This window comes from Cinclus cinclus, chromosome Z (assembly GCF_963662255.1).
Source record: "Cinclus cinclus chromosome Z, bCinCin1.1, whole genome shotgun sequence".
Taxonomy (NCBI): domain Eukaryota; kingdom Metazoa; phylum Chordata; class Aves; order Passeriformes; family Cinclidae; genus Cinclus; species Cinclus cinclus.
Genome location: NC_085084.1, coordinates 22,680,594 through 22,752,362, shown reverse-complemented (window position 1 = coordinate 22,752,362; position 71,769 = coordinate 22,680,594).

Below are 71,769 nucleotides of genomic sequence, written 5' to 3'. Positions count from 1 at the left end.
AGTCTGTGCTGTGCCCAGCACGGCTGCGCTTCCCCATGGGACCAGCCAGCTGCCAGTTCGGCTCTGAGAGCAGAGGATATGCCCGGTGCCAGGAGGAGGCACCCAGAGCCGGGCTGCTGCCTCTTGCAGCTACAAGGGCCTCCTTCAAGCCTGCCTCTGCCTGGGCTGAGGCTGCTCCGGGCTCTGCCAGGGCTCTGCTGGGGCTCCACCCTGGACAAGGCTGGGCTCACTCTCACCTTGCAGTCGCTGTCAGCTCTGCACCAGATCCTGGAGACCTTTCAGAGCACCCTCACCGGTCTTCCTGCTTTCTCAGTTGAGCAAGACTCTCCTCCAGCCAAAGAGATTGCACTGAGGGATGCAAATCCAAGTGGCAGGAACCCAAATGCTCTTGAGTCACGACCGAAGGCTGTCACAGTTGAGATGTACAAGACACGACACTCCGTAGTTCCCACAACAACAGCCAATTTTACTGAGTGCAGTTCTTTTTTATACGGTTGTCAAAAACCTGCGCGGTTGCTCTCCTAACTGGCTGAATGTGGTTACCACCACCCAGCTCAGTGGCCAAGAGCTTCCTGTGTCCACGCTTGCCAGGGATTGGCTGGCGTTGTTTGTATTTAAATCTCCCAGCTTTCAAATGCCTTCCTCCTAGGGATGTTTACATCTTTTCCCTAATGGCACAGACTGGTGGATATATAATTACGGTATCTATGACTGTGAAGCCTCCAGGCCAGATGTTAGCCATCATGGAAGGCCTGCATCCACACAGGATGGCTTGGCTGCTGCCTCCTCCTTTGGTTTTGCCTGCAAATGCCATTGCCCTTTCTGCCTCAAAGAGAAGCTCCTTGGCTGGGCAAAAAAAAAAAAAAAACAAAAACAAACAGGCCAGTGGGCCATATTCCAAAGGCAGTGTATTCTGGTGAAGATAAATGAAGAAGAACCTTCCCCACATAGAAACCACAGCAAAAAAAAAAACAACAGGCCATAAGTGTGACTTAGCACCATTAAGAAACAACTGGCAATCCAGAAGGAAATGTTGAATTTTCTGAATGATTCAGAAGGTGGGGAATCTTCCAAGTGAGTTGAGGTTTGAGAAACTTTATTTATTTAAAATCCTATTGTACAGTCCTAATCTACAATCTTGCTCTGTGCTGGTTGTGAAGCTAATGTCTTGATGTGATTGTTACATTCTTGTCTCCACCTTCCTCTTCATTGAAATGATGAGTGGTGCCAGAGTTGATGCTGGCTTGGCTGATGTAACAAATGGATGCTGTCGACAGGAAAAACAAACAAACGAACAAACAATGAATCATGATTTTCCAAGTACAGTGCTTTATAGGCTCAATCAGGATTCCTCTGGTGCATGAAAGATGCAGCAAGAGGACCAACGGGGCCATTTGCACCTCAACCTTCATGTGCAGGACCTTGCCATCACAGGCAAACCTGGCCCAGAATCCCACTCATCTCTGTTCTGGTGTCTTCATCTTGCTAGGATTTTTGCCCTGCCAGGGCTCTGGAAATGGTGCTTTCTGTCCTTGGGGTTTCTTCCTTTCAGGAAACTCCAAAGACTCACATAGGTGCCTCTCTTTGAAAGACGGGCATCATGCTAATTTCCACAAAGTGAGAGAGCAGTGTCTACCTTTCCATGCCCTGCCCCTCCTGTGCTGGATGGCACAGGATGGCTCCTTTCCTTCTTTCCTTCCCAGCAGGGACAGCCGAGTGGCACTGGGTCCTGCAGTTCCCTCTCTGCCACACAACCTGGCAGTAACCCTGGGGCAGTTCCTGTCTGCTTGACCATGCCAGGCAGCAGATGGGGCTGGGAAAAGTCTCTTTCAGCTGCTTCTGTTTGTGTGGCAGAAACCTCTAAGAGTGGGGTGGGGGACACAAAGCAGGGCCCCTCAGAGGCTCACAGTGAGCCTGCCACAGCCGCTCTTTCCCACAGCCAAATCTCTGACTGCTCGGCCGGGACTGGCTTCCTTGGGTTCTTCCACCACCATTTCATGCCTCTGGACCCTGCACTGCTCTACTTCAAGTCTTTTGCCATTAGATAAAACTGAACACACCACCAAATTACACAATTGTAATGTGACAGAAACAGTCAGAGGACAGAGCACCTCTCCTCTTAGGACAGACTGAGAGACCTGGAGTTATTCAGCCTGGAGAAGAATAGGTCCCGGGGAGACTTTATTGACACCTTCCAAACCTTCAATGTGGTCTCTGAGGGAGTGCAAGACACCTTTTTTTAACAGGTCCAGTTACAATAGGATGTGGGCTACCATTTTTAAACAAAAAGGGAATCGAGTTACAGTAGGTCTGAGGAAGAACTTGTTTACTAGGAGCATGGTGCAACACTGGCACAAGATACCCTGAGAGCTGGTAGGTGCCCCATCCCTGGAACCGTCCCAGATCAGGTGGCACAGGGCTCAGAGCAACCTGATCTCCTTAAAGATGTCCCTGCTCGTTGCAGGCCACTTGGACCACATGACATATAGAGCTCCCTGCCAGCCCAGCCCAGCCCAGTCCAGGATTCCTCACCCATTTTCATTTTAGCAGCACCAAGATTGGAGGTGGGGAGGAGCGGGGCTTATCTGATGCCTTGGACTTCAGAGGAGGAGGAGCCCATCCCTTGGACACTGTTTCACCTGCAGCCCTTTCACATTTTACCTGCAGGAGCTCCATGGCAGACCAGCGCCGAGCCTCGTCAGTCTGCAGGCAGCAGCTCAGGAAGTCCCGCAGCTGAAGCGAGAAGAGGTTGGGCTGCTGCAGCTTTGGTCTCCCTCCTTTGGCTATCTGGAGTTGAGGCTGGAGAAAAAGGAAACACGAGGCTAGGCCTGCTTCTTTCACATCTGTAACTGCTCTCCCAGACCCCGTTGTTGAACCTCCACTCTGCAGTGGCAGTTTTTGTCCTGGCAGAGAGGCAGAGATGACTCTCCTGTACCAAGAAACACCATCTGCAAAGCGGCCACAGCTCTTCCGACATCCAGGAAATGGATGCCTTGGCAGCTGATTTCATGGACTGACCTGGTTAGGGGAAATTACATCACCAAAAGCGTGTTTGGTTCCTTGAGGATTCACACAGCTTGACAAGCTTTTTGGGAGAGGGATTTAGTTACATTAACTCTGTTTCAAAGAATTATTACAAGAAAGGCATTTCTGCAGGGATTGTTGGTCCCTTAAGTACAGCTGCCACAAACCGAAACTCATCAAGCTTTCTCTCCTGTTCTGGAAAACAATGGTAATTGGAAGAAAAAAAAAAGGGAAATCCACCAGGTATTCCTCAGGTAAGGAAACAAACATCTGGAATCTCTTATTCAACACAGACACATTAAGATGCATGCACAAATATATTGGGATGAAAATGCTTGTTTGGGCACACAAACGGGAAACACCTGCAGCTCTTTTTCTCAGCAGTCTGCAAGTTTCATCTTCTTTATGTGGCAAGAGGAAACCTTTTCATGGGCAAATCAGAAGAAGGAGAAGGGCTACCCCTATGGTTCCCCTCTGCTCATTTGGATGCTCTAGTTGATGCATTAATGGTATGCCATCTTAGAAAGTGCCAGGCAAGAAATGCGAGGTTTGGGCAAGCTCTCCATGATACCAGGCTCCAGCCTGGTCTTCATAAAAATGTCCATCACAATACCAACAGCTCAGTGCTGGTGGCACTGAAATAGATGGTGACCAAAGAGACTCTGTTATTATCCTCTTCAACCCAGAGGGAAATTTCCAAGCCTAAAAAAGCAAACACACTCCCCTTGAGTAAAAATAATTATGGCAGCTTTCTTTCCTTTTCCCATACCGCCAGAGGTCACAAAGGGGGTTTTATCCTGTCCCTCTGCAGCTGAGCTCAGCCACTAGACATGGTGGGGAGCTGAAATCCTCACTGTCATTAGAACTGTGCAAGTCAGGGAATGACCCTGCTCCTGCAGTAAAGGAACACAGCACCCGCATCAACCCCACACCTTGGATCCCAGCCACAGGCACCTGACTGCAGCTCATCAACTTGTTAAAGTACCAAGAAACAGCCAAGGGTTTGGAGTGCAATTCTAACTGCAGTCAGAGAAAAATGCATCCTAAAGCTATCCAGGCCACCCAGAGACATGACAGAAGAATGTACAAATTATTTGAAAGACTGGAAGCTCCAAAGACACACAGGATTTGGAAAATGTGCTACAGTATGCAGGAAAATTGATGTGCTGTGGTTAGAAAATGAAAAAGCTAGCAGAATTGCTTGGGCACTGCTTTGGTGGTTGTTTTTGATCTATTTTTCATTTTCTTTTTTATCCTTTTTTCTTACTTTTTCTATAAAATTGAACCTCAGAAGATTCAACCTCCATTTTGAAGGATTTTTATCACATATCTAACCATTTCATTAAATAATTCCTTTCCTCCCGAAACAAAGCTCCAACAGTGTTCAAAAAGCAAATGAGAAATGTCAGGCATGGCTGGAGGCAAAAATGGCAGGCTGCTGAACTGGTTACCTGCCACTTCCCTTCTGATGCAACCAAAACTCTACAGCAGATGCCAATGTGCTGCAGGGACATATTTAGAAAGGGACATTGGTGGAAGTGGTGCCAGCACATGGCAATGGGATTTTGTCCAGTGGCACACAGAACATGGGACAGGTGAGAAGGGCAGTGAGATCAGTAAGTGTTTGCACCTTACCCAGACAGGAGTTTGCCTCTGGCAAGGAACTTCTTGTTCCACCATTTCAATGCCCATGATTCCAAAAGACCATATGTCTGCTTTGGGGCCATATGGTTGACCTGTCATGACTTCAGGTGCCATCCACTCAGAAGTGCTGGTCACTGAGCTCCATCTACTCTGCTCAGGGGTGAGCTGAGCAAAGAGGCCAAAATCAGCTGTGGAGAAAACAACACACCATAAAAGCCAGCTCAAATTATGAAAGCAAGCAAAAGAATTCCACACTCTCAGTCTAAGAATGTGCTGTTGATGAATCTCCTGGAGAACTGTCCATGCTCCGTTTCCCTGGGGCTTTAGCCAAGGAAGTAGGAAACTGGCCACTTCCAGAAAAACCGTGGTTTTTAAACGCAGCTCACAGCAGTAGCCTTTATTCCCCTGAAGGTTTAGATTGTGCCTCCCTCCCTCCGGAAGGGACACATGCAGACCAACGCCACTCTTGTCTGCTTTTGGTTCCTTATTGTACCTCTGTGCACATTGCAACTTCAAGCCTTCAGCTTGCAGCCTGGGCCCTTGCACTCCCACCAGCACCATTTTTGGAGAGCTGGCAGTCACTCAAAGAAGACCCACACCCCACATCCCTGGAATACTGCTCCTGACCAGGAATATACTGACCCAGCTTGACAGAGCCATCGGTGCTGAGAAGGATGTTGCGGCTCTTCACATTTCGATGGATCACACGGTTTCTGTGAAGAAAATCCAGTCCTTGCAGGCACTGGGAAGGAAAACAGAAACAGGAGGGCAAAAATTAGTGATGGGAGTTCATCACACAAGACGGGAAACAACTCTAAATGATTCCCCTTCCAGGGGAATGGGGAGTAATGGCAGAACACACGGTGCCATTGAGAGGAAGAGCTTGCTGCTCCAACACTAGCAGAGCAGGACCTTTCTAAGGAGAGGCATGTCAGCTTTTGAAAGAGCAACAGCAACTGCTGTTGTAGACTGGCCCCCCGCAAACCAGCCAGAATGACTGCTCCCGCAGTGGATGTGCCCTCCATGCAGAGGACAAACAAGGGTTTGCCAAGAAAGAAAACATCCCTCCCTTTGGTGTGAAGTGGGTTACTTTGAGGTGGGAGGCTGCATGACAAAGGATTTATTGTTGGCCTCAGCACAGACTTGGAAACATCACATCAGTCACCTTTCAGAAGCAAACGTCATCCTGGGTGCACTACTGTGCTTTTTGAGACCTGTGAGAAACGAGTTGCTCTTTCTTTGCTATTAATTTCAAATCCTACCACAAGCACCTTTGCTTTTACAGGCGATGAATGCAGCGCAGACAGGCTCGAGGTAAGCATTTAGAGAGGCGAAGTGGAGCATAGAAAATACAAACACAAGAGACAGAGCAAGGATTTAACAGCAGGAGATCAGAGTATAAGAACAGAGTACAGTGAATGCAGGCACACTGCCACGCAATTCACTTGAAAGGCTCTTGCTTGCCCATAGCATTCTAGTAATACAGAAACAAAGCTTGGCACATGAAATCTCTCCAGTTCTGAGCCCCAGTTTCCCAGACAATCCTGCCCAAGCCCTTGGAAGCCCAGGTGGGATCCCTGACCTCCCGACTGACAGCTGCCATCTCATCTTCAGATAGGTAGGTCTTGCTGATGATATCTCTCAGAGTGCCTCCATCCATGTACTCCATAACCAGCCAGAGTTCCTCATCCACAAGGTAGCTGAAAGAAGGAAACAAGGGCGTGGATATGAACGTGCATGGCTACGTTGCTGTTTGGAAACGACAAGGGTTGATTCTTGTTTCCGGGTCCCTTTCTGACAAGGACAGAATGAAAGGAGTAGACATTCCCTCTATGCCGTGCAGTGTTTGCAGTCTATGTCGTCTCAAGGAGAAAGGTACAGCTATGAAAAAGAGATGTGTTAGATGACCAGCAAGTGAAAAATGCAGTTTAGTAACAGATAAAAAGCCTCTCACACTATGTGTTTCTGGAAAAAAAAGCACCTAGTCTTCCTGGCATGCAAAGCAATAGAAAAGAGGGAACACAATCAAGGGAAATCCTTGTTAGTTGATCCGCATGTAAGAGGACACTTGAAATAAATCAAGCCCCAGAACAACATGGTGGCAGTGAACTTACAGGCTTACGATTCATGATGAACTTACGATTTGGTAAGATATGGGTGATCCAGGTTTTTGAACAATTTTCAAACTACGTGTGCCAGGGAAAACTCATGCAGACAAGATGCACTCTCTTCCCATCCATTGGAGATGAGAAGAACAATAAGAAGTAATAATTAACAGCTCTGTTTTCTGCCAGGGACCAAAGTGGGTTTTTACCTTGCATATTTGCAGTAGTAAACAAACAGTCATGGGACAAAAGCATGACTCACCAGTCTAAACAGTTAACCAGGTTGGGATTCTTATGCTTATTCATGAGCATGAGTTCATTGACTAGTAGTTCCTTCTCTTTCAGTCTGTGGAGATTTATTTTCTTTATGGCCACCTAAAATGACATTGAAATTCAGTAACTTCAGAAGTTGGTGGCACGAGACCACAACACACACGGAGTGAGTGATTTTGGAATGACACAGCCAAGCTGAGCCAAAGCACCTTGTGATTAGACATTGGAATAATTAGGAACTGTCATTCCAACAGCCCATTTCTCTGCTCCCTTGGAGGCCAGTTTCAGGATGTGTGGCCACCGACATTTTACAATGTCCACCTGGTAGCAAAGATGTCTTAACCATAACCCACAAGGCTCTGACCGCATTCCTTCCTGGGATTCAAAAGTAATGCCTGCCTTGGTACTCGGTGGATACATCCTGGGCTGCAAGCGGGGCTTCGGGCTTTTAGGGATGCCTTGCAGGTCTCTCCCTATGTGCAGTTCCCAGGTGCAGCCCTGCAGATGGCTAAGGAACTGCCAGTAACATTCAGAAGTATTTGCTGGCAGCCAGAAATGAGAATACAGCTCTGAAGCTGTAGCCGCAAAGAGCAGTGAGATGTTCTAAGGCACCACCTTTGTTTTAGCAATTGAGAGCGAGCGAGCGCGTCCTTCTCTGAAAGGAACCGCTGCCCTCCTCACCTTCCTTCTGGCAGCTGAGAAGGACAAAGAATGGCCCAAATACAGTTTGCAGGCTGGTGCCAGTCTGTGCTTCTTGTGCCTTTACTGCACAGCTCCACCCAAAGCTCCAGCCACAGCTGACACCAGAGGGGAAAGCCCTCAAGAGCTGCAGAGTCTGCAGGGGCTGTTGACATTTACCTCTCTTCCTGCTGCCTTGTCAAGTGCCCTACAAACCTCTCCAAAAGTCCTAGAAACAAAACAAAGCAAGGAAAGGAGAAGCCATTTAGATCGTGGAGTGAAAGCCAGCCCAGGAAGTGCCTAAAATCTGCAGGATGCAGGAAGGGTCTGCCGGAAGGCAGCTGATGCATTTTCCTCTCAAGTGCATGGGCACTGGGCCTGTTCCTGGAGTGTTGGGGTTTACTGCCTTAGCTCAAAGACAGAGCTTATTCTTTCATCTCAGGCTGCAGTTTCTAAACTGTTGCAGTTCTTCTCCTGACCTTGGAGTATGTGCTTCAGCAAACTCTTGGAAAGAAATGTTCCTGAGAACCGTAATCTGACAGCTATCCTAGTGGGTAGTTTGCTTTTTCAGGCAAGCAAGATTCTTCTCCTTTCATTACTCTGGCTGTATGATCTGGAGATATTAAAAAGTGCTAAGGAAAATAACACAGAGCTGTCCCACACTGTAGAGACAAGGAGATCTTCCAGGTCCTGTTTCTTGCTGCAGGCAAGACCTTAGAAGCATGGAGATGTCTTTGACAATGCCTTTTGACCTTGCTCACAAATTCTGGCCAGTACTGAGAGGTTGAGCAATCTAACCTCAGTGTCTGAATATGTTTGCAGCTTGCCTGACTTCACACTTGATAGACATTCTACCAGCAAATCACCTGCCCATGGTTGTGTAGAAGTAACTGTGGTTGGACTCACCCGCTGCCAATGTTTTCCAGTTCATTGTACTTTGTTGCAGGATTTTTCATGTTCACTATTTTCCCTGAGGGAAACAAAATGCAAGATGCTCACTTTAAAGCAGAGATCTCAGCTTCCAGAAGATAAAAAAGGCAGCCCCACTGGGTGGGTCTCTGAACCCTTTGTGGTTGGCTGAGGAACAACAACAATAACCAGACAGATAACTCTGTAGCACAGATGGCCAACACAGAGAGTGATTTTCTACAGCAGTTCCTACAGGGAATCCTAAATGTCCCTGTGCCACCAAACTGAGGAGGAACATTTGGTACAGCTCTACTGACACATGCACACAACACACTGTCCCTCAGACAAGAAATACACCAGACGTACTCAGTAGCTGCAAGTACTTCTTAGTCTCCTTTGGCTGAGCAGCAGCTGTGTCAGTGCTGGAGATGAACAAACTGCCCAGGCTCCACTTCTCAGGCTGGGGAGCAAAGGCTCCACTAGACAAGGCTGCTGCTGCAGCAGGTTCAGTAACACTGCCTGTGTAGATCTGAGACAAGTAAAGAGTTTGTGTTAGAAAGGTGGCTGGCAAAGTTTTAATTTAAGATCCCTTCTCAAATGCAAGCCCACAGGAAGATGTTGTCAGCCACATGCAGGGCTCTTAAAATGGATTATTTGGATGGCCCCTTCTCAAACTGGTGGGTCAGTATCAAAGGCTGGTTTTACTCGAGTTCAGAGCCAGATTCATGTTCCATTCTCATGGATTTTCTGAAGGATGGCTGCCACAATGACCATTCCACTTCCTCCCCAGGGATTCCTTTCCCTCTCCAAGGGCTGCAGACATGCTTGTTCAAATGCTTTACCTCCTTCCACTGAGTCCTCTTTTCCTGGCCCATCTTCAGGACATGCCCAACCTGCAGCATCTCCGGTTGGGACAGCTCTTGTGCCTCACGCTGACAACGGGGCTTTTTCTTTCCAGTCATTTGCTGGAAGTCTTTGCGGGCTGGCAGGTGAGATGTCAAGGCTTCCACCTCAAGTCAAACAGAACAAAGCAGTCAGAGACTACAGCTTGTCCCTGTCAGCCAAGAGTCATTGACTGTGAGGAAAGGGAGAGAACAGATTTACAAGACTACAGACAGCTTGTTTCAATCCTCCGTCTGGGTCACCATGTCCCACTGTAAAAAATACCTCAAGAAAGAAGGAGTGCAGGAACAGGCCAGCAGGAATCCATTTGAATGACTGTTAGCCAAAAGGCCAAAGGACTAGCCTCACTCTCCAGGGCAGATGTTGTGATTCAGCACACCAGAAAATGTCCTTCAGAGTGGCTGTGATGGACCCTACAGCAGGATGGCACTCAGAGGCACCACCCCACCCCCTGCTACTCTACACTGGAAAGGCAAGAAGGGCAGAAACCACTAGTCTGGTGACTGCATTGGCTATTGCTTTTTTCACTCACTTGCTTTTGTACAGCCTGAAGCAGGGGATTATGTTTCTCTCTGATCATTTTTATTTCTTCCTCCAGCCTCTTCTCTCTTGCCTTCATCCTAACCTCAATTTCCTTCAGCTCTGCACTGATGTTGTCCTTGAGGTTCTGTAAAAAAGAAGTGAAATGTTTCTTGAGTGGAGTGTGTGTCACTTTTGCACTAACCTGGTTTTGTTGATCGCCTCTCTGCTGATGGAGATTCATCTCCTCTTGGACACTTCTCATGTCTTCCTTGTTCCTCCTCTTCACTGCCATGATGGCAATCTGATCTTCAGGCAGCTCTACTTGTGGCTCTGCCTTGATGTTCTGTAGACACAAATGCAGAGCAAGTCACAGGAAGCTGTCACCAGCTCAGCTTTTCCTCTTTCAGCCTCAAAATCAAATTCATTCAGCCACTTCTTTCTGCTTCCCTACCCACCTGTGCTTCCATTTTAACCCTCCCATCCCAGTGCTGATCTCTGCAGATTACAAGGCTCTGTGCTTTCAGTGCCTGTGGGACTCCTGGCCTCCTCAGTCCCAGGAGCTCTGTTTTTTGCTCCTGCTTCTGCCCTTCAGTCTGTCATCTGGTGAGCCAGGCTTACCTGGCCATTCTCCTGTAGCTCTTCCACCTGCTGCCTGAGCTGCTCTTCCTGCTCTGGGGCTGGGAACACCTCTTCCTGAGTCTGCCATGGCACCTCTGATAAAGCAATCTGCTCACGCTCTTTCTCTAGAAGGGCCTGCACAGAAAGCAAAAGAAGATGCGTTTCAACTTCTCATACAACACTTGTGGGCCAAGTCTCTAAGCCGGATGGGCTCACATGTTCCCAAAGCACTGTGCTGCTGCTCTCTTGCATCATTCTCTGCCCATGGGGAGGCACAGATTCCAAAGTGACACTGGCAGTACAATCAGGGTCCATCTGGGACTGAAGCTCCAAGAGCCTCTCAGGCAGCTGACAGGGAAGGTGTGGCATTTCTCAAGGGTCTGGTGAGGACCTCCCTCCACTTCTGCTGTGTCCCGTTTGTCTTTCCTTTGTGACTGACACCCCGCCCTGTCCCACGGCTCCATCCTGGCTCTGCTTCCATTGTGGGCTCACTTCTTGTGAGAGACACTTCTGGAGTTCATGTTTTCTTCAGGCCACACCACTAGTCTCCTGCCTTTCTGACATCTACACTCTTGTTAGAAATCCTGCTCATTCAGGAGATAAGGATGCATGCACAACTCCTCTGATGGAGGCCAGAGAGCCTCTACAGCCACCTCAGTATATGGAGGAGGACCAAGGCATTCATTCTTGCTCATTTGTCACCTGAGAATTCACACCAGTGGTAACAGAAACCCTCATAAGAAAGATGGGGGTTTCTCAACAGAAACCCCCCTCAACAAATGAACTTACACACCCTCAGGGGTTCCAATGAAGAAAATCATGTGCCATGTAATGGATGTATGACAAGAGTCACCAAACACCACCTAAAACATGGAATCGTTCCACATCACTAGGAAAGGGAGAAATTTAAAGAATAAAATAGGGCTTCAGGGCAGAAGAGGCAGGAGGAGGAAAACAACTCTGAGGGGGGAAAACAACCATCTCTGGAGGGGAGACATCTCTGACTGCTCGGGATCAGTTGATAGAACATGCCTCTCCTCTTCTGCTGAAGGGATGCCTTAAGGGTGAGCTTTGCACCTCCACCTGCCTCTAACCAGAATTGGGAAGAATCACTTATGGAAAAGTTAGATAGATGGATAGATAAATAGATAGATAGATAGATAGATAGATAGATAGATAGATAGATAGATAGATAAATAGATAGACAGATCGATCTCACTTATATATATTCTCTTACTATACTTTCTGTTATGACACACATCAACTCTTGGAAAGCCAGTGCCCCATTCAGCAGCAATCTTGAACTTGCTGTCTTGTTGCTTCAGCGAACCACACTCTCGAGGAATCTGGAGGGTGTAGCAGCTTATGGAATGACATCAGACCCAGAGCATGGCCCTTGGAACTGCACTCTTTATGCATCTGCGCTGGGGCAAGATCTACTGTATGTCACAGCCACACGGATGGTGCTAAAGTGCCTGTAATCAGAATCAAGCTGAGCCCCTCCAAACTAATCTGACATCTTAGGACCAGCTGGAATGCAAAGGAGATGATTTAATGCTCAATTCCCAGACTGAAAACCTGATTCTATAATTGGGCAATTCTGGATCTGCAAGCTTGCCAGAAGGAAAAGGCACTGTTAAAATGACACAGACGTGCAAGGTCCTAATGGCCGACCTGGCAAGAGAAAAGGACTTTCAACACCCAAATCCCTGACCAAACTGCATCTTCTCGTGAAAAAAACAGTTCAGGAATAGTACATATGCTAGCAGCAGGAAGAAAATAAAAAGGCCTTCTAAAACCATAGAAGCAATAACCCAAGAGAGCAAAGGATCCAAGTGCCCCCTACTCCAGTGTCTAAAGCATCTGGATGCAGTGAGAGCATTCTTGGAATGAGAACGGCCCTTGCGGGGAGCACTGTCATGTAGGCATTTCTGGAAGTGAGCCTGCAAGGTTGCTGATGAGCCTCCCTTTCCCCTGCCTAAAGCTCCCGCAGCACCTCCTCATTGGGCTTGTGCTCCCACCTGTCCCCAGCTGCCGTGTCCTTCTCTGGACACGCTCCAGCCCCTCAATGTCTTTCTGCTTCAGATGGGCCCAGAACTGCTCACAGCACTCCAGCTGCGGCCACAGCACCGATGCCCAGCACAGGGCACAGGGCACTGCCCTGCTCCTGCTGCCCCACTACTGCTGACACAGGCCACCATGCCCTTGGCCTTCTTGGCCACCAGGGCACACGGCACCTCATGGTCAGCGGCTATTGACCGCAAGCCCTGGCTCCTTTTTCTCCCAGGCAGCTCCCCAGGTGCAAAGTTGCACCTTGGATTTAGGATGCAGCATCCGGAATTGCAAGATGCCTTTCCTGTTCTTAGCAACACAAGAAAGCAATCCAAGTCTTTCCGCCTTCTCCCCTCTCCAGGCTGCAATGCACATTTTCAAGGGCACTTATCAAGGCAGACCACACCACAGAAAGTATCAAGAGACACATGCAGGCTCTGGGTTTTGCCTCACAAATGGGTCCACAACTATGCCATTTCTGTCTCTATTTTGCACACCAGACAGGACCAGGCCCACAAGGACTCGTGAACAACACAATCAACTCGTTGCAGCTTATCAAATGACAGGAGGACTCAGAGTGGACGCTGCTACTAGGCGCTCTGCCAGAAGAGGCAAAGGAAGGACTTGGCAAGAAAGGCACCAAATCTCTCACTTCTAGCGGCAACTCCACAGTGTGTCTCGGAAATGCTCCCAAGTAAGCACGGCCCAGAAGCTCGTGGGGACCAAGCACCCCAAAGAGCCTCTGGGGTCAGATCAAGCCTTTCTGTGCCTCCAACTCCTTGACCACACTCTGGAAAGGGACCGGTCTCTTCAGACCACACTGGCCCCTACGTATCCAACACGGCTGAGCTCAGTGTCTTGGACATGCTCCCTCCTCTGGGGCCCGGAAGCCTTCATGCTTCAGGCCGACCACTATCAGAATCCCAGCAAGCTGAGACCTAAACGGCACAGGTCAAAGCCTATTCTCCAGCTCTCACTGGCTGGGGGGATTGCTAGCTCCTGGCAGCATTCCAGCACTCAGCATCCTCAGCCAGCAACACCAAGTGCTGGCTGGTCAGGATCTTGCAGCTCTGTCTCGCACTAAAGACGGCACCAGCCACAACTGGCACTTACCGGCTCAGAATGCTCAGCTTCTTCGCTGATTGCCACAGGAGGCTTCTGGTCCTTTTGCTCCTCTTTGGCCTCATCTCCAGGAATTGAGAGAGTCACTTCAGAGTCTGTAATCGGTTCAGGGCTCTGTGGACAGAGAGAAGCATCAGGGACAGGCCATTGCCTATCATTCCTAACCTTATTTCTCTTCAGCACTACAAGTTGCTCCACTAAGGCAAAATCATCAACTCTCATAGCAATGGGACTCTGAAGTCACTCCAGTCCAGTGAGGACGGGCTGACTGAACAGACGTGCACATGGCTCCCAATTCAGTAGTCCACCCTGGCTACTACCAGCAAGCAACCTTCTCTCTGAAAACTGGGCTTTGACTTGTGTAAAGCTCTGAAATGGAAAATTAGGAAATAGCCAGCTGTTGCTGCTGCAGACATGGAAAACTAAAACACTCTCAGAATGTCAGCCGGTGCTGCCAAAGGGGAGGAAGTCTTCAGCAAAAGCACTTCTGCTTGCTGCAAAAAGACAAAATGAGCGGGGCGTCTCCGACTGGCAAAGGAAGGAGCCCACCAAGCAAAGGATCCAAGTGCCACCTACTCCAGTGTCTAAAGCATCTGGATGCAGTGAGGGCATTCTTGGAATGAGAACGGCCCTTGCGGGGAGCACTGTCATGTAGGCATTTCTGGAAGTGAGCCTGCAAGGTTGCTGATGAGCCTCCCTTTCCCCTGCCTAAAGCTCCCGCAGCACCTCCTCATTGGGCTTGTGCTCCCACCTGTCCCCAGCTGCCGTGTCCTTCACTGGACACGCTCCAGCCCCTCAATGTCTTTCTGCTTCAGATGGGCCCAGAACTGCTCACAGCACTCCAGCTGCGGCCACAGCACCGATGCCCAGCACAGGACAAACGGCACATGGCACAGGGCAGAGGGCACAGGGAACAGGGAACAGGGAACATGGAACAGGGAACAGGGCACAGGTCACTGCCCTGCTCCTGCTGCCCCACTACTGCTGACACAGGCCACCATGCCCTTGGCCTTCTTGGCCACCAGGGCACACGGCGCCTCATGGTCAGCTGCTATTGACTGCAAGCCCTGGATCCTTTTTGTCCCAGGCAGCTCCCCAGGTGCAAAGTTGCACCTTGGATTTAGGATCCGGCATCCGGAATTGCGAGATATCTTTCCTGCTCTTAGCAACACAAGAAAGCAATCCAAGTCTTTCCGCCTTCTCCCCTCTCCAGGCTGCAATGCACATTTTCAAGGGCACTTATCAAGGCAGACCACACCACAGAAAGTATCAAGAGACACATGTTGCCGCTGGGTTTTGCCTCACAAATGGGTCCACAACTATGCAGTTCTTTTGCCACACCGGACAGGACCAGGCCCACAAGGACTTGTGAACAACACAATCAACTCGTTGCAGCTTATCAAATGACAGGAGGACTCAGAGTGGACGCTGCTACTGAGCGCTCTGCCAGAAGAGGCAAAGGAAGGACTTGGCAAGAAAGGCACCAAATCTCTCACTTCTAGCGGCAACTCCACGGTGTGTCTCGGAAATGCTCCCAAGTAAGCACGGCCCAGAAGCTCGTGGGGACCAAGCAACCCAAAGAGCCTCTGGGGTCAGATCAAGCCTTTCTGTGCCTCCAACTCCTTGACCACACTCTGGAAAGGGACCGGTCTCTTCAGACCACACTGGCCCCTACGTATCCAACACGGCTGAGCTCAGTGTCTTGGACATGCTCCCTCCTCTGGGGCCGGGAAGCCTTCATGCTTCAGGCCGGCCCCTATCAGAATCCCAGCAAGCTGAGACCTAAACGTCACAGGTCAAAGCCTATTCTCCAGCGCTCACTGGCTGGGGGGATTGCTAGCTCCTGGCAGCATTCCAGCACTCAGCATCCTCAGCCAGCAACACCAAGTGCTGGCTGGTCAGGATCTTGCAGCTCTGTCTCGCACTATAAAGATGGCACCAGCCACAACTGGCACTTACCGGCTCAGAATGCTCAGCTTCTTCTGTGACTGCAGCCAGAGGCTTGCAGTCCTTTTGCACTTCTTTGGCCTCGTCTCCAGGAATTGAGTGAGTCACTTCAGAGTCTGTTATCGGTTCAGGGCTCTGTGGACAGAGAGAAGCATCAGGGACAGGCCATTGCCTATCATTCCTAACCTTATTTCTCTTCAGCACTACAATTTGCTCCACTAAGGCAAAATCATCAACTGTCATAGCAATGGGACTCTAATTCACTCCAGTCCAGTGAGGACGGGCTGACTGAACAGACGTGCACATGACTCCGAATCCAGTCGTCCACCCTGGCTACTACCAGCAAGCAACCTTCTCTCTGAAAACTGGGCTTTGACTTGTGTAAAGCTCTGAAATGGAAAATTAGGAAATAGCCAGCTGTTGCTACTGCAGACATGGAAAACTAAAACACTCTCAGAATGTCAGCCGGTGCCGCAAAAGTGGAGGAAATCTTGAGCAAAAGAACTTTTGCTTGCTGCTAAAAGACAAAATGAGCGGGGCTTCTCCGAATGGCAAAGGAAGGAGCCCACCAAGCAAAGGATCCAAGTGCCCCCTACTCCAGTGTCTAAAGCATCTGGATGCAGTGAGGGCATTCTTGGAATGAGATCGGCCCTTGCGGGGAGCACTGTCATGTAGGCATTTCTGGAAGTGAGCCTGCAAGGTTGCTGATGAGCCTCCCTTTCCCCTGCCTAAAGCTCCCGCAGCACCTCCTCATTGGGCTTGTGCTCCCACCTGTCCCCAGCTGCCGTGTCCTTCTCTGGACACGCTCCAGCCCCTCAATGTCTTTCTACTTCAGATGGGCCCAGAACTGCTCACAGCACTCCAGCTGCCGCCACAGCACCGATGCCCAGCACAGGGCACAGGGCACTGCCCTGCTCCTGCTGCCCCACTACTGCTGACACAGGCCACCATGCCCTTGGCCTTCTCGGCCAGCTGGGATCACACCGCCTCATTTTCAGCTGCTGTTGACCACAAGCCCTGACTCCTTTTTCTCCCAGGAGGCTCCCCCAGTGCAGAGTTGCACCTTGGATTTAGGATGCAGCATCCGGAATTGTAAGATGCCTTTCCTGTTCTTAGCAACACAAGAAAGCAATCCAAGTCTTTCCGCCTTCTCCCCTCTCCAGGCTGCAATGCACATTTTCAAGGGCACTTATCAAGGCAGACCACACCACAGAAAGTATCAAGAGACACATGTTGCCGCTGGGTTTTGCCTCACAAATGGGTCCACAACTATGCCATTTCTGTCTCTATTTTGCACACCAGACAGGACCAGGCCCACAAGGACTCGTGAACAACACAATCAACTCGTTGCAGCTTATCAAATGACAGGAGGACTCAGAGTGGATGCTGCTACTGAGCGCTCTGCCAGAAGAGGCAAAGGAAGGACTTGGCAAGAAAGGCACCAAATCTCTCACTTCTAGCGGCAACTCCACAGTGTGTCTCGGAAATGCTCCCAAGTAAGCACGGCCCAGAAGCTCGTGGGGACCAAGCACCCCAAAGAGCCTCTGGGGTCAGATCAAGCCTTTCTGTGCCTCCAACTCCTTGACCACACTCTGGAAAGGGACCGGTCTCTTCAGACCACACTGGCCCCTACGTATCCAACACGGCTGAGCTCAGTGTCTTGGACATGCTCCCTCCTCTGGGGCCGGGAAGCCTTCATGCTTCAGGCCGACCACTATCAGAATCCCAGCAAGCTGAGACCTAAACGGCACAGGTCAAAGCCCATTCTCCAGCTCTCACTGGCTGGGGGGATTGCTAGCTCCTGGCAGCATTCCAGCACTCAGCATCCTCAGCCAGCAACACCAAGTGCTGGCTGGTCAGGATCTTGCAGCTCTGTCTCGCACTAAAGACGGCACCAGCCACAACTGGCAATTACCGGCTCAGAATGCTCAGCTTCTTCTGTGACTGCAGCCAGAGGCTTGCAGTCGTTTTGCACTTCTTTTGCCTCGTCTCCAGGAACTGAGTGAGTCACTTCAGAGTCTGTTATCGGTTCAGGGCTCTGTGGACAGAGAGAAGCATCAGGGACAGGCCATTGCCTATCATTCCTAACCTTATTTCTCTTCAGCACTACAAGTTGCTCCACTAAGGCAAAATCATCAACTCTCATAGCAATGGGACTCTAATTCACTCCAGTCCAGTGAGGACGGGCTGACTGAACAGACGTGCACATGGCTCCCAATTCAGTAGTCCACCCTGGCTACTACCAGCAAGCAACCTTCTCTCTGAAAACTGGGCTTTGACTTGTGTAAAGCTCTGAAATGGAAAATTAGGAAATAGCCAGCTGTTGCTGCTGCAGACATGGAAAACTAAAACACTCTCAGAATGTCAGCCGGTGCTGCCAAAGGGGAGGAAGTCTTCAGCAAAAGCACTTCTGCTTGCTGCAAAAAGACAAAATGAGCGGGGCTTCTCCGACTGGCAAAGGAAGGAGCCCACCAAGCAAAGGATCCAAGTGCCACCTACTCCAGTGTCTAAAGCATCTGGATGCAGTGAGGGCATTCTTGGAATGAGAACGGCCCTTGCGGGGAGCACTGTCATGTAGGCATTTCTGGAAGTGAGCCTGCAAGGTTGCTGATGAGCCTCCCTTTCCCCTGCCTAAAGCTCCCGCAGCACCTCCTCATTGGGCTTGTGCTCCCACCTGTCCCCAGCTGCCGTGTCCTTCACTGGACATGCTCCAGCCCCTCAATGTCTTTCTGCTTCAGATGGGCCCAGAACTGCTCACAGCACTCCAGCTGCGGCCACAGCACCAATGCCCAGCACAGGGCACAGGTCACTGCCCTGCTCCTGCTGCCCCACTACTGCTGACACAGGCCACCATGCCCTTGGCCTTCTTGGCCACCAGGGCACACGGCGCCTCATGGTCAGCTGCTATTGACCGCAAGCCCTGGCTCCTTTTTCTCCCAGGCGGCTCCCCAGGTGCAAAGTTGCACCTTGGATTTAGGATCCGGCATCCGCAATTGCGAGATGTCTTTCCTGCTCTTAGCAACACAAGAAAGCAATCCAAGTCTTTCCGCCTTCTCCCCTCTCCAGGCTGCAATGCACATTTTCAAGGGCACTTATCAAGGCAGACCACACCACAGAAAGTATCAAGAGACACATGTTGCCGCTGGGTTTTGCCTCACAAATGGGTCCAGAACTATGCCATTTCTATCTCTTTTTTGCACAACAGACAGGACCAGGCCCACAAGGACTCGTGAACAACACAATCAACTCGTTGCAGCTTATCAAATGACAGGAGGACTCAGAGGGGACGCTGCTACTGAGCGCTCTGCCAGAAGAGGCAAAGGAAGGACTTGGCAAGAAAGGCACCAAATCTCTCACTTCTAGCGGCAACTCCACAGTGTGTCTCGGAAATGCTCCCAAGTAAGCACGGCCCAGAAGCTCGTGGGGACCAAGCACCCCAAAGAACCTCTGGGGTCAGATCACACCTTTCTCTGCCTGCAGCCCCTTGACCAGACTCTGGAGAGGGACCGGTCTCTTCAGACCACACTGGCCCCGACATATCCAACACGGCTGAGCTCAGTGTCTTGGACATGCTCCCTCCTCTGGGGCCGGGAAGGCTTCATGCTTCAGGCCTGTCCCTATCAGAATCCCAGCAGGCAGGGACCTAAACGGCACAGGTCAAAGCCCATTCTCCAGCTCTCACTGGCTGGGGGGATTGCTAGCTCCTGGCAGCATTCCAGCACTCAGCATCCTCAGCCAGCAACACCAAGTGCTGGCTGGTCAGGATCTTGCAGCTCTGTCTCGCACTAAAGATGGCACCAGCCACAACTGGCACTTACCGGCTCAGAATGCTCAGCTTCTTCGCTGATTGCCACAGGAGGCTTCTGGTACTTTTGCGCCATTTTGGCCTCGTTCCCAGGAATTGAAAGAGTCACTTCAGAGTTTGTTATCGGTTCAGGGCTCTGTGGACAGAGAGAAGCATCAGGGACAGGCCATTGCCTATCATTCCTAACCTTATTTCTCTTCAGCTCTACAAGTTGCTCCACTAAGGCAAAATCATCAACTCTCATAGCAATGGGACTCTGAAGTCACTCCAGTCCAGTGAGGACGGGCTGACTGAACAGACGTGCACATGGCTCCCAATTCAGTAGTCCACCCTGGCTACTACCAGCAAGCAACCTTCTCTCTGAAAACTGGGCTTTGACTTGTGTAAAGCTCTGAAATGGAAAATTAGGAAATAGCCAGCTGTTGCTGCTGCAGACATGGAAAACTAAAACACTCTCAGAATGTCAGCCGGTGCTGCCAAAGGGGAGGAAGTCTTCAGCAAAAGCACTTCTGCTTGAAGACAAAAGGAGCGGGGCTTCTCCGACTGGCAAAGGAAGGAGCCCACCAAGCAAAGGATCCAAGTGCCCCCTACTCCAGTGTCTAAAGCATCTGGATGCAGTGAGGGCATTCTTGGAATGAGAACGGCCCTTGCGGGGAGCACTGTCATGTAGGCATTTCTGGAAGTGAGCCTGCAAGGTTGCTGATGAGCCTCCCTTTCCCCTGCCTAAAGCTCCCGCAGCACCTCCTCATTGGGCTTGTGCTCCCACCTGTCCCCAGCTGCCGTGTCCTTCTCTGGACACGCTCCAGCCCCTCAATGTCTTTCTGCTTCAGATGGGCCCAGAACGGCTCACAGCACTCCAGCTGCGGCCACAGCACCGATGCCCAGCACAGGGCACAGGGCACTGCCCTGCTCCTGCTGCCCCACTACTGCTGACACAGGCCACCATGCCCTTGGCCTTCTTGGCCACCAGGGCACACGGCGCCTCATGGTCAGCTGCTATTGACCGCAAGCCCTGGCTCCTTTTTGTCCCAGGCAGCTCCCCAGGTGCAAAGTTGCACCTTGGATTTAGGATCCGGCATCCGCAATTGCGAGATGTCTTTCCTGCTCTTAGCAACACAAGAAAGCAATCCAAGTCTTTCCGCCTTCTCCCCTCTCCAGGCTGCAATGCACATTTTCAAGGGCACTTATCAAGGCAGGCCACACCACAGAAAGTATCAAGAGACACATGTTGCCGCTGGGTTTTGCCTCACAAATGGGTCCAGAACTATGCCATTTCTGTCTCTTTTTTGCACAACAGACAGGACCAGGCCCACAAGGACTCGTGAACAACACAATCAACTCGTTGCAGCTAATCAAATGACAGGAGGACTCAGAGGGGATGCTGCTACTGAGCGCTCTGCCAGAAGAGGCAAAGGAAGGACTTGGCAAGAAAGGCACCAAATCTCTCACTTCTAGCGGCAACTCCACAGTGTGTCTCGGAAATGCTCCCAAGTAAGCACGGCCCAGAAGCTCGTGGGGACCAAGCACCCCAAAGAGCCTCTGGGGTCAGATCACACCTTTCTCTGCCTGCAGCCCCTTGACCAGACTCTGGAGAGGGACCGGTCGCTTCAGACCACACTGGCCACTACATATCCAACACGGCTGAGCTCAGTGTCTTGGACATGCTCCCTCCTCTGGGGCCGGGAAGCCTTCATGCTTCAGGCCGGCCCCTATCAGAATCCCAGCAGGCAGGGACCTAAACGGCACAGGTCCAAGCCCATTCTCCGTCTCTCACTGGCTGGGGGGATTGCTAGCTCCTGGCAACATTCCAGCACTCAGCATCCTCAGCCAGCAACACCAAGTGCTGGCTGGTCAGGATCTTGCAGCTCTGTCTCGCACTAAAGATGGCACCAGCCACAACTGGCACTTACCGGCTCAGAATGCTCAGCTTCTTCGCTGATTGTCACAGGAGGCTTCTGGTCCTTTTGCGCCTCTTTGGCCTCGTCCCCAGGAATTGAAAGAGTCACTTCAGAGTTTGTTATCGGTTCAGGGCTCTGTGGACAGAGAGAAGCATCAGGGACAGGCCATTGCCTATCATTCCTAACCTTATTTCTCTTCAGCTCTACAAGTTGCTCCACTAAGGCAAAATCATCAACTCTCATAGCAATGGGACTCTGAAGTCACTCCAGTCCAGTGAGGACGGGCTGACTGAACAGACGTGCACATGGCTCCCAATTCAGTAGTCCACCCTGGCTACTACCAGCAAGCAACCTTCTCTCTGAAAACTGGGCTTTGACTTGTGTAAAGCTCTGAAATGGAAAATTAGGAAATAGCCAGCTGTTGCTGCTGCAGACACGGAAAACTAAAACACTCTCAGAATGTCAGCCGGTGCTGCCAAAGGGGAGGAAGTCTTCAGCAAAAGCACTTCTGCTTGAAGACAAAATGAGCGGGGCTTCTCCGACTGGCAAAGGAAGGAGCCCACCAAGCAAAGGATCCAAGTGCCCCCTACTCCAGTGTCTAAAGCATCTGGATGCAGTGAGGGCATTCTTGGAATGAGAACGGCCCTTGCGGGGAGCACTGTCATGTAGGCATTTCTGGAAGTGAGCCTGCAAGGTTGCTGATGAGCCTCCTTTTCCCCTGCCTAAAGCTCCCGCAGCACCTCCTCATTGGGCTTGTGCTCCCACCTGTCCCCAGCTGCCGTGTCCTTCTCTGGACACGCTCCAGCCCCTCAATGTCTTTCTGCTTCAGATGGGCCCAGAACTGCTCACAGCACTCCAGCTGCGGCCACAGCACCGATGCCCAGCACAGGGCACAGGGCACTGCCCTGCTCCTGCTGCCCCACTACTGCTGACACAGGCCACCATGCCCTTGGCCTTCTTGGCCACCAGGGCACACGGCGCCTCATGGTTCAGCTGCTATTGACCGCAAGCCCTGGCTCCTTTTTCTCCCAGGCAGCTCCCCAGGTGCAAAGTTGCACCTTGGATTTAGGATCCGGCATCCGCAATTGCGAGATGTCTTTCCTGCTCTTAGCAACACAAGAAAGCAATCCAAGTCTTTCCGCCTTCTCCCCTCTCCAGGCTGCAATGCACATTTTCAAGGGCACTTATCAAGGCAGACCACACCACAGAAAGTATCAAGAGACACATGTTGCCGCTGGGTTTTGCCTCACAAATGGGTCCAGAACTATGCAGTTCTTTTGCCACACTGGACAGGACCAGGCCCACAAGGACTCGTGAACAACACAATCAATTCGTTGCAGCTTATCAAAAGACAGGTGCACTCAGAGGGGACGCTGCTACTGAGCGCTCTGCCAGAAGAGGCAAAGGAAGGACTTGGCAAGAAAGGCACCAAATCTCTCACTTCTAGCGGCAACTCCACAGTGTGTCTCGGAAATGCTCCCAAGTAAGCACGGCCCAGAAGCTCATGGGGACCAAGCACCCCAAAGAGCCTCTGGGGTCAGATCAAGCCTTTCTGCGCCTCCAACTCCTTGACCACATTCTGGAGAGGGACCGGTCGCTTCAGACCACACTGGCCCCTACGTATCCAACACGGCTGAGCTCAGTGTCTTGGACATGCTCCCTCCTCTGGGGCCCGGAAGCCTTCATGCTTCAGGCCGGCCCCTATCAGAATCCCAGCAAGCTGAGACCTAAACGGCACAGGTCAAAGCCTATTCTCCAGCTCTCACTGGCTGGGGGGATTGCTAGCTCCTGGCAGCATTCCAGCACTCAGCATCCTAAGCCAGCAACACCAAGTGCTGGCTGGTCAGGACCTTGCAGCTGTGTCTCGCACTAAATACAGCACCAGCCACAACTGGCACTTACCGGCTCAGAATGCTCAGCTTCTTCCGTGACTGCAGCCAGAGGCTTACAGTCCTTTTGCACCTCTTTGGCCTCATCTCCAGGAACTGAGTGAGTCACTTCAGAGTCTGTTATCGGTTCAGGGCTCTGTGGACAGAGAGAAGCATCAGGGACAGGCCATTGCCTATCATTCCTAAAGTTATTTCTCTTCAGCTCTACAAGTTGCTCCACTAAGGCAAAATCATCAACTCTCATAGCAATGGGACTCTGAAGTCACTCCAGTCCAGTGAGGACGGGCTGACTGAACAGACGTGCACATGGCTCCCAATTCAGTAGTCCACCCTGGCTACTACCAGCAAGCAACCTTCTCTCTGAAAACTGGGCTTTGACTTGTGTAAAGCTCTGAAATGGAAAATTAGGAAATAGCCAGCTGTTGCTGCTGCAGACATGGAAAACTAAAACAGTCTCAGAATGTCAGCCGGTGCTGCCAAAGGGGAGGAAGTCTTCAGCAAAAGCACTTCTGCTTGAAGACAAAAAGACAAAATGAGCGGGGATTCTCCGAATGGCAAAGGAAGGAGCCCACCAAGCAAAGGATCCAAGTGCCCCCTACTCCAGTGTCTAAAGCATCTGGATGCAGTGAGGGCATTCTTGGAATGAGAACGGCCCTTGCGGGGAGCACTGTCATGTAGGCATTTCTGGAAGTGAGCCTGCAAGTTTGCTGATGAGCCTCCCTTTCCCCTGCCTAAAGCTCCCGCAGCACCTCCTCATTGGGCTTGTGCTCCCACCTGTCCCCAGCTGCCGTGTCCTTCTCTGGACACGCTCCAGCCCCTCAATGTCTTTCTGCTTCAGATGGGCCCAGAACGGCTCACAGCACTCCAGCTGCAGCCACAGCACCGATGCCCAGCACAGGGCACAGGGCACTGCCCTGCTCCTGCTGCCCCACTACTGCTGACACAGGCCACCATGCCCTTGGCCTTCTCGGCCAGCTGGGATCACACCGCCTCATGGTCAGCTGCTATTGACCGCAAGCCCTGGCTCCTTTTTCTCCCAGGCAGCTCCCCAGGTGCAAAGTTGCACCTTGGATTTAGGATCCGGCATCCGGAATTGCGAGATGTCTTTCCTGCTCTTAGCAACACAAGAAAGCAATCCAAGTCTTTCCGCCTTCTCCCCTCTCCAGGCTGCAATGCACATTTTCAAGGGCACTTATCAAGGCAGACCACACCACAGAAAGTATCAAGAGACACATGTTGCCGCTGGGTTTTGCCTCACAAATGGGTCCAGAACTATGCCATTTCTGTCTCTTTTTTGCACAACAGACAGGACCAGGCCCACAAGGACTCGTGAACAACACAATCAACTCGTTGCAGCTAATCAAATGACAGGAGGACTCAGAGGGGATGCTGATACTGAGCGCTCTGCCCGAAGAGGCAAAGGAAGGACTTGGCAAGAAAGGCACCAAATCTCTCACTTCTAGCGGCAACTCCACAGTGTGTCTCGGAAATGCTCCCAAGTAAGCACGGCCCAGAAGCTCGTGGGGACCAAGCTCCCCAAAGAGCCTCTGAGGTCAGATCACACCTTTCTCTGCCTGCAGCCCCTTGACCAGACTCTGGAGAGGGACCGGTCGCTTCAGACCACACTGGCCACTACATATCCAACACGGCTGAGCTCAGTGTCTTGGACATGCTCCCTCCTCTGGGGCCGGGAAGCCTTCATGCTTCAGGCCGGCCCCTATCAGAATCCCAGCAGGCAGGGACCTAAACGGCACAGGTCCAAGCCCATTCTCCGTCTCTCACTGGCTGGGGGGATTGCTAGCTCCTGGCAACATTCCAGCACTCAGCATCCTCAGCCAGCAACACCAAGTGCTGGCTGGTCAGGATCTTGCAGCTCTGTCTCGCACTAAAGATGGCACCAGCCACAACTGGCACTTACCGGCTCAGAATGCTCAGCTTCTTCGCTGATTGTCACAGGAGGCTTCTGGTCCTTTTGCGCCTCTTTGGCCTCGTCCCCAGGAATTGAAAGAGTCACTTCAGAGTTTGTTATCGGTTCAGGGCTCTGTGGACAGAGAGAAGCATCAGGGACAGGCCATTGCCTATCATTCCTAACCTTATTTCTCTTCAGCTCTACAAGTTGCTCCACTAAGGCAAAATCATCAACTCTCATAGCAATGGGACTCTAATTCACTCCAGTCCAGTGAGGACGGGCTGACTGAACAGACGTGCACATGGCTCCCAATTCAGTAGTCCACCCTGGCTACTACCAGCAAGCAACCTTCTCTCTGAAAACTGGGCTTTGACTTGTGTAAAGCTCTGAAATGGAAAATTAGGAAATAGCCAGCTGTTACTGCTGCAGACACGGAAAACTAAAACACTCTCAGAATGTCAGCCGGTGCTGCCAAAGGGGAGGAAGTCTTCAGCAAAAGCACTTCTGCTTGAAGACAAAATGAGCGGGGCTTCTCCGACTGGCAAAGGAAGGAGCCCACCAAGCAAAGGATCCAAGTGCCCCCTACTCCAGTGTCTAAAGCATCTGGATGCAGTGAGGGCATTCTTGGAATGAGAACGGCCCTTGCGGGGAGCACTGTCATGTAGGCATTTCTGGAAGTGAGCCTGCAAGGTTGCTGATGAGCCTCCTTTTCCCCTGCCTAAAGCTCCCGCAGCACCTCCTCATTGGGCTTGTGCTCCCACCTGTCCCCAGCTGCCGTGTCCTTCTCTGGACACGCTCCAGCCCCTCAATGTCTTTCTGCTTCAGATGGGCCCAGAACTGCTCACAGCACTCCAGCTGCGGCCACAGCACCGATGCCCAGCACAGGGCACAGGGCACTGCCCTGCTCCTGCTGCCCCACTACTGCTGACACAGGCCACCATGCCCTTGGCCTTCTTGGCCACCAGGGCACACGGCGCCTCATGGTCAGCTGCTATTGACCGCAAGCCCTGGCTCCTTTTTCTCCCAGGCAGCTCCCCAGGTGCAAAGTTGCACCTTGGATTTAGGATCCGGCATCCGGAATTCCGAGATGTCTTTCCTGCTCTTAGCAACACAAGAAAGCAATCCAAGTCTTTCCGCCTTCTCCCCTCTCCAGGCTGCAATGCACATTTTCAAGGGCACTTATCAAGGCAGACCACACCACAGAAAGTATCAAGAGACACATGTTGCCGCTGGGTTTTGCCTCACAAATGGGTCCACAACTATGCAGTTCTTTTGCCATACTGGACAGGACCAGGCCCACAAGGACTCGTGAACAACACAATCAACTCGTTGCAGCTTATCAAATGACAGGAGGACTCAGAGGGGATGCTGCTACTGAGCGCTCTGCCAGAAGAGGCAAAGGAAGGACTTGGCAAGAAAGGCACCAAATCTCTCACTTCTAGCGGCAACTCCACAGTGTGTCTCGGAAATGCTCCCAAGTAAGCACGGCCCAGAAGCTCGAGGGGACCAAGCACCCCAAAGAGCCTCTGGGGTCAGATCAAGCCTTTCTGTGCCTCCAACTCCTTGACCACATTCTGGAGAGGGACCGGTCGCTTCAGACCACACTGGCCCCTACGTATCCAACACGGCTGAGCTCAGTGTCTTGGACATGCTCCCTCCTCTGGGGCCCGGAAGCCTTCATGCTTCAGGCCGGCCCCTATCAGAATCCCAGCAAGCTGAGACCTAAACGGCACAGGTCAAAGCCTATTCTCCAGCTCTCACTGGCTGGGGGGATTGCTAGCTCCTGGCAGCATTCCAGCACTCAGCATCCTCAGCCAGCAACACCAAGTGCTGGCTGGTCAGGATCTTGCAGCTCTGTCTCGCACTAAAGACGGCACCAGCCACAACTGGCACTTACCGGCTCAGAATGCTCAGCTTCTTCCGTGACTGCAGCCAGAGGCTTACAGTCCTTTTGCACCTCTTTGGCCTCATCTCCAGGAACTGAGTGAGTCACTTCAGAGTCTGTTATCGGTTCAGGGCTCTGTGGACAGAGAGAAGCATCAGGGACAGGCCATTGCCTATCATTCCTAACCTTATTTCTCTTCAGCTCTACAAGTTGCTCCACTAAGGCAAAATCATCAACTCTCATAGCAATGGGACTCTGAAATCACTCCAGCCCAGTGAGGACGGGCTGACTGAACAGACGTGCACATGGCTCCCAATTCAGTAGTCCACCCTGGCTACTACCAGCAAGCAACCTTCTCTCTGAAAACTGGGCTTTCACTTGTGTAAAGCTCTGAAATGGAAAATTAGGAAATAGCCAGCTGTTGCTGCTGCAGACATGGAAAACTAAAACACTCTCAGAATGTCAGCCGGTGCTGCCAAAGGGGAGGAAGTCTTCAGCAAAAGCACTTCTGCTTGCTGCAAAAAGACAAAATGAGCGGGGCTTCTCCGAATGGCAAAGGAAGGAGCCCACCAAGCAAAGGATCCAAGTGCCCCCTACTCCAGTGTGTAAAGCATCTGGATGCAGTGAGGGCATTCTTGGAATGAGAACGGCCCCTGCGGGGAGCACTGTCATGTAGGCATTTCTGGAAGTGAGCCTGCAAGGTTGCTGATGAGCCTCCCTTTCCCCTGCCTAAAGCTCCCGCAGCACCTCCTCATTGGGCTTGTGCTCCCACCTGTCCCCAGCTGCCGTGTCCTTCTCTGGACACGCTCCAGCCCCTCAATGTCTTTCTGCTTCAGATGGGCCCAGAACGGCTCACAGCACTCCAGCTGCGGCCACAGCACCAATGCCCAGCACAGGGCACAGGTCCCTGCCCTGCTCCTGCTGCCCCACTACTGCTGACACAGGCCACCATGCCCTTGGCCTTCTCGGCCAGCTGGGATCACACCGCCTCATGTTCAGCTGCTGTTGACCACAAGCCCTGACTCCTTTATCTGCCAGGTGGCTCCCCCAGTGCAGAGTTGCACCTTGGATTTAGGATGCAGCATCCGCAATTGCGAGATGCCTTTCCTGTTCTTAGCAACACAAGAAAGCAGTCCAAGTCTTTCCGCCTTCTCCCCTCTCCAGGCTGCAATGCGCATTTTCAAGGGCAGTTATCAAGGCAGACCACACAACAGAACGTATCAAGAGACACATGTTGCCGCTGGGTTTTGCCTCACAAATGGGTCAACAACTATGCAGTTCTTTTGCCACACCGAAAAGGACCAGGCCCACAAGGACTCGTGAACAACACAATCAACTCGTTGCAGCTTATCAAATGACAGGAGGACTCAGAGTGGACGCTGCTACTAGGCGCTCTGCCAGAAGAGGCAAAGGAAGGACTTGGCAAGAAAGGCACCAAATCTCTCACTTCTAGCGGCAACTCCACAGTGTGTCTCGGAAATGCTCCCAAGTAAGCACGGCCCAGAAGCTCGTGGGGACCAAGCACCCCAAAGAGCCTCTGGGGTCAGATCAAGCCTTTCTGTGCCTCCAACTCCTTGACCAGACTCTGGAAAGGGACCGGTCTCTTCAGACCACACTGGCCCCTACGTATCCAACACGGCTGAGCTCAGTGTCTTGGACATGCTCCCTCCTCTGGGGCCGGGAAGCCTTCATGCTTCAGGCCGACCACTATCAGAATCCCAGCAAGCTGAGACCTAAACGGCACAGGTCAAAGCCCATTCTCCAGCTCTCACTGGCTGGGGGGATTGCTAGCTCCTGGCAGCATTCCAGCACTCAGCATCCTCAGCCAGCAACACCAAGTGCTGGCTGGTCAGGATCTTGCAGCTCTGTCTCGCACTAAAGACGGCACCAGCCACAACTGGCAATTACCGGCTCAGAATGCTCAGCTTCTTCTGTGACTGCAGCCAGAGGCTTGCAGTCGTTTTGCACTTCTTTGGCCTCGTCTCCAGGAATTGAGGTAGCCACTTCAGAGTCTGTTATCGGTTCAGGGCTCTGTGGACAGAGAGAAGCATCAGGGACAGGCCATTGCCTATCATTCCTAACCTTATTTCTCTTCAGCACTACAAGTTGCTCCACTAAGGCAAAATCATCAACTCTCATAGCAATGGGACTCTGAAGTCACTCCAGTCCAGTGAGGACGGGCTGACTGAACAGACGTGCACATGGCTCCCAATTCAGTAGTCCACCCTGGCTACTACCAGCAAGCAACCTTCTCTCTGAAAACTGGGCTTTGACTTGTGTAAAGCTCTGAAATGGAAAATTAGGAAATAGGCAGCTGTTGCTGCTGCAGACATGGAAAACTAAAACACTCTCAGAATGTCAGCCGGTGCTGCCAAAGGGGAGGAAGTCTTCAGCAAAAGCACTTCTGCTTGCTGCAAAAAGACAAAATGAGCGGGGCTTCTCCGACTGGCAAAGGAAGGAGCCCACCAAGCAAAGGATCCAAGTGCCACCTACTCCAGTGTCTAAAGCATCTGGATGCAGTGAGGGCATTCTTGGAATGAGAACGGCGCTTGCGGGGAGCACTGTCATGTAGGCATTTCTGGAAGTGAGCCTGCAAGGTTGCTGATGAGCCTCCCTTTCCCCTGCCTAAAGCTCCCGCAGCACCTCCTCATTGGGCTTGTGCTCCCACCTGTCCCCAGCTGCCGTGTCCTTCTCTGGACACGCTCCAGCCCCTCAATGTCTTTCTGCTTCAGATGGGCCCAGAACTGCTCACAGCACTCCAGCTGCGGCCACAGCACCGATGCCCAGCACAGGGCACAGGGCACAGGGCACTGCCCTGCTCCTGCTGCCCCACTACTGCTGACACAGGCCACCATGCCCTTGGCCTTCTCGGCCAGCTGGGATCACACCGCCTCATGTTCAGCTGCTGTTGACCGCAAGCCCTGGCTCCTTTTTCTCCCAGGTGGCTCCCCCAGTGCAAAGTTGCACCTTGGATTTAGGATGCAGCATCCGCAATTGCGAGATGCCTTTCCTGTTCTTAGCAACACAAGAAAGCAATCCAAGTCTTTCCGCCTTCTCCCCTCTCCAGGCTGCAATGCACATTTTCAAGGGCACTTATCAAGGCAGACCACACAACAGAAAGTATCAAGAGACACATGCAGCCTCTGGGTTTTGCCTCACAAATGGATCCAGAACTATGCAGTTCTTTTGCCACACCGGACAGGACCAGGCCCACAAGGACTCGTGAACAACACAATCAACTCGTTGCAGCTTATCAAAAGACAGGTGCACTAAGTCTAGACTCTACTACTGAGTGCTCTTCCAGAAGAGGCAAAGGAAGGACTTGGCAAGAAAGGCACCAAATCTCTCACTTCTAGCGGCAACTCCACAGTGTCTCAGAAATACTCCCAAGTAAGCACGGCCCAGAAGCTCGTGGGCACCAAGCACCCCAAAGAGCCTCTGGGGTCAGATCACACCTTTCTCTGCCTGCAGCCCCTTGACCAGACTCTGGAGAGGGACCGGTCTCTTCAGACCACACTGGCCCCTACGTATCCAACACGGCTGAGCTCAGTGTCTTGGACATGCTCCCTCCTCTGGGGCCGGGAAGCCTTCATGCTTCAGGCCGACCCCTATCAGAATCCCAGCAAGCTGAGACCTAAACGGCACAGGTCAAAGCCCATTCTCCAGCGCTCACTGGCTGGGGGGATTGCTAGCTCCTGGCAGCATTCCAGCACTCAGCATCCTCAGCCAGCAACACCAAGTGCTGGCTGGTCAGGATCTTGCAGCTCTGTCTCGCACTAAAGACGGCACCAGCCACAACTGGCACTTACCGGCTCAGAATGCTCAGCTTCTTCTGTGACTGCAGCCAGAGGCTTGCAGTCCTTTTGCACTTCTTTGGCCTCGTCTCCAGGAATTGAGGTAGTCACTTCAGAGTCTGTTATCGGTTCAGGGCTCTGTGGACAGAGAGAAGCATCAGGGACAGGCCATTGCCTATCATTCCTAACCTTATTTCTCTTCAGCTCTACAAGTTGCTCCACTAAGGCAAAATCATCAACTCTCATAGCAATAGGACTCTAAAGTCACTCCAGTCCAGTGAGGACGGGCTGACTGAACAGACGTGCACATGGCTCCCAATTCAGTAGTCCACCCTGGCTACTACCAGCAAGCAACCTTCTCTCTGAAAACTGAGCTTTGACTTGTGTAAAGCTCTGAAATGGAAAATTAGGAAATAGCCAGCTGTTGCTGCTGCAGACATGGAAAACTAAAACACTCTCAGAATGTCAGCCGGTGCTGCCAAAGGGGAGGAAGTCTTCAGCAAAAGCACTTCTGCTTGCTGCAAAAAGACAAAATGAGCGGGGCTTCTCCGACTGGCAAAGGAAAGAGCCCACCAAGCAAAGGATCCAAGTGCCCCCTACTCCAGTGTCTAAAGCATCTGGATGCAGTGAGGGCATTCTTGGAATGAGATCGGCCCTTGCGGGGAGCATTGGCATGTAGGCATTTCTGGAAGTGAGCCTGCAAGGTTGCTGATGAGCCTCCCTTTCCCCTGCCTAAAGCTCCCGCAGCACCTCCTCATTGGGCTTGTGCTCCCACCTGTCCCCAGCTGCCGTGTCCTTCTCTGGACACGCTCCAGCCCCTCAATGTCTTTCTGCTTCAGGTGGGCCCAGAACTGCTCACAGCACTCCAGCTGCGGCCACAGCACCGATGCCCAGCACAGGGCACAGGGCACTGCCCTGCTCCTGCTGCCCCACTACTGCTGACACAGGCCACCATGCCCTTGGCCTTCTCGGCCAGCTGGGATCACACCGCCTCATGTTCAGCTGCTGTTGACCGCAAGCCCTGGCTCCTTTTTCTCCCAGGTGGCTCCCCCAGTGCAAAGTTGCACCTTGGATTTAGGATGCAGCATCCGCAATTGCGAGATGCCTTTCCTGTTCTTAGCAACACAAGAAAGCAATCCAAGTCTTTCCGCCTTCTCCCCTCTCCAGGCTGCAATGCACATTTTCAAGGGCACTTATCAAGGCAGACCACACAACAGAAAGTATCAAGAGACACATGCAGCCTCTGGGTTTTGCCTCACAAATGGATCCAGAACTATGCAGTTCTTTTGCCACACCGGACAGGAGTAGGCCCACAAGGACTCGTGAACAACACAATCAACTCGTTGCAGCTTATCAAAAGACAGGTGCACTAAGTCTAGACTCTACTACTGAGTGCTCTTCCAGAAGAGGCAAAGGAAGGACTTGGCAAGAAAGGCACCAAATCTCTCACTTCTAGCGGCAACTCCACAGTGTCTCAGAAATACTCCCAAGTAAGCACGGCCCAGAAGCTCGTGGGCACCAAGCACCCCAAAGAGCCTCTGGGGTCAGATCACACCTTTCTCTGCCTGCAGCCCCTTGACCAGACTCTGGAGAGGGACCGGTCTCTTCAGACCACACTGGCCCCTACGTATCCAACACGGCTGAGCTCAGTGTCTTGGACATGCTCCCTCCTCTGGGGCCGGGAAGCCTTCATGCTTCAGGCCGACCCCTATCAGAATCCCAGCAAGCTGAGACCTAAACGGCACAGGTCAAAGCCCATTCTCCAGCGCTCACTGGCTGGGGGGATTGCTAGCTCCTGGCAGCATTCCAGCACTCAGCATCCTCAGCCAGCAACACCAAGTGCTGGCTGGTCAGGATCTTGCAGCTCTGTCTCGCACTAAAGACGGCACCAGCCACAACTGGCACTTACCGGCTCAGAATGCTCAGCTTCTTCTGTGACTGCAGCCAGAGGCTTGCAGTCCTTTTGCACTTCTTTGGCCTCGTCTCCAGGAATTGAGGTAGTCACTTCAGAGTCTGTTATCGGTTCAGGGCTCTGTGGACAGAGAGAAGCATCAGGGACAGGCCATTGCCTATCATTCCTAACCTTATTTCTCTTCAGCTCTACAAGTTGCTCCACTAAGGCAAAATCATCAACTCTCATAGCAATAGGACTCTAAAGTCACTCCAGTCCAGTGAGGACGGGCTGACTGAACAGACGTGCACATGGCTCCCAATTCAGTAGTCCACCCTGGCTACTACCAGCAAGCAACCTTCTCTCTGAAAACTGAGCTTTGACTTGTGTAAAGCTCTGAAATGGAAAATTAGGAAATAGCCAGCTGTTGCTGCTGCAGACATGGAAAACTAAAACACTCTCAGAATGTCAGCCGGTGCTGCCAAAGGGGAGGAAGTCTTCAGCAAAAGCACTTCTGCTTGCTGCAAAAAGACAAAATGAGCGGGGCTTCTCCGACTGGCAAAGGAAAGAGCCCACCAAGCAAAGGATCCAAGTGCCCCCTACTCCAGTGTCTAAAGCATCTGGATGCAGTGAGGGCATTCTTGGAATGAGATCGGCCCTTGCGGGGAGCATTGGCATGTAGGCATTTCTGGAAGTGAGCCTGCAAGGTTGCTGATGAGCCTCCCTTTCCCCTGCCTAAAGCTCCCGCAGCACCTCCTCATTGGGCTTGTGCTCCCACCTGTCCCCAGCTGCCGTGTCCTTCTCTGGACACGCTCCAGCCCCTCAATGTCTTTCTGCTTCAGGTGGGCCCAGAACTGCTCACAGCACTCCAGCTGCGGCCACAGCACCGATGCCCAGCACAGGGCACAGGGCACTGCCCTGCTCCTGCTGCCCCACTACTGCTGACACAGGCCACCATGCCCTTGGCCTTCTCGGCCAGCTGGGATCACACCGCCTCATGTTCAGCTGCTGTTGACCGCAAGCCCTGGCTCCTTTTTCTCCCAGGTGTCTCCCCCAGTGCAAAGTTGCACCTTGGATTTAGGATGCAGCATCCGCAATTGCGAGATGCCTTTCCTGTTCTTAGCAACACAAGAAAGCAATCCAAGTCTTTCCGCCTTCTCCCCTCTCCAGGCTGCAATGCACATTTTCAAGGGCACTTATCAAGGCAGACCACACAACAGAAAGTATCAAGAGACACATGCAGCCTCTGGGTTTTGCCTCACAAATGGATCCAGAACTATGCAGTTCTTTTGCCACACCGGACAGGAGTAGGCCCACAAGGACTCGTGAACAACACAATCAACTCGTTGCAGCTTATCAAAAGACAGGTGCACTAAGTCTAGACTCTACTACTGAGTGCTCTTCCAGAAGAGGCAAAGGAAGGACTTGGCAAGAAAGGCACCAAATCTCTCACTTCTAGCGGCAACTCCACAGTGTCTCAGAAATACTCCCAAGTAAGCACGGCCCAGAAGCTCGTGGGCACCAAGCACCCCAAAGAGCCTCTGGGGTCAGATCACACCTTTCTCTGCCTGCAGCCCCTTGACCAGACTCTGGAGAGGGACCGGTCTCTTCAGACCACACTGGCCCCTACGTATCCAACACGGCTGAGCTCAGTGTCTTGGACATGCTCCCTCCTCTGGGGCCGGGAAGCCTTCATGCTTCAGGCCGACCCCTATCAGAATCCCAGCAAGCTGAGACCTAAACGGCACAGGTCAAAGCCCATTCTCCAGCGCTCACTGGCTGGGGGGATTGCTAGCTCCTGGCAGCATTCCAGCACTCAGCATCCTCAGCCAGCAACACCAAGTGCTGGCTGGTCAGGATCTTGCAGCTCTGTCTCGCACTAAAGACGGCACCAGCCACAACTGGCACTTACCGGCTCAGAATGCTCAGCTTCTTCTGTGACTGCAGCCAGAGGCTTGCAGTCCTTTTGCACTTCTTTGGCCTCGTCTCCAGGAATTGAGGTAGTCACTTCAGAGTCTGTTATCGGTTCAGGGCTCTGTGGACAGAGAGAAGCATCAGGGACAGGCCATTGCCTATCATTCCTAACCTTATTTCTCTTCAGCACTACAAGTTGCTCCACTAAGGCAAAATCATCAACTCTCATAGCAATGGGACTCTAATTCACTCCCGTCCAGTGAGGACGGGCTGACTGAACAGACGTGCACATGACTCCCAATTCAGTAGTCCACCCTGGCTACTACCAGCAAGCAACCTTCTCTCTGAAAATTGGGCTTTCACTTGTGTAAAGCTCTGAAATGGAAAATTAGGAAATAGCCAGCTGTTGCTACTGCAGACATGGAAAACTAAAACACTCTCAGAATGTCAGCCGGTGCCGCAAAAGTGGAGGAAATCTTGAGCAAAAGAACTTTTGCTTGATGCAAAAAGACAAAATGAACGGGGCTTCTCTGAATGGCAAAGGAAGGAGCCCACCAAGCAAAGGATCCAAGTGCCCCCTACTCCAGTGTCTAAAGCATCTGGATACAGTGAGGGCATTCTTGGAATGAGATCGGCCCTTGCGGGGAGCACTGTCATGTAGGCATTTCTGGAAGTGAGCCTGCAAGGTTGCTGATGAGCCTCCCTTTCCCCTGCCTAAAGCTCCCGCAGCACCTCCTCATTGGGCTTGTGCTCCCACCTGTCCCCAGCTGCCGTGTCCTTCTCTGGACACGCTCCAGCCCCTCAATGTCTTTCTGCTTCAGATGGGCCCAGAACTGCTCACAGCACTCCAGCTGCGGCCACAGCACCGATGCCCAGCACAGGGCACAGGGCACTGCCCTGCTCCTGCTGCCCCACTACTGCTGACACAGGCCACCATGCCCTTGGCCTTCTCGGCCAGCTGGGATCACACCGCCTCATGTTCAGCTGCTGTTGGCCGCAAGCCCTGGCTCCTTTATCTCCCAGGCGGCTCCCCCAGTGCAGAGTTGCACCTTGGATTTAGGATGCAGCATCCGCAATTCCGAGATGCCTTTCCTGTTCTTAGCAACACAAGAAAGCAGTCCAAGTCTTTCCGCCTTCTCCCCTCTCCAGGCTGCAATGCACATTTTCAAGGGCACTTATCAAGGCAGACCACACAACAGAAAGTATCAAGAGACACATGCAGCCTCTGGGTTTTGCCTCACAAATGGATCCAGAACTATGCAGTTCTTTTGCCACACCGGACAGAAGTAGGCTCACAAGGACTCGTGAACAACACAATCAACTCTTTGCAGCTTATCAAAAGACAGGTGCACTCAGACTAGACTCTGCTACTGAGTGCTCTGCCAGAAGAGGCAAAGGAAGGACTTGGCAAGAAAGGCACCAAATCTCTCACTTCTAGCGTCAACTCCACAGTGTCTCGGAAATGCTCCCAAGTAAGCACGGCCCAGAAGCTCGTGGGCACCAAGCACCCCAAAGAGCCTCTGGGGTCAGATCAAGCCTTTCTGTGCCTCCAACTCCTTGACCACACTCTGGAAAGGGACCGGTCTCTTCAGACCACACTGGCCCCTACGTATCCAACACGGCTGAGCTCAGTGTCTTGGACATGCTCCCTCCTCTGGGGCCGGGAAGCCTTCATGCTTCAGGCCGGCCCCTATCAGAATCCCAGCAAGCTGAGACCTAAACGGCACAGGTCAAAGCCTATTCTCCAGCGCTCACTGGCTGGGGGGATTGCTAGCTCCTGGCAACATTCCAGCACTCAGCATCCTCAGCCAGCAACACCAAGTGCTGGCTGGTCAGGATCTTGCAGCTCTGTCTCGCACTAAATACAGCACCAGCCACAACTGGCACTTACGGGCTCAGAATGCTCAGCTTCTTCCGTGACAGCAGCCATAGGCTTGCGATCCTTCTGCACCTCTTTGGCCTCGTCTCCAGGAACTGAGTGAGTCACTTCAGAGTCTGTTATCGGTTCAGGGCTCTGTGGACAGAGAGAAGCATCAGGGACAGGCCATTGCCTATCATTCCTAACCTTATTTCTCTTCAGCTCTACAAGTTGCTCCACTAAGGCAAAATCATCAACTCTCATAGCAATAGGACTCTAAAGTCACTCCAGTCCAGTGAGGACGGGCTGACTGAACAGACGTGCACATGGCTCCCAATTCAGTAGTCCACCCTGGCTACTACCAGCAAGCAACCTTCTCTCTGAAAACTGGGCTTTGACTTGTGTAAAGCTCTGAAATGGAAAATTAGGAAATAGCCAGCTATTGCTGCTGCAGACATGGAAAACTAAAACACTCTCAGAATGTCAGCCGGTGCTGCCAAAGGGGAGGAAGTCTTCAGCAAAAGCACTTCTGCTTGCTGCAAAAAGACAAAATGAGCGGGGCTTCTCCGACTGGCAAAGGAAGGAGCCCACCAAGCAAAGGATCCAAGTGCCACCTACTCCAGTGTCTAAAGCATCTGGATGCAGTGAGGGCATTCTTGGAATGAGAACGGCCCTTGCGGGGAGCACTGTCATGTAGGCATTTCTGGAAGTGAGCCTGCAAGGTTGCTGATGAGCCTCCCTTTCCCCTGCCTAAAGCTCCCGCAGCACCTCCTCATTGGGCTTGTGCTCCCACCTGTCCCCAGCTGCCGTGTCCTTCTCTGGACACGCTCCAGCCCCTCAATGTCTTTCTGCTTCAGGTGGGCCCAGAACTGCTCACAGCACTCCAGCTGCGGCCACAGCACCGATGCCCAGCACAGGGCACAGGGCACTGCCCTGCTCCTGCTGCCCCACTACTGCTGACACAGGCCACCATGCCCTTGGCCTTCTCGGCCAGCTGGGATCACACCGCCTCATGTTCAGCTGCTGTTGACCGCAAGCCCTGGCTCCTTTTTCTCCCAGGTGGCTCCCCCAGTGCAAAGTTGCACCTTGGATTTAGGATGCAGCATCCGCAATTGCGAGATGCCTTTCCTGTTCTTAGCAACACAAGAAAGCAATCCAAGTCTTTCCGCCTTCTCCCCTCTCCAGGCTGCAATGCACATTTTCAAGGGCACTTATCAAGGCAGACCACACAACAGAAAGTATCAAGAGACACATGCAGCCTCTGGGTTTTGCCTCACAAATGGATCCAGAACTATGCAGTTCTTTTGCCACACCGGACAGGAGTAGGCCCACAAGGACTCGTGAACAACACAATCAACTCGTTGCAGCTTATCAAAAGACAGGTGCACTAAGTCTAGACTCTACTACTGAGTGCTCTTCCAGAAGAGGCAAAGGAAGGACTTGGCAAGAAAGGCACCAAATCTCTCACTTCTAGCGGCAACTCCACAGTGTCTCAGAAATACTCCCAAGTAAGCACGGCCCAGAAGCTCGTGGGCACCAAGCACCCCAAAGAGCCTCTGGGGTCAGATCACACCTTTCTCTGCCTGCAGCCCCTTGACCAGACTCTGGAGAGGGACCGGTCTCTTCAGACCACACTGGCCCCTACGTATCCAACACGGCTGAGCTCAGTGTCTTGGACATGCTCCCTCCTCTGGGGCCGGGAAGCCTTCATGCTTCAGGCCGACCCCTATCAGAATCCCAGCAAGCTGAGACCTAAACGGCACAGGTCAAAGCCCATTCTCCAGCGCTCACTGGCTGGGGGGATTGCTAGCTCCTGGCAGCATTCCAGCACTCAGCATCCTCAGCCAGCAACACCAAGTGCTGGCTGGTCAGGATCTTGCAGCTCTGTCTCGCACTAAAGACGGCACCAGCCACAACTGGCACTTACCGGCTCAGAATGCTCAGCTTCTTCTGTGACTGCAGCCAGAGGCTTGCAGTCCTTTTGCACTTCTTTGGCCTCGTCTCCAGGAATTGAGGTAGTCACTTCAGAGTCTGTTATCGGTTCAGGGCTCTGTGGACAGAGAGAAGCATCAGGGACAGGCCATTGCCTATCATTCCTAACCTTATTTCTCTTCAGCACTACAAGTTGCTCCACTAAGGCAAAATCATCAACTCTCATAGCAATGGGACTCTAATTCACTCCCGTCCAGTGAGGACGGGCTGACTGAACAGACGTGCACATGACTCCCAATTCAGTAGTCCACCCTGGCTACTACCAGCAAGCAACCTTCTCTCTGAAAATTGGGCTTTCACTTGTGTAAAGCTCTGAAATGGAAAATTAGGAAATAGCCAGCTGTTGCTACTGCAGACATGGAAAACTAAAACACTCTCAGAATGTCAGCCGGTGCCGCAAAAGTGGAGGAAATCTTGAGCAAAAGAACTTTTGCTTGATGCAAAAAGACAAAATGAACGGGGCTTCTCTGAATGGCAAAGGAAGGAGCCCACCAAGCAAAGGATCCAAGTGCCCCCTACTCCAGTGTCTAAAGCATCTGGATACAGTGAGGGCATTCTTGGAATGAGATCGGCCCTTGCGGGGAGCACTGTCATGTAGGCATTTCTGGAAGTGAGCCTGCAAGGTTGCTGATGAGCCTCCCTTTCCCCTGCCTAAAGCTCCCGCAGCACCTCCTCATTGGGCTTGTGCTCCCACCTGTCCCCAGCTGCCGTGTCCTTCTCTGGACACGCTCCAGCCCCTCAATGTCTTTCTGCTTCAGATGGGCCCAGAACTGCTCACAGCACTCCAGCTGCGGCCACAGCACCGATGCCCAGCACAGGGCACAGGGCACTGCCCTGCTCCTGCTGCCCCACTACTGCTGACACAGGCCACCATGCCCTTGGCCTTCTCGGCCAGCTGGGATCACACCGCCTCATGTTCAGCTGCTGTTGGCCGCAAGCCCTGGCTCCTTTATCTCCCAGGCGGCTCCCCCAGTGCAGAGTTGCACCTTGGATTTAGGATGCAGCATCCGCAATTCCGAGATGCCTTTCCTGTTCTTAGCAACACAAGAAAGCAGTCCAAGTCTTTCCGCCTTCTCCCCTCTCCAGGCTGCAATGCACATTTTCAAGGGCACTTATCAAGGCAGACCACACAACAGAAAGTATCAAGAGACACATGCAGCCTCTGGGTTTTGCCTCACAAATGGATCCAGAACTATGCAGTTCTTTTGCCACACCGGACAGAAGTAGGCTCACAAGGACTCGTGAACAACACAATCAACTCTTTGCAGCTTATCAAAAGACAGGTGCACTCAGACTAGACTCTGCTACTGAGTGCTCTGCCAGAAGAGGCAAAGGAAGGACTTGGCAAGAAAGGCACCAAATCTCTCACTTCTAGCGTCAACTCCACAGTGTCTCGGAAATGCTCCCAAGTAAGCACGGCCCAGAAGCTCGTGGGCACCAAGCACCCCAAAGAGCCTCTGGGGTCAGATCAAGCCTTTCTGTGCCTCCAACTCCTTGACCACACTCTGGAAAGGGACCGGTCTCTTCAGACCACACTGGCCCCTACGTATCCAACACGGCTGAGCTCAGTGTCTTGGACATGCTCCCTCCTCTGGGGCCGGGAAGCCTTCATGCTTCAGGCCGGCCCCTATCAGAATCCCAGCAAGCTGAGACCTAAACGGCACAGGTCAAAGCCTATTCTCCAGCGCTCACTGGCTGGGGGGATTGCTAGCTCCTGGCAACATTCCAGCACTCAGCATCCTCAGCCAGCAACACCAAGTGCTGGCTGGTCAGGATCTTGCAGCTCTGTCTCGCACTAAATACAGCACCAGCCACAACTGGCACTTACGGGCTCAGAATGCTCAGCTTCTTCCGTGACAGCAGCCATAGGCTTGCGATCCTTCTGCACCTCTTTGGCCTCGTCTCCAGGAACTGAGTGAGTCACTTCAGAGTCTGTTATCGGTTCAGGGCTCTGTGGACAGAGAGAAGCATCAGGGACAGGCCATTGCCTATCATTCCTAACCTTATTTCTCTTCAGCTCTACAAGTTGCTCCACTAAGGCAAAATCATCAACTCTCATAGCAATAGGACTCTAAAGTCACTCCAGTCCAGTGAGGACGGGCTGACTGAACAGACGTGCACATGGCTCCCAATTCAGTAGTCCACCCTGGCTACTACCAGCAAGCAACCTTCTCTCTGAAAACTGGGCTTTGACTTGTGTAAAGCTCTGAAATGGAAAATTAGGAAATAGCCAGCTATTGCTGCTGCAGACATGGAAAACTAAAACACTCTCAGAATGTCAGCCGGTGCTGCCAAAGGGGAGGAAGTCTTCAGCAAAAGCACTTCTGCTTGCTGCAAAAAGACAAAATGAGCGGGGCTTCTCCGACTGGCAAAGGAAGGAGCCCACCAAGCAAAGGATCCAAGTGCCACCTACTCCAGTGTCTAAAGCATCTGGATGCAGTGAGGGCATTCTTGGAATGAGAACGGCCCTTGCGGGGAGCACTGTCATGTAGGCATTTCTGGAAGTGAGCCTGCAAGGTTGCTGATGAGCCTCCCTTTCCCCTGCCTAAAGCTCCCGCAGCACCTCCTCATTGGGCTTGTGCTCCCACCTGTCCCCAGCTGCCGTGTCCTTCTCTGGACACGCTCCAGCCCCTCAATGTCTTTCTGCTTCAGGTGGGCCCAGAACTGCTCACAGCACTCCAGCTGCAGCCACAGCACCGATGCCCAGCACAGGGCACAGGGCACTGCCCTGCTCCTGCTGCCCCACTACTGCTGACACAGGCCACCATGCCCTTGGCCTTCTCGGCCAGCTGGGATCACACCGCCTCATGTTCAGCTGCTGTTGACCGCAAGCCCTGGCTCCTTTTTCTCCCAGGTGGCTCCCCCAGTGCAAAGTTGCACCTTGGATTTAGGATGCAGCATCCGCAATTGCGAGATGCCTTTCCTGTTCTTAGCAAAACAAGAAAGCAATCCAAGTCTTTCCGCCTTCTCCCCTCTCCAGGCTGCAATGCACATTTTCAAGGGCACTTATCAAGGCAGACCACACAACAGAAAGTATCAAGAGACACATGCAGCCTCTGGGTTTTGCCTCACAAATGGATCCAGAACTATGCAGTTCTTTTGCCACACCGGACAGGAGTAGGCCCACAAGGACTCGTGAACAACACAATCAACTCGTTGCAGCTTATCAAAAGACAGGTGCACTAAGTCTAGACTCTACTACTGAGTGCTCTTCCAGAAGAGGCAAAGGAAGGACTTGGCAAGAAAGGCACCAAATCTCTCACTTCTAGCGGCAACTCCACAGTGTCTCAGAAATACTCCCAAGTAAGCACGGCCCAGAAGCTCGTGGGCACCAAGCACCCCAAAGAGCCTCTGGGGTCAGATCACACCTTTCTCTGCCTGCAGCCCCTTGACCAGACTCTGGAGAGGGACCGGTCTCTTCAGACCACACTGGCCCCTACGTATCCAACACGGCTGAGCTCAGTGTCTTGGACATGCTCCCTCCTCTGGGGCCGGGAAGCCTTCATGCTTCAGGCCGACCCCTATCAGAATCCCAGCAAGCTGAGACCTAAACGGCACAGGTCAAAGCCCATTCTCCAGCGCTCACTGGCTGGGGGGATTGCTAGCTCCTGGCAGCATTCCAGCACTCAGCATCCTCAGCCAGCAACACCAAGTGCTGGCTGGTCAGGATCTTGCAGCTCTGTCTCGCACTAAAGACGGCACCAGCCACAACTGGCACTTACCGGCTCAGAATGCTCAGCTTCTTCTGTGACTGCAGCCAGAGGCTTGCAGTCCTTTTGCACTTCTTTGGCCTCGTCTCCAGGAATTGAGGTAGTCACTTCAGAGTCTGTTATCGGTTCAGGGCTCTGTGGACAGAGAGAAGCATCAGGGACAGGCCATTGCCTATCATTCCTAACCTTATTTCTCTTCAGCTCTACAAGTTGCTCCACTAAGGCAAAATCATCAACTCTCATAGCAATAGGACTCTAAAGTCACTCCAGTCCAGTGAGGACGGGCTGACTGAACAGACGTGCACATGGCTCCCAATTCAGTAGTCCACCCTGGCTACTACCAGCAAGCAACCTTCTCTCTGAAAACTGAGCTTTGACTTGTGTAAAGCTCTGAAATGGAAAATTAGGAAATAGCCAGCTGTTGCTGCTGCAGACATGGAAAACTAAAACACTCTCAGAATGTCAGCCGGTGCTGCCAAAGGGGAGGAAGTCTTCAGCAAAAGCACTTCTGCTTGCTGCAAAAAGACAAAATGAGCGGGGCTTCTCCGACTGGCAAAGGAAAGAGCCCACCAAGGAAAGGATCCAAGTGCCCCCTACTCCAGTGTCTAAAGCATCTGGATGCAGTGAGGGCATTCTTGGAATGAGAACGGCCCTTGCGGGGAGCACTGTCATGTAGGCATTTCTGGAAGTGAGCCTGCAAGGTTGCTGATGAGCCTCCCTTTCCCCTGCCTAAAGCTCCCGCAGCACCTCCTCATTGGGCTTGTGCTCCCACCTGTCCCCAGCTGCCGTGTCCTTCTCTGGACACGCTCCAGCCCCTCAATGTCTTTCTGCTTCAGGTGGGCCCAGAACTGCTCACAGCACTCCAGCTGCAGCCACAGCACCGATGCCCAGCACAGGGCACAGGGCACTGCCCTGCTCCTGCTGCCCCACTACTGCTGACACAGGCCACCATGCCCTTGGCCTTCTCGGCCAGCTGGGATCACACCGCCTCATGTTCAGCTGCTGTTGACCGCAAGCCCTGGCTCCTTTTTCTCCCAGGTGGCTCCCCCAGTGCAAAGTTGCACCTTGGATTTAGGTATGCAGCATCCGCAATTGCGAGATGCCTTTCCTGTTCTTAGCAACACAAGAAAGCAATCCAAGTCTTTCCGCCTTCTCCCCTCTCCAGGCTGCAATGCACATTTTCAAGGGCACTTATCAAGGCAGACCACACAACAGAAAGTATCAAGAGACACATGCAGCCTCTGGGTTTTGCCTCACAAATGGATCCAGAACTATGCAGTTCTTTTGCCACACCGGACAGGAGTAGGCCCACAAGGACTCGTGAACAACACAATCAACTCGTTGCAGCTTATCAAAAGACAGGTGCACTAAGTCTAGACTCTACTACTGAGTGCTCTTCCAGAAGAGGCAAAGGAAGGACTTGGCAAGAAAGGCACCAAATCTCTCACTTCTAGCGGCAACTCCACAGTGTCTCAGAAATACTCCCAAGTAAGCACGGCCCAGAAGCTCGTGGGCACCAAGCACCCCAAAGAGCCTCTGGGGTCAGATCACACCTTTCTCTGCCTGCAGCCCCTTGACCAGACTCTGGAGAGGGACCGGTCTCTTCAGACCACACTGGCCCCTACGTATCCAACACGGCTGAGCTCAGTGTCTTGGACATGCTCCCTCCTCTGGGGCCGGGAAGCCTTCATGCTTCAGGCCGACCCCTATCAGAATCCCAGCAAGCTGAGACCTAAACGGCACAGGTCAAAGCCCATTCTCCAGCGCTCACTGGCTGGGGGGATTGCTAGCTCCTGGCAGCATTCCAGCACTCAGCATCCTCAGCCAGCAACACCAAGTGCTGGCTGGTCAGGATCTTGCAGCTCTGTCTCGCACTAAATACAGCACCAGCCACAACTGGCACTTACGGGCTCAGAATGCTCAGCTTCTTCCGTGACAGCAGCCATAGGCTTGCGATCCTTCTGCACCTCTTTGGCCTCGTCTCCAGGAACTGAGGTAGTCACTTCAGAGTCTGTTATCGGTTCAGGGCTCTGTGGACAGAGAGAAGCATCAGGGACAGGCCATTGCCTATCATTCCTAACCTTATTTCTCTTCAGCTCTACAAGTTGCTCCACTAAGGCAAAATCATCAACTCTCATAGCAATAGGACTCTAAAGTCACTCCAGTCCAGTGAGGACGGGCTGACTGAACAGACGTGCACATGGCTCCCAATTCAGTAGTCCACCCTGGCTACTACCAGCAAGCAACCTTCTCTCTGAAAACTGGGCTTTGACTTGTGTAAAGCTCTGAAATGGAAAATTAGGAAATAGCCAGCTATTGCTGCTGCAGACATGGAAAACTAAAACACTCTCAGAATGTCAGCCGGTGCTGCCAAAGGGGAGGAAGTCTTCAGCAAAAGCACTTCTGCTTGCTGCAAAAAGACAAAATGAGCGGGGCTTCTCCGACTGGCAAAGGAAGGAGCCCACCAAGCAAAGGATCCAAGTGCCACCTACTCCAGTGTCTAAAGCATCTGGATGCAGTGAGGGCATTCTTGGAATGAGAACGGCCCTTGCGGGGAGCACTGTCATGTAGGCATTTCTGGAAGTGAGCCTGCAAGGTTGCTGATGAGCCTCCCTTTCCCCTGCCTAAAGCTCCCGCAGCACCTCCTCATTGGGCTTGTGCTCCCACCTGTCCCCAGCTGCCGTGTCCTTCTCTGGACACGCTCCAGCCCCTCAATGTCTTTCTGCTTCAGGTGGGCCCAGAACTGCTCACAGCACTCCAGCTGCAGCCACAGCACCGATGCCCAGCACAGGGCACAGGGCACTGCCCTGCTCCTGCTGCCCCACTACTGCTGACACAGGCCACCATGCCCTTGGCCTTCTCGGCCAGCTGGGATCACACCGCCTCATGTTCAGCTGCTGTTGACCGCAAGCCCTGGCTCCTTTTTCTCCCAGGTGGCTCCCCCAGTGCAAAGTTGCACCTTGGATTTAGGATGCAGCATCCGCAATTGCGAGATGCCTTTCCTGTTCTTAGCAACACAAGAAAGCAATCCAAGTCTTTCCGCCTTCTCCCCTCTCCAGGCTGCAATGCACATTTTCAAGGGCACTTATCAAGGCAGACCACACAACAGAAAGTATCAAGAGACACATGCAGCCTCTGGGTTTTGCCTCACAAATGGATCCAGAACTATGCAGTTCTTTTGCCACACCGGACAGGAGTAGGCCCACAAGGACTCGTGAACAACACAATCAACTCGTTGCAGCTTATCAAAAGACAGGTGCACTAAGTCTAGACTCTACTACTTAGTGCTCTTCCAGAAGAGGCAAAGGAAGGACTTGGCAAGAAAGGCACCAAATCTCTCACTTCTAGCGGCAACTCCACAGTGTCTCAGAAATACTCCCAAGTAAGCACGGCCCAGAAGCTCGTGGGCACCAAGCACCCCAAAGAGCCTCTGGGGTCAGATCACACCTTTCTCTGCCTGCAGCCCCTTGACCAGACTCTGGAGAGGGACCGGTCTCTTCAGACCACACTGGCCCCTACGTATCCAACACGGCTGAGCTCAGTGTCTTGGACATGCTCCCTCCTCTGGGGCCGGGAAGCCTTCATGCTTCAGGCCGACCCCTATCAGAATCCCAGCAAGCTGAGACCTAAACGGCACAGGTCAAAGCCCATTCTCCAGCGCTCACTGGCTGGGGGGATTGCTAGCTCCTGGCAGCATTCCAGCACTCAGCATCCTCAGCCAGCAACACCAAGTGCTGGCTGGTCAGGATCTTGCAGCTCTGTCTCGCACTAAAGACGGCACCAGCCACAACTGGCACTTACCGGCTCAGAATGCTCAGCTTCTTCTGTGACTGCAGCCAGAGGCTTGCAGTCCTTTTGCACTTCTTTGGCCTCGTCTCCAGGAATTGAGGTAGTCACTTCAGAGTCTGTTATCGGTTCAGGGCTCTGTGGACAGAGAGAAGCATCAGGGACAGGCCATTGCCTATCATTCCTAAAGTTATATCTCTTCAGCACTACAAGTTGCTCCACTAAGGCAAAATCATCAACTCTCATAGCAATGGGACTCTAATTCACTCCCATCCAGTGAGGACGGGCTGACTGAACAGACGTGCACATGACTCCCAATTCAGTAGTCCACCCTGGCTACTACCAGCAAGCAACCTTCTCTCTGAAAACTGGGCTTTCACTTGTGTAAAGCTCTGAAATGGAAAATTAGGAAATAGCCAGCTGTTGCTACTGCAGACATGGAAAACTAAAACACTCTCAGAATGTCAGCCGGTGCCGCAAAAGTGGAGGAAATCTTGAGCAAAAGAACTTTTGCTTGATGCTAAAAGACCAAATGAACGGGGCTTCTCTGAATGGCAAAGGAAGGAGCCCACCAAGCAAAGGATCCAAGTGCCCCCTACTCCAGTGTCTAAAGCATCTGGATACAGTGAGGGCATTCTTGGAATGAGATCGGCCCTTGCGGGGAGCACTGTCATGTAGGCATTTCTGGAAGTGAGCCTGCAAGGTTGCTGATGAGCCTCCCTTTCCCCTGCCTAAAGCTCCCGCAGCACCTCCTCATTGGGCTTGTGCTCCCACCTGTCCCCAGCTGCCGTGTCCTTCTCTGGACACGCTCCAGCCCCTCAATGTCTTTCTGCTTCAGATGGGCCCAGAACTGCTCACAGCACTCCAGCTGTGGCCACAGCACCGATGCCCAGCACAGGGCACAGGGCACTGCCCTGCTCCTGCTGCCCCACTACTGCTGACACAGGCCACCATGCCCTTGGCCTTCTCGGCCAGCTGGGATCACACCGCCTCATGTTCAGCTGCTGTTGGCCGCAAGCCCTGGCTCCTTTATATCCCAGGCGGCTCCCCCAGTGCAGAGTTGCACCTTGGATTTAGGATGCAGCATCCGCAATTCCGAGATGCCTTTCCTGTTCTTAGCAACACAAGAAAGCAGTCCAAGTCTTTCCGCCTTCTCCCCTCTCCAGGCTGCAATGCACATTTTCAAGGGCACTTATCAAGGCAGACCACACAACAGAAAGTATCAAGAGACACATGCAGCCTCTGGGTTTTGCCTCACAAATGGATCCAGAACTATGCAGTTCTTTTGCCACACCGGACAGAAGTAGGCTCACAAGGACTCGTGAACAACACAATCAACTCTTTGCAGCTTATCAAAAGACAGGTGCACTCACACTAGACTCTGCTACTGCGTGCTCTGCCAGAAGAGGCAAAGGAAGGACTTGGCAAGAAAGGCACCAAATCTCTCACTTCTAGCGGCAACTCCACAGTGTCTCGGAAATGCTCCCAAGTAAGCACGGCCCAGAAGCTCGTGGGCACCAAGCACCCCAAAGAGCCTCTGGGGTCAGATCAAGCCTTTCTGTGCCTCCAACTCCTTGACCACACTCTGGAAAGGGACCGGTCTCTTCAGACCACACTGGCCCCTACGTATCCAACACGGCTGAGCTCAGTGTCTTGGACATGCTCCCTCCTCTGGGGCCGGGAAGCCTTCATGCTTCAGGCCGGCCCCTATCAGAATCCCAGCAAGCTGAGACCTAAACGGCACAGGTCAAAGCCTATTCTCCAGCGCTCACTGGCTGGGGGGATTGCTAGCTCCTGGCAACATTCCAGCACTCAGCATCCTCAGCCAGCAACACCAAGTGCTGGCTGGTCAGGATCTTGCAGCTCTGTCTCGCACTAAATACAGCACCAGCCACAACTGGCACTTACGGGCTCAGAATGCTCAGCTTCTTCCGTGACAGCAGCCATAGGCTTGCGATCCTTCTGCACCTCTTTGGCCTCGTCTCCAGGAACTGAGTGAGTCACTTCAGAGTCTGTTATCGGTTCAGGGCTCTGTGGACAGAGAGAAGCATCAGGGACAGGCCATTGCCTATCATTCCTAACCTTATTTCTCTTCAGCTCTACAAGTTGCTCCACTAAGGCAAAATCATCAACTCTCATAGCAATAGGACTCTAAAGTCACTCCAGTCCAGTGAGGACGGGCTGACTGAACAGACGTGCACATGGCTCCCAATTCAGTAGTCCACCCTGGCTACTACCAGCAAGCAACCTTCTCTCTGAAAACTGGGCTTTCACTTGTGTAAAGCTCTGAAATGGAAAATTAGGAAATAGCCAGCTATTGCTGCTGCAGACATGGAAAACTAAAACACTCTCAGAATGTCAGCCGGTGCTGCCAAAGGGGAGGAAGTCTTCAGCAAAAGCACTTCTGCTTGCTGCAAAAAGACAAAATGAGCGGGGCTTCTCCGACTGGCAAAGGAAGGAGCCCACCAAGCAAAGGATCCAAGTGCCACCTACTCCAGTGTCTAAAGCATCTGGATGCAGTGAGGGCATTCTTGGAATGAGATCGGCCCTTGCGGGGAGCACTGTCATGTAGGCATTTCTGGAAGTGAGCCTGCAAGGTTGCTGATGAGCCTCCCTTTCCCCTGCCTAAAGCTCCCGCAGCACCTCCTCATTGGGCTTGTGCTCCCACCTGTCCCCAGCTGCCGTGTCCTTCTCTGGACACGCTCCAGCCCCTCAATGTCTTTCTGCTTCAGATGGGCCCAGAACTGCTCACAGCACTCCAGCTGCGGCCACAGCACCGATGCCCAGCACAGGGCACAGGGCACTGCCCTGCTCCTGCTGCCCCACTACTGCTGACACAGGCCACCATGCCCTTGGCCTTCTCGGCCAGCTGGGATCACACCACCTCATGTTCAGCTGCTGTTGGCCGCAAGCCCTGGCTCCTTTATCTCCCAGGCGGCTCCCCCAGTGCAGAGTTGCACCTTGGATTTAGGATGCAGCATCCGCAATTCCGAGATGCCTTTCCTGTTCTTAGCAACACAAGAAAGCAGTCCAAGTCATTCCGCCTTCTCCCCTCTCCAGGCTGCAATGCACATTTTCAAGGGCACTTATCAAGGCAGACCACACAACAGAAAGTATCAAGAGACACATGCAGCCTCTGGGTTTTGCCTCACAAATGGATCCAGAACTATGCAGTTCTTTTGCCACACCGGACAGAAGTAGGCTCACAAGGACTCGTGAACAACACAATCAACTCTTTGCAGCTTATCAAAAGACAGGTGCACTCACACTAGACTCTGCTACTGAGTGCTCTGCCAGAAGAGGCAAAGGAAGGACTTGGCAAGAAAGGCACCAAATCTCTCACTTCTAGCGGCAACTCCACAGTGTCTCGGAAATGCTCCCAAGTAAGCACGGCCCAGAAGCTCATGGGGACCAAGCACCCCAAAGAGCCTCTGGGGTCAGATCAAGCCTTTCTGTGCCTCCAACTCCTTGACCACACTCTGGAAAGGGACCGGTCTCTTCAGACCACACTGGCCCCTACGTATCCAACACGGCTGAGCTCAGTGTCTTGGACATGCTCCCTCCTCTGGGGCCGGGAAGCCTTCATGCTTCAGGCCGGCCCCTATCAGAATCCCAGCAAGCTAAGACCTAAACGGCACAGGTCAAAGCCTATTCTCCAGCGCTCACTGGCTGGGGGGATTGCTAGCTCCTGGCAACATTCCAGCACTCAGCATCCTCAGCCAGCAACACCAAGTGCTGGCTGGTCAGGATCTTGCAGCTCTGTCTCGCACTAAATACAGCACCAGCCACAACTGGCACTTACCGGCTCAGAATGCTCAGCTTCTTCCGTGACAGCAGCCATAGGCTTGCGATCCTTCTGCACCTCTTTGACCTCGTCTCCAGGAACTGAGAGAGTCACTTCAGAGTCTGTTATCGGTTCAGGGCTCTGTGGACAGAGAGAAGCATCAGGGACAGGCCATTGCCTATCATTCCTAACCTTATTTCTCTTCAGCTCTACAAGTTGCTCCACTAAGGCAAAATCATCAACTCTCATAGCAATAGGACTCTAAAGTCACTCCAGTCCAGTGAGGACGGGCTGACTGAACAGACGTGCACATGGCTCCCAATTCAGTAGTCCACCCTGGCTACTACCAGCAAGCAACCTTCTCTCTGAAAACTGGGCTTTCACTTGTGTAAAGCTCTGAAATGGAAAATTAGGAAATAGCCAGCTATTGCTGCTGCAGACATGGAAAACTAAAACACTCTCAGAATGTCAGCCGGTGCTGCCAAAGGGGAGGAAGTCTTCAGCAAAAGCACTTCTGCTTGCTGCAAAAAGACAAAATGAGCGGGGCTTCTCCGACTGGCAAAGGAAGGAGCCCACCAAGCAAAGGATCCAAGTGCCACCTACTCCAGTGTCTAAAGCATCTGGATGCAGTGAGGGCATTCTTGGAATGAGAACGGCCCTTGCGGGGAGCACTGTCATGTAGGCATTTCTGGAAGTGAGCCTGCAAGGTTGCTGATGAGCCTCCCTTTCCCCTGCCTAAAGCTCCCGCAGCACCTCCTCATTGGGCTTGTGCTCCCACCTGTCCCCAGCTGCCGTGTCCTTCTCTGGACACGCTCCAGCCCCTCAATGTCTTTCTGCTTCAGGTGGGCCCAGAACTGCTCACAGCACTCCAGCTGCAGCCACAGCACCGATGCCCAGCACAGGGCACAGGGCACTGCCCTGCTCCTGCTGCCCCACTACTGCTGACACAGGCCACCATGCCCTTGGCCTTCTCGGCCAGCTGGGATCACACCGCCTCATGTTCAGCTGCTGTTGACCGCAAGCCCTGGCTCCTTTTTCTCCCAGGTGGCTCCCCCAGTGCAAAGTTGCACCTTGGATTTAGGATGCAGCATCCGCAATTGCGAGATGCCTTTCCTGTTCTTAGCAAAACAAGAAAGCAATCCAAGTCTTTCCACCTTCTCCCCTCTCCAGGCTGCAATGCACATTTTCAAGGGCACTTATCAAGGCAGACCACACAACAGAAAGTATCAAGAGACACATGCAGCCTCTGGGTTTTGCCTCACAAATGGATCCAGAACTATGCAGTTCTTTTGCCACACCGGACAGGAGTAGGCCCACAAGGACTCGTGAACAACACAATCAACTCGTTGCAGCTTATCAAAAGACAGGTGCACTAAGTCTAGACTCTACTACTGAGTGCTCTTCCAGAAGAGGCAAAGGAAGGACTTGGCAAGAAAGGCACCAAATCTCTCACTTCTAGCGGCAACTCCACAGTGTCTCAGAAATACTCCCAAGTAAGCACGGCCCAGAAGCTCGTGGGCACCAAGCACCCCAAAGAGCCTCTGGGGTCAGATCACACCTTTCTCTGCCTGCAGCCCCTTGACCAGACTCTGGAGAGGGACCGGTCTCTTCAGACCACACTGGCCCCTACGTATCCAACACGGCTGAGCTCAGTGTCTTGGACATGCTCCCTCCTCTGGGGCCGGGAAGCCTTCATGCTTCAGGCCGACCCCTATCAGAATCCCAGCAAGCTGAGACCTAAACGGCACAGGTCAAAGCCCATTCTCCAGCGCTCACTGGCTGGGGGGATTGCTAGCTCCTGGCAGCATTCCAGCACTCAGCATCCTCAGCCAGCAACACCAAGTGCTGGCTGGTCAGGATCTTGCAGCTCTGTCTCGCACTAAAGATGGCACCAGCCACAACTGGCACTTACCGGCTCAGAATGCTCAGCTTCTTCTGTGACTGCAGCCAGAGGCTTGCAGTCCTTTTGCACTTCTTTGGCCTCGTCTCCAGGAATTGAGGTAGTCACTTCAGAGTCTGTTATCGGTTCAGGGCTCTGTGGACAGAGAGAAGCATCAGGGACAGGCCATTGCCTATCATTCCTAACCTTATTTCTCTTCAGCACTACAAGTTGCTCCACTAAGGCAAAATCATCAACTCTCATAGCAATGGGACTCTAATTCACTCCAGTCCAGTGAGGACGGGCTGACTGAACAGACGTGCACATGGCTCCCAATTCAGTAGTCCACCCTGGCTACTACCAGCAAGCAACCTTCTCTCTGAAAACTGGGCTTTCACTTGTGTAAAGCTCTGAAATGGAAAATTAGGAAATAGCCAGCTGTTGCTACTGCAGACATGGAAAACTAAAACACTCTCAGAATGTCAGCCGGTGCCGCAAAAGTGGAGGAAATCTTGAGCAAAAGAACTTTTGCTTGATGCTAAAAGACCAAATGAACGGGGCTTCTCCGAATGGCAAAGGAAGGAGCCCACCAAGCAAAGGATCCAAGTGCCCCCTACTCCAGTGTCTAAAGCATCTGGATACAGTGAGGGCATTCTTGGAATGAGATCGGCCCTTGCGGGGAGCACTGCCATGTAGGCATTTCTGGAAGTGAGCCTGCAAGGTTGCTGATGAGCCTCCCTTTCCCCTGCCTAAAGCTCCCGCAGCACCTCCTCATTGGGCTTGTGCTCCCACCTGTCCCCAGCTGCCGTGTCCTTCTCTGGACACGCTCCAGCCCCTCAATGTCTTTCTGCTTCAGATGGGCCCAGAACTGCTCACAGCACTCCAGCTGCGGCCACAGCACCGATGCCCAGCACAGGGCACAGGGCACTGCCCTGCTCCTGCTGCCCCACTACTGCTGACACAGGCCACCATGCCCTTGGCCTTCTCGGCCAGCTGGGATCACACCGCCTCATGTTCAGCTGCTGTTGACCGCAAGCCCTGGCTCCTTTATCTCCCAGGCGGCTCCCCCAGTGCAGAGTTGCACCTTGGATTTAGGATGCAGCATCCGCAATTGCGAGATGCCTTTCCTGTTCTTAGCAACACAAGAAAGCAATCCAAGTCTTTCCGCCTTCTCCCCTCTCCAGGCTGCAATGCACATTTTCAAGGGCACTTATCAAGGCAGACCACACAACAGAAAGTATCAAGAGACACATGCAGCCTCTGGGTTTTGCCTCACAAATGGATCCAGAACTATGCAGTTCTTTTGCCACACCGGACAGGAGTAGGCCCACAAGGACTCGTGAACAACACAATCAACTCGTTGCAGCTTATCAAAAGACAGGTGCACTAAGTCTAGACTCTACTACTGAGTGCTCTTCCAGAAGAGGCAAAGGAAGGACTTGGCAAGAAAGGCACCAAATCTCTCACTTCTAGCGGCAACTCCACAGTGTCTCAGAAATACTCCCAAGTAAGCACGGCCCAGAAGCTCGTGGGCACCAAGCACCCCAAAGAGCCTCTGGGGTCAGATCACACCTTTCTCTGCCTGCAGCCCCTTGACCAGACTCTGGAGAGGGACCGGTCTCTTCAGACCACACTGGCCCCTATGTATCCAACACGGCTGAGCTCAGTGTCTTGGACATGCTCCCTCCTCTGGGGCCGGGAAGCCTTCATGCTTCAGGCCGACCCCTATCAGAATCCCAGCAAGCTGAGACCTAAACGGCACAGGTCAAAGCCCATTCTCCAGCGCTCACTGGCTGGGGGGATTGCTAGCTCCTGGCAGAATTCCAGCACTCAGCATCCTCAGCCAGCAACACCAAGTGCTGGCTGGTCAGGATCTTGCAGCTCTGTCTCGCACTAAAGACGGCACCAGCCACAACTGGCACTTACCGGCTCAGAATGCTCAGCTTCTTCTGTGACTGCAGCCAGAGGCTTGCAGTCCTTTTGCACTTCTTTGGCCTCGTCCCCAGGAATTGAGGTAGTCACTTCAGAGTCTGTTATCGGTTCAGGGCTCTGTGGACAGAGAGAAGCATCAGGGACAGGCCATTGCCTATCATTCCTAAAGTTATTTCTCTTCAGCACTACAAGTTGCTCCACTAAGGCAAAATCATCAACTCTCATAGCAATAGGACTCTAAAGTCACTCCAGTCCAGTGAGGACGGGCTGACTGAACCGACGTGCACATGGCTCCCAATTCAGTAGTCCACCCTGGCTACTACCAGCAAGCAACCTTCTCTCTGAAAACTGGGCTTTCACTTGTGTAAAGCTCTGAAATGGAAAATTAGGAAATAGCCAGCTGTTGCTACTGCAGACATGGAAAACTAAAACACTCTCAGAATGTCAGCCGGTGCCGCAAAAGTGGAGGAAATCTTGAGCAAAAGAACTTCTGCTTGCTGCAAAAAGACCAAATGAGCGGGGCTTCTCCGACTGGCAAAGGAAGGAGCCCACCAAGCAAAGGATCCAAGTGCCCCCTACTCCAGTGTCTAAAGCATCTGGATGCAGTGAGGGCATTCTTGGAATGAGAACGGCCCTTGCGGGGAGCACTGTCATGTAGGCATTTCTGGAAGTGAGCCTGCAAGGTTGCTGATGAGCCTCCCTTTCCCCTGCCTAAAGCTCCCGCAGCACCTCCTCATTGGGCTTGTGCTCCCACCTGTCCCCAGCTGCCGTGTCCTTCTCTGGACACGCTCCAGCCCCTCAATGTCTTTCTGCTTCAGATGGGCCCAGAACTGCTCACAGCACTCCAGCTGCGGCCACAGCACCGATCCCCAGCACAGGACAAACAACACAGGGCACAGGGCACAGGCCACAGTGAACAGGGAACATGGAACAGGGAACAGGGCACAGGGCACTGCCCTGCTCCTGCTGCCCCACTACTGCTGACACAGGCCACCATGCCCTTGGCCTTCTTGGCCAGCTGGGATCACGGCGCCTCATGGTCAGCTGCTGTTGACCGCAAGCCCTGGCTCCTTTTTCTCCCAGGCAGCTCCCCAGGTGCAAAGTTGCACCTTGGATTTAGGATCCGGCATCCGGAATTGCGATATATCTTTCCTGTTCTTAGCAACACAAGAAAGCAATCCAAGTCTTTCCACCTTCTCCCCTCTCCAGGCTGCAATGCGCATTTTCAAGGGCACTTATCAAGGCAGACCACACCACAGAAAGTATCAAGAGACACATGTTGCCGCTGGGTTTTGCCTCACAAATGGGTCCAGAACTATGCCATTTCTGTCTCTTTTTTGCACACCAGAAAGGACCAGGCCCACAAGGACTCGTGAACAACACAATCAACTCGTTGCAGCTTATCAAAAACAGGTGCACTCAGACTAGACTCTACTACTGCGTGCTCTGCCAGAAGAGGCAAAGGAAGGACTTGGCAAGAAAGGCACCAAATCTCTCACTTCTAGCGGCAACTCCACAGTGTGTCTCGGAAATGCTCCCAAGTAAGCACGGCCCAGAAGCTCATGGGGACCAAGCACCCCAAAGAGCCTCCGGGGTCAGAACAAGCCTTTCTGTGCCTCCAACTCCTTGACCACACTCTGGAAAGGGACAGGTCTCTTCAGACCACACTGGCCCGTACGAATCCAACACGGCTGAGCTCTGTGTCTTGGACATGCTCCCTCCTCTGGGGCCGGGAAGCCTTCATGCTTCAGGCCGGCCCCTATCAGAATCCCAGCAAGCTGAGACCTAAACGGCACAGGTGAAAGGCCATTCTCCAGCGCTCACTGGCTGGGGGGATTGCTAGCTCCTGGCAACATTCCAGCACTCAGCATCCTCAGCCAGCAACACCAAGTGCTGGCTGGTCAGGATCTTGCAGCTCTGTCTCGCACTAAAGACGGCACCAGCCACAACTGGCACTTACCAGCTCAGAATGCTCAGCTTCTTCGCCGATTGCCACAGGAGGATTGCGCTCCTTTTGCACCCCTTTGGCCTCGTCTCCAGGAACTGAGTGAGTCACTTCAGAGGCTGTTATCGGTTCAGGGCTCTGTGGACAGAGAGAAGCATCAGGGACAGGCCATTGCCTATCAGTCCTAACCTTATTTCTCTTCAGCTCTACAAGTTGCTCCACTAAGGCAAAATCATCAACTCTCATAGCAATGGGACTCTGAAGTCACTCCAGTCCAGTGAGGACGGGCTGACTGAACAGACGTGCACATGGCTCCCAATTCAGTAGTCCACCCTGGCTACTACCAGCAAGCAACCTTCTCTCTGAAAACTGGGCTTTCACTTGTGTAAAATTCTGAAATGGAAAATTAGGAAATAGCCAGCTGTTGCTGCTGCAGACATAGAAAAATAAAACACTCTCAGAATGTCAGTTGGTGTTGCCAAAGGGGAGGAAATCTTGAGCAAAAGAAGTTTTGCTTGTTGCTAAAAGACAGAATGAGCGGGGCTTCTCCGAATGGCAAAGGAAGGAGCCCACCAAGCAAAGGATCCAAGTGCCCCCTACTCCAGTGTCTAAAGCATCTGGATACAGTGAGGGCATTCTTGGAATGAGATCAGCCCTTGCGGGGAGCATTGTCATGTAGGCATTTCTGGAAGTGAGCCTGCAAGGTTGCTGATGAGCCTCCCTTTCCCCTGCCTAAAGCTCCCGCAGCACCTCCTCATTGGGCTTGTGCTCCCACCTGTCCCCAGCTGCCGTGTCCTTCTCTGGACACGCTCCAGCCCCTCAATGTCTTTCTGCTTCAGGTGGGCCCAGAACTGCTCACAGCACTCCAGCTGCAGCCACAGCACCGATGCCCAGCACAGGGCACAGGGCACTGCCCTGCTCCTGCTGCCCCACTACTGCTGACACAGGCCACCATGCCCTTGGCCTTCTTGGCCACCAGGGCACACGGCGCCTCATGGTCAGCTGCTATTGACCGCAAGCCCTGGCTCCTTTTTCTCCCAGGCAGCTCCCCAGGTGCAAAGTTGCACCTTGGATTTAGGATCCGGCATCCGCAATTGCGAGATGTCTTTCCTGCTCTTAGCAACACAAGAAAGCAATCCAAGTCTTTCCGCCTTCTCCACTCTCCAGGCTGCAATGCACATTTTCAAGGGCACTTATCAAGGCAGACCACACCACAGAAAGTATCAAGAGACACATGTTGCCGCTGGGTTTTGCCTCACAAATGGGTCCACAACTATGCCATTTCTGTCTCTTTTTTGCACACCAGAAAGGACCAGGCCCACAAGGACTCGTGAACAACACAATCAACTCGTTGCAGCTTATCAAAAGACAGGTGCACTCAGACTAGACTCTGCTACTGAGTGCTCTGCCAGAAGAGGCAAAGGAAGGACTTGGCAAGAAAGGCACCAAATCTCTCACTTCTAGCGGCAATTCCACAGTGTGTCTCGGAAATGCTCCCAAGTAAGCACGGCCCAGAAGCTCGTGGGGACCAAGCACCCCAAAGAGCCTCTGGGATCCGATCACACCTTTCTCTGCCTGCAGCCCCTTGACCAGACTCTGGAGAGGGACCGGTCTCTTCAGACCACACTGGTCCCTACATATCCATCACGGCTGAGCTCAGTGTCTTGGACATGCTCCCTCCTCTGGGGCCGGGAAGCCTTCATGCTTCAGGCCGACCCCTATCAGAATCCCAGCAGGCAGGGACCTAAACGGCACAGGTCAAAGCCCATTCTCCAGCTCTCACTGGCTGGGGGGATTGCTAGCTCCTGGCAGTATTCCAGCACTCAGCATCCTCAGCCAGCAACACCAAGTGCTGGCTGGTCAGGATCTTGCAGCTCTGTCTCGCACTAAAGACGGCACCAGCCACAACTGGCACTTACCAGCTCAGAATGCTCAGCTTCTTCCCTGACTGCAGCCAGAGGCTTGCGATCCTTTTGCACCTCTTTGGCCTCGTCTCCAGGAACTGAGTGAGTCACTTCAGAGGCTGTTATCGGTTCAGGGCTCTGTGGACAGAGAGAAGCATCAGGGACAGGCCATTGCCTATCATTCCTAAAGTTATATCTCTTCAGCTCTACAAGTTGCTCCACTAAGGCAAAATCATCAACTCTCATAGCAATGGGACTCTGAAGTCACTCCAGTCCAGTGAGGACGGGCTGATTGAACAGAATTGCACCTTGCTCCTAATTCAATAGTCCACCCTGGTTACTACCAGCAAGCAACGTTCCCTCTGAAAACTGAGCTTTGACTTGTGTAAAGCTCTGAAATGGAAAATTAGGAAATCGCCAGCTGTTGCTGCTGCAGGCATGGATATGTTTTGGCTTTCACTCCTCCCAGGTTAACCTCCACGCTCTCCTGCCATGGGCTAAGATTACTGTTTTCTTGTCATTTCTTAAACACTTGGATCATCAAACGTTCTTTTGTCACTCACCTCAGATTTGGCAGCTATGTAGATATGTCTGAGGTGACCTGGAGTGGGCAAGGAAATTGAAGAAGTCTCTTTTAGACAAATGTCTGAACTGATGAATCCCACAGAGCCAGTCAACCCTATCGGATAGCATTTTTTCATTCACCACAAGCATCCAGGTGGTGGATGAGAGAGAGGATGTGAATGACATAGATGAGGAGATGGTGGATAAAGAGATGATGGTTAAGGAGATATCTTTCACACTGCCATCAAGAGAACAGTGCAATATTCTTTGCTCTAATTATGCTTTGGCTTATCTTGCCAGCATATTTATGCAAATTTGACCACTATAATGGATATAGTTCTTTAACACTCAATGCTTCTTTTCTGCCCTATATCTAAAGCAGCCTTTTTTATGCTCTCCTTCAGGTACTTTTGGTTTTTTTAATTAGTTGCATCCACTAATTCTCATTGACTTGGTGAAAAGAGTTGGCCAGAAAATCTTGCCCAAAATCCCTCTGAGCTGTGGAAGTTCTGTTGGCAGCGAAGCAGGACAGCTGTTTTTCTGCCTGCAGCCCCCTGGCTACAGGCTCCTTGTTTTCAGCAGTACATGTTGACAGGAGCTTTGCCAGTGGCATCCTAATGCTCTTTCTGTTTCAAAATCAACCCAGTCACTAACAAAGAGCAGGAAGACATACAAAAGCCAGGTTAGGTTACACCCTGGGAAAATCTCTACTTACATGCCAGGTTAGTCAGGTAATAGGCCGAATAAGAGATACCATACACAGTGCAAACTGCAGCAACAAGTTGCTCAATCATTGTAGCACTGCTGTGCAAGTTTGCAGACTGTGCTGAAACACAAGAAAAAACAAGGCTCTTGTCAGTAGGCAGCTGCCCACTGACAATCAGGAGGATGCTCCTATGCTGAGCACACCCAAGGGCGGCTCTGGCACTGAGGCCTTCTGCACACCAAAGCAACCTTCTGATGTCACCACATCAACATGGCAACCATGCCCTGACATCACAAAGCAAACGTTCTGCATTGGTCTGTGAATTTATGCAAAGCAGCCCAACCTTCCACACAGCGAACACAAATTAGCATGGGAAGTTCTCAAAGCAGAACAAAGTCCCCTTGTGAGACAAACCCTGTTGTTCAAGGGATCCAAGAGCAACTCCAATAGTGCCCCAAGCACCCACAGCCTATACCTGAACTAAGCACTCAGATGGCACCAAATGGAAGGAAACCAGACCAAGAAAATGGCCCTAACCATTGCACGGAACTAGGAGAGAAGACACTGTTGGCATAAAATAATATTGTTGAAATAATTCCTAACAAATGTCTCCACGTAACTCCGTTTATTGGACATGCCCAGGGCTCCTGTGTATGTACACCTCTTCCTTTATTCCACTTTGGAAGCAGTCAAACTGTCAAGATCTGCCAGGTAGGCAGTGAAATTTCAGGACATGCCCTGGATCAAATCAGTGTGCATCTCATCCTTCTCACCCCTCCACCCCCGAGCCAGGAGTGGAATTTTCCCAGTGCCAGCATCAGCTCACACATGGCTATCACGTGAGATGAGACCTCGACTGACTGCATGCCAACAATGGCTCCATCATGCATTGTTCCTTTTTCAAAGGTGAACTGACCACTGACTGAACAATACATTGCTTCTCTTTCAAGGACAACTTCCCAGTATTAAACAATACCGTTTTCTTCATTGTCTTGTCAACCTGCTGAAACATGGATCAAATATGGCAGGGCCTCAGTCACGACTCTGGTCCCTGAAACAATTGTGTGCGGACCATCCCATTCCTCAAATTCTCCTTTGGTGGTCAAGAGCCTCCTAAAATCACTTTCATCCCCTTGAATGCATTCCAGCTACCATCTTAACAGAACCACTCTCTTTATTCTCAAGGCAAAGACAGCCACTTGCACACTTTAATCACCGCAACGGAAGAATACAGCACTAAGCACTGTCTATTATAGGTAAAGGAATTCACAGTTTGCTACAGTCAAACATTTTCCCAACATTTTCCACTGCAATCTACTGTCAGCAGACATCCCCAGCCTTTTCCATTCCCCTGGCAGAACTCTGTACCGACTACCCATGGGCACCAGGGAAGGAGCAGCAGTCACAGAGGGGATGCATCCGCTGCCCTGGGCAGGAACCAAAATGTTCTTCAGAAACAGCTGCAGGCCTGTATCTGCACGGGATGCTCTGGCTCATTGGTTTTGGCATTTGGAAATGCAATTGCACTTTCTGTCTCATGGAGAAGCATCAAGGTTGCGAAAAAGTTGGGCAATGGGCTGCATTCCAAAGGCACTGCAGTGTGGAGGAAGCAATGCCCGAATGAGTGAGAAACAAAACACACTTTTGGGACAATATTAGTATAGGAAGTAATATCAAATCTGGTCTAACTGGAGGCCTCCAGGGGCAGATATGGAAAAATGTCCCCCCCACATAGGGCAAATTGGGTTTTCTAAGTTTGGAAAAGTAGCATAATTGACAAGAATTCCCAACTGTAAGCACAATAAGGAGGAAATCTCCCCCTTTTCATTCCACCTTCTCTGGAGTCCCTCTTTCTTGCTACTAACTGTACAGGCTACACCTACTTTATGAGAAAGTCTCCTGAGAACGTGTTTTACCCTTGGTTGCCAGAGGAGGCAAGATAGGATAGGAGCCTTTGGAATGTGTTTTGTCTTTCTGCCTATCAGAGGAGAAAAAGTACTGAACTGAACATAGGAACTCTGTAACTCTACAACAATAGTCATCTGTGAATATATATGAAGGAAATAAAATAGCAAAACTAATTTTGGCATCAGAAGGAGACCCCCAATTCCTAACCATACAAAAGCCACCACAAACAGGACTTTCCATCTTGAAAAAAAGCACTGAACAATCCAGGAAGTTAATGTAGAGCTTATTCACAGGATGACAAGGAAGGGAACCTTCCAACGGAGTTGATATAGTTTGATATAGTTTGAATTCTGAGTCCCACTCAGGACTTGAACTGGAGAGAGCCATCCTGAAATGGTCATCACCACTTCCTGAACCCTCTCCATTGATTCACTGAAATGATCAGATATCATGGGAGAGAAGCTCAGCTGGCTCCAAACAGGGATGCCATCTCAAATAGGCATGCTTTCCAAAGGGAAACAACAACAACAACAACAAAGGAACCATGACTTTGCAAACTCAGTGCCTCACAGGATCAAAAGAGATTCCTTGGTTTCCAGAAAAATGCAGAAATAGGACTGACAGGACCATCTGCACCTCTGCCTTCATGACCTTGCTATCACAGGCCAGTATGGCCCATAATCCCACTAATTCATTCATCAAGGCGTCAGCAGCAGCAGCAGCAGCAGCAGTGGCGCAGCTCAAAAAACATCAGGCAGCAGTTCCCATTCACTGTGAGGGCATAGCTGCAGGGCCAGGACTGCCAGGGCCAGGGTGGATAGAGAGCACGAGTAGCACCGATCCTAACGAGCCACTGCTCTGACACTGCCAACGGGATCCCCACTGAGACGAGGTGTCGGGAGGTGCCGCTGAGCACTGAGATGGTTTTTGCAGCGCAGCAAGGCAGCTCAGGTGCCTACCTGAGCCTTGAGTAGGCAACAGCCAGCTCTGCCAGCAGCACCATATGGCCAGAGAGCTCCTGTGTTTCAGACTCACAGCCAAGGCCACCCAGCAGGACAATTTCCACGTCAGAGCTGCAGAGACCTTTCCTCTTACCTTGCTGGATCCCTGGGAAAAATTCTAGAACCTGTGACAGAGAATCTGCTTCTCCAAGAGACTGATGACTCCACTCACAAGGAGCTCAGCACAACCAGATCTTGAGCAATCCCTGTGGGACCAGCTGAGGATTCCACTGCAGCTGAGGGGACAGGATCACTGCTTGTAAAAGGACAATTCCAGTGAAGTACTAAGGCCTGAACAACAAGGCCTAAGCCAAAGCTGGCTTCCAGATGAACTTTCCAACCAAACATTATATTTATATTCACTCATTAACAAAATATGCATGGTCATTACCAGTATATGTATGAATCCACTTGTTAGTGAAACAGGTGTTTACCTTCCTACACTTAGAAGCCAGACAAGGCCACAAAATCAGATACCTCTATTTGGTTTTGTTGGAAGTTATATGGTCAAAGTAAACTCCTTTGGTTCCTCCCTGAGCCCAGGCCAAGAGGAGGATGAAACCAGATGTTCCCACACTAGAAGTTACGGTGGCTTGTTTATTCAACAGTATAAAATCTGGGCCCTCTTACAGCAACTTTGGCAGCCTCACCTGCAGGTGGGCAAACCGCACAGGAACTCCCAGTTACTGGGAGTGCCTCTGCAATCCTTTGCTATGACAGGGGCTCCCCAGGTGACGTGTGGGTCAGGACGATGGGCAGGTATTAGGGTAACTGGTGATGTATCTTTCTTAATCCCTATAGGCAAGTTTTTTGTAGTAATAATCAGGTTCATTGCTGAGCTTATCCATTTGTATTTCTTTGCTGCTTTGCACTTCATTAAACGACACTTATTCCATAAGCTGCTGGTGGTGACTTTGCTACTGATGCTGCCTGCTGGCCAATCAGCAACCCACTCCCTTCAGAGTTGGACTTGGTGGAGGCACCAGATGGTGGCCAGGGCTGAAGCAGCCACACACAAGATGGTGGCCAGGGCTGAGGCTATCGCTCCCTTCGTGCTCTGCAGCCTCTGCTGGCCCAGCCCTGACCCCGGAGCAGCGCAGGGTGGGCAGAGCCCCCCCCTTTCAGCCCTCTGTTTCAATGGACATTAACAGTCACCTGGGGGCAGACACAGTGTGGCACCTTTGGTCTGTGCACACAAACATGCACCAGACAGTTTGTAATATTGGCTGGCAGTATTTTGATGTCAAGGCAGTTCAAGTAGGTGAAAATAGGAAGAAACTGCAGGGTTTCAATATTTTTTTTCCCCCCAAAAGAGTGCCAAAAGCATCTCCTGTGCAAATGGACAGTATTTGGCACAAGGAGGCATCACAGACTGTTTTTCTCCATGCTGGAGCCATAGTGACTGTGAGGTGATGAAGACGGAGATGGCATCTACTTGAAGCAGACTACTAGAGCAGCGGGTGCTCACCTGGAATGTGTATCCCTCAGGGTACCTATTAATTTAGAACAGTACGAAGACTCTGTAGAATTGAAATGCAAACCAAATCTGTGCTTTAGGTTGTTCTTAATGAGATTCTTCAGGTGGAGCACAGACTTTCTCTTCAGCAGATGCACAGGCAGGGCTTTCTTGGACCACTGCTCTGGCAGCCATTAGTTTGAGTAGGGGATTGCAGGAATAAAAGAAGAGAAGCCCATCAACTACTGAAGAGAAACAGTCACTGACAGGAACCAGTGGGTGAAGAAATGTGAGGGGGAAAAAGGCAGAAAATATGAGGTGACAAGTATGAGAAATGTGAGTGGAAGTAGGAGAGAAGCGGGAGGAAGAAAAGGGTAGGAAACCTGAGTGGGAAAGGGAGAGAAAACTGAGGTGAAAAATGCTGAGAAATATGAGTGAAAATAGGAGAGGAAGGTTAGAGGAGAAAAGGGCAGGAAATAGGATGGGAAAATTCTGAGAAACATGAGCAGAGAAGGGTGAGAAATATCAGAGAAAATGGAGGGAAATGTGAGGGGAAGAGAATGAGAAACTTTACTGGCAAAGAGAGAGAAACGGGCAGAAAATGTGAGGGGAACATTGAGAGAATACTGAGGGGGAAAGAGTGAGAAACCTGAGGGCAGAAAAAAGCAGAAAACATGAGTGAAACAAGGGCACAAACTGTGAGAGAGAAACTGCAAGGAAGTTGGGCGGAAAGAATGATAAATATGAAGGGGGAAAGTGTGAGAACTGTGAGAGGGAAAAGGGTGAAAAACATGACGGGAAAAGTGAGAAATGTGAGGAGAAAACTGAGAAACATGACTGAGAAAAGGAGACAAACATGAGGGCACAAAAGGACAGGATATGTGAGAGAAAATCTGTGAGAAACACGAGGGAAGGAAAAGAACAGGAAACGAATGGGATGGTGTGGAAATGTGAGATGAAAAGTGTGAGGAAACGGAGCTGAAAAGGGTGGGGGAAATGAGTGAAATTTGGGAGGGAAACATGACCAGAAAACTGTGAGAGTTGTGAGTGGGAACAGGTGGAAATGTGAAGAGAGAAAAGGGCAGGAGAGAAGGCAGTATTGGCATAACAGCTATAATAATTCCTAACGCATTCCCCTATACATCTGCCTATTTGGACAGGCCCAGGGCTTCTGTGTATGTATGTGTCTACCTCTGCCTTTATTCCTATTTGGAAGCAGTCAGGCAGGATTTGCCTGCCTGCAGGAGCTGCTCCAAGCTGGGAACATGACTGGCGGTGCTGATTTCCAGAGGCTTCCGTCTCCCAGGTGAAGCCAAGGCAGGAGTGAGTTGAAAGGTGCTGGCGCTGCTGCTGCTCTGTGGCAGAGAGCCCCGGCTGGGCAGGGCATGGCGCCCACTGCACGGTGGGCTCTTTCTGCTGCCAGAGCTGGGCACACCTGGGAACAGGTAAGGATGACCTGTGGGAAAGCCGAGGGGTTTGTGGGGCTGTGTTGCTCTGCACACACCCAGGCTACCTGCGGTACAGAGGTTTGGGTCCTAATAAAGGTAACCCTGAGGGAACGGCTGGAAAAGATTTAATTTTCACCTTTCCACAGAAGTGACTACAATGAAAGTTACCCAAGCAGGGCCCCATCCCCACTGCCCGGGCCCTGTGCCGGCTGTGCCGGGCTGCTGGGGGCTGTGGGACAGTCCCGTCGTGGCTGCACTCACCACAGCCTGGCCTGCTCGGTCTGTAGCTGGCCCGGCCCTGCGCCGTGGCTGCTGCTGCTCCTTGCCCGGCCTGGGATGCTTGGGGAGCTCTCTGTGAGTGCGTGTGAGCCAAGGGCTCGGTGTGGTCAGGCCCAGCGGGACTGAGCTCCTGGTCCTCTGGGGCAGAGGGGAAGAGACCTGGCAGCTGAGTTTCTGCCTGTTGACTCCTGCCAGGGAATGGCAGCAGGACAGTTTTCCCAGATGGATGAACAAGTTGGGGGAGGGCTAAGTAGTCAAGGAACTGGATGCTGAATGGGGATTTTTTTTCTTTCTCACTTCACTTGGGAGGATGGGAGCTTTTATCTTCCCTGACAGAAGTGCACTTGCTGCCAAGGGAAACACACACAAAGAACAATAGTGACCCAGGCTTCCCTTTGCTTCCTTTCTTCTTCCCTCACTGCTGCACAACTCCCTCATGTCAGAACCTTGCTGCTGCATCACGTGAAGATGCAGAGCTGCTTCCAGGCCCTTCCAAGGGATGTGCAGGTGCTCAGGAGTTTGAGGCTTCCCCACCACCTGCCAAGAAAGTTTGTGCCCCCTCTGGACTTTTGGGGCTTCACCAGTGGAACAATCAAGGGAGCTCATCCACAAATTTAATCTCCGCAAGCTCACCATTCCACTGGTTCCCATAGACCCTGAAGTTACCTGCAGGACCCTTCAAGAGAGCAGCAGCTGCACATCTTTGGGGCAGCACACCCCAGACAACAGTGCTGCCTCACCTGAGGATTCAGAGCTGCCTCCAGGCCCCTCCAGGACAAGTGCAGGTACTCAAGAGCATCAGGCTTCCCCAGCACCTCCCGAGAAAGTGTTTGTCACCTCTGGACTTCTTGGGGAGTCCAGGTCAGTGGAGCCAGGCACGTACAGATTTCAACTCCAGCCTGAGCTTATCATTCCACCCGTTCCCATGGACCATCAAAGCACTTTGGTGACAGTTCCAGAGAGGAGCAGCTGCACATCTGACCAGCACTGGCCAGCCTACTGCCCATCAGGTAGGGAAAGAGTTTCTACCCTTGCTTTTCAGAATGATCATGAAAATTAACTGTTGCAAATATTTTCCTGCAGTGCTCTGTCATGGGTTGATCTCAAGTGAGAATCAGGTAGAAAGTGTCAAGTTGCCTTGGAAGAAGGACCTTGAAAACAGAAAGATTCTCTGTCTGCTTTTTTTGTCCTTGCTGCAGATTTGGAGGGGGTTCTGGGAATTTTCCAGAGAGCCTCTCTGTAGGGGGGCAAGGGCAAGGCAAAAAAATCTTTGTCCACAACTGGTCAGTGTCAGGTAAAATCCCATCTTTCTTAGAATGAAGGCAAGCTAGGAGCCTGATAGGATATTGCAGAATTTACTGGTTGTCTTTCCTTCAAATAATGATATTAAAATTCAATGAGGTTTTTGTGTCCCCAGAACAGCTGCAGCTGCAGAATACAGCCTCACCCACAAGGTTGCTTTTTAGAATAAACTCGCAGTTTAATTTCAGCATGTGTGTCTGCAGATCTGGGCTCTTCCTGGGTGAATCCACTTTCTGTGGTTTGTTGTGATGAGAAACTGCGAAGCCACCAAATCCAAAAGCTAATGGGGAGATAGAAAAGGCAGTGATTATAAAGTGTTTTTGTGTATGTGTAGATCAATTTTAGAATCCATCCTTTAATATACCTACACATCATTTAGAATAAAGACTTTTTATGAGGAAGAACTTGCTCTTCCATTTCCCTGGGATGTTTCTGGAATTGAGGCTGCATTTAGAATAAGGACTTTTTATGAGGAAGAACTTGCTCTTCCATTTCCCTGGGATGTTTCTGGAATTGAGGTTGCTGTGTGCTTCCTTTGATGTTTGATCCATGCCAGCAGAGAGCTCTGTGTCCCAAAGCCACATTCTGGAGCCTGACCAATGCGTTTGAATGGTTGCAGCCAGTCAAGGCACTTCAGCCCCCAGTGCTCTAGCTGGCTGTGCTGGTTATGCACCATGGACAGCCCCCAGCTGACTCTGGAATACTCCTGAGGAAAAGGAATTGCCACTGCTGGATCTGGATCTGGTGCTTGAGACACTGGAGGAGATGTTTTCGTCCTCCTCACCTGAAAGGTCTCTCTCCCTCTGCTCATGTAACTCCACTGAACAAGGATGAAAGGGAGAGCTTTTGAAAGTTGTTACATGGCTGAGAAGCGAAGGCTTCTTGAATTCAGCTGTGAATGGACAGGGAAGGATTCGCTTGGTAAAGTAAGGTTTCTAAGAGAAGAGGAATGAAAAAGTCCCCCCCCTCAGTGAGGATGACAGGGGTGAGCCTGTGTTGGCCAAGTTTGGGTGCTCCTTTTCCTGGGAAGAATCCCTTCTGCAGGGGCATTTCTGCTGAGGAAGTGGAAGCTTTGTGCATTGTACCAGGCTTTGTTTGATGGGAAAGAAGAGAGGAGTGTTCGGAGAATGCCACTGAAGGCAAAGTGTCCTGTGCAGCGAGGGGCATGTGAGAGATGCCTCTGTTCCAGCAGTAGATGTGGGCTCTGCCTCTTTTGTGTTGGAAGGCCAAAGGCAAGGCAAGGGCTGGGCTGCCGCTGCTGTGTGAGCCCTCCCATGCATGTAGGCACTCCCAGAGCTGTGTGTGGGGATGGGCTGGAGCTGCAGCTTTCTTGTCCTCTCAGTAACCTGGTGCCTGCAGTCCAGTTTCCATCTGGGAAATCATCCACTGGGTAAACTGGCCAGTCTTGCTTTCCATGTTCCAGAGCTCAGTCACCTTGCTGTTGGGCATCTGTGTGGGAAGAGATGTGTGTTCCTATGCAGTCCCTACAAAGCTGCAGCCTGGATGAGACTGTTCTGCACAGGGCTGTGGAGGGAGGAGCACATCCCTGTGCCAGGAGGTGGCAGGACTCCTTCCTTAGCATCCACTCCATGTGTTCAGTGTCACCCCAACACTCAACACTGTCAGCTTTGACAGCTTTTGGACCATGTCGGAGAAGTCAAATCTTTTTGACTTTTGAAGGCCTTTGGGGCCTAGACTTCTTGTTAGTAACAAGAGATCAAGCATGTGAGCCACAGAGTTGTTGGACCAGATGTCTCGTGTAACTGGTAAGAAGGGGTTATTTCTTTCTGTTTCTCTTTCAAGGGGAATAATAATGTTGCTCCTGAGTCTTCAGGAGGGGAGCCTGTGACTAAGGCTGCAGTAAAGGGAGCTTTGCCTGGCACCAAGAGCTGTGGGAACAGTTCTCAGGAACCCGAGGAGCTTGGTAAGGACAGAGCCCACATTGTATTAGAGAGGTGTGAGACGGCTGCTCTGAGCCTGCCTGTGACAGGAAAGGAGATCAGAAGAGTTGAGTTCTTGTCTGCAGGGTTGGTGCTTCTCGGTGCCTTTAGTTCAAATCCTGCACTGACACAACCTCCCCGAGCCCTGCCCTCCACGCTTCTCCAGAGGCTCTGACACCGAGTCCTCTGCTGTGGCAAGAGAGCCAGGAGTAAACCTGATCTTGTGGGAGTTGTGTCACTAAGCTGGGTGTCCCAATTTGGTTTCATAACTCAGCTCACAGCACCCTTCAGCTTCAGCCATTTCAGTGAGTACTGAGGTCTCTCTGTCAGCACAAAGAAAGAACAAGGCTGGGCTTCTTTGTGGGAGCAGAGACTCTCTGTGTTTCAGGATCTCATGGGTGCCATTTGCACTGTGAGTGCTGAAACTTTAATGAAATACTTCAGTGCTTTAAACATTTTGAATACTTGGATGGATCCCTGTTGTTTAAAGAGAAGGCTTCCAATTCCCAAGCGAGAGTCTGCCTTTCAGGCCATCTTTTACAGTCTTTGATAGAAGGACAGTTACTTCCAAAGGGAAAGCTGCACAGAGGCCAATATTGACTCAGTGTTCCCTTTGCTTCCCAGATATCCATCTGATCTACCTTGCCAGGAGGGCTGCCCTGTGTGCAAAGGAGAGACCAAGGGAGAGCCTGTGACCATTGGGCAGGTGGAATCCCTCTGTTTATATGTAGATTTATAAATGCCTATATTTAAATTTATAAATTTATGGAGTTGTGTTTATGCATCTATCTATTTCTAGATCTTTATAGTTAAATATATATATAGTTATAGATCAGATAGAATTACATTTAAATATATGCAGTTACATTTATAGATTTGCAGAGTACAGTTGTATATGTATAGAGTAATATTTATACATATATCAAGTTACATTTATAAATCTGCATAGTTCATAGTTAGAGTTATATGGATGTTTAGATGGATAGACTGATGTTTGTGTAGGCCTAGGCTGCATTTTTACCTCCTTCCCTCCTCGGATGGCTTTTTCCACCTCTTGTTTTTCCCCCTGTACCCCCTCTGTCCCCACTTCCTGTGCTGGGTCCGAGCTGGCAGACAGGCTGGGCAGAGCAGCAGTTCCAGCCCCGGGTGTCCCTGGAGCGGTGGCAGCTGCCGATGGCCCCAGGCACTGTCCCCTGAGCAGCTGCTGAGAGACAGTGAGACTGAGGGGGCTGAGGAGGTGGTGACACTGAAGGGAGGGTGACCTGGAGGTGCTGCTGGGGCTGAGGCTGTGGGGCAGCAGAGGGCAATGGTGGCACTGAGGTGACAGGGAAGTGGCACAGGCTGAGGGGGGTGGCGAGTGGTGGGTCTAAGGAGACGGGGTGGGTCAGAAGGGACTGAGGGAGGTGAGAGGACTGCGGGAGTCTGAAGAAACCGAAGGGGACTCGGCGTTTGCTGAGAGCATGGCAGGGCTGAGGGGATGGAGGGGGCCAGCAGCGAGCACAGAAGGGTCTGGGATCTGTGGCTCTGACAGGCCTTGGAACCAGTTTCTGAGCCTTCACTTGTGCCACAGCTGCACTGAAGACCTTGAAGACAGCAGAACTGACAGGAGGCAGCAGGGAGAAGCTGAAGGCCACGAGCAAGAGCAGTGAGCAGCGAGCTGCTGCTGCCCCGCCAGAGGCTGGGTGAGGGCACAGGGTCGGGGAGGCAGGGTGGGGGTGAGGGTGTCGTGGGCTGTGGCCGTGGGCACTGCCCGGCGGGGCAGGAGCGGGCCCTGCCCGTGCTGGGGCTGCTCAGCGCAGCTGCCCCGGCCGGCACAGGGGCTGTCGTCCTTGGGCAAGGCAGCTGTGCCGGCAGGGCCCGGGAGCTGTGCCGGCTGTGCCGGGCTGCCGGGGACTGCGGGACAGTCCCGCTGCGGCTGCGCTCACCACAGCGTGGCCCGCTGGGCCTGCTTTTTCTTCCAACCCTCCTGGGGAGGTGCTGAGGTTTTCTCTTCGCTTCCCTGATGGAAGGGCAGGTGCTGCCTAGGGAAAAGGCCTGATCCTGACTGCGTGTTCCCTTTGCTTCCCAGATGTGCCATGTGCTGTCCCTGTCCTGGAGAGCTGCTCTGCACGGGACGAGGAGACCGAGGGAGAGGCTTTGGAGATGGGGCTGCTGGAATCCCTCTGCTCAGCGTTCTCCTTCAAGATAGATGGACTTGCACATAGGCAGCGATAATTATATGGAAATATTATATTATATTATATGCATATGTGGATTGCTATTTGTCTAGCATTATTTTTATACGTGTGTTGTTATATTTATGGACCTATGCTACGCATATATGTATCTAAGTAGACCTGTATGTTGTTCTATCTACTTTTAGTTCTGTTTCCTCTGTATACATTTTTCTCTACATATGTATCTATTTGTTTTGATGCAGTTATAGGTAGATGGCTCTTTAAACAGGCTCTTTAAACTGTTATTTGCATAGGTCTACATGTTTTTATATGTATAACAATCAATTTCTGGATGTCATTCTATTCACATTTGTATCCAATTGAATAGCTCTACATTTGTACTGACGCAGTTATATGGATATTTAGCTTGGCACAGGGATATTTTTAAATTTATAGATAGGGTTTTTTATATATCTGTTTATCTATATTGTATTTAATATGTAATATTTAATCTATGTTTACAAGTGTGTATCGCTATATGTTCATATGTATTTATACATATATGTATATATGTATTAATTTAGTTCTATTTCAATGTGTATGGAGTTGTAGAATGATATAGTTTTATCTATTTAGAGTGGGAATGCATATTTTAGTATTTCTATATGGACTGTACACTTGTAGTAGTATGTAATAAATTAGGTTGTTAAACACTTAATTGATCTTTGTGTATACTGAGTTGTTGTAGATGTTGGCAATAAATTAATCCTTTTGTTAACTGGAGTTAGTGTTTGTATAAATTTCCATAGCATTGTTGTACTAATGTAATAAATTCCTTTTTTTAACCTTAACAGAGATTTGTGTCATTCTGTATTGTCAGCACGGGTGTCACAATTTGTAACAAATTCTACTTTTCAGCTGAAATCAATATTCTTGTGTGTTTGTCCATCAGCAGTGTGGCTGTAGCAATCTGCAAGAAATGACATTTGTCAGCTGAGATGGGTGTTGTGTGATTTGCGCTATCCAAAGCAGATGTAAAGGAGCAGATGTAAAGGCAATGGCGCTGGAGGATTTTGATTGTGAAAATCTCCAGCCATGCCCAGCACATGTCCCACGTGCACTCAGGCTGGGCAAGGAAAGGGCAGATTTGGGATTGGCAGCAGAGGCACACGTTCGCTAAGAACGCCCTGCAAAGCCTGCTGAGGAAACTCCGGGACTCCACTGAGCACAGAACTTGTGCTCTGTGGATTTTCAGATCATTCCATTGATGCTTGGCTCTTTATATGCAAACATCCATATATACAAATATATATGTGTATATATATATATATATATATATATATATATATATATATATATATATATACATGTAGGAAGTACTTAGAGAGCTGGAACATAGGAAGGAAAAGGATAGCTTTTCTTTAGTCATGCAGTGTG